Source organism: Gastrolobium bilobum, unplaced genomic scaffold, assembly GCF_033153095.1.
Source record: "Gastrolobium bilobum isolate Gb01-03AN ecotype WA unplaced genomic scaffold, APGP_CSIRO_Gbil_v1 utg159955, whole genome shotgun sequence".
Classification (NCBI taxonomy): Eukaryota; Viridiplantae; Streptophyta; class Magnoliopsida; order Fabales; family Fabaceae; genus Gastrolobium; species Gastrolobium bilobum.
Window position 1 is genome coordinate 24,376 of NW_026895890.1, and position 72,089 is coordinate 96,464.

The 72,089-nt window shown below is 36.3% G+C and overlaps 2 protein-coding genes across 4 annotated transcripts; one reads left to right on the forward strand and one right to left on the reverse strand.

Moving 5' to 3' along the window:
• The first annotated feature begins 29,291 nt into the window (after positions 1-29,291).
• LOC133296621 (uncharacterized) lies at positions 29,292-37,095 on the forward strand. Of its 3 annotated transcripts, none has more exons than XM_061495641.1 (15): positions 29,292-29,716; positions 31,039-31,160; positions 31,257-31,345; positions 31,433-31,468; positions 31,607-31,700; positions 32,021-32,143; positions 32,856-32,920; positions 33,124-33,620; positions 33,701-33,777; positions 33,936-34,060; positions 34,467-35,032; positions 35,528-35,663; positions 35,740-35,808; positions 35,916-36,041; positions 36,597-37,095. In XM_061495641.1, exons 1-15 carry the CDS (start codon positions 29,499-29,501, stop codon positions 36,708-36,710), a joined length of 2,457 nt encoding a protein of 818 aa, XP_061351625.1. In that variant the 5' UTR covers positions 29,292-29,498; the 3' UTR covers positions 36,711-37,095. The 3 variants fall into 3 exon arrangements, with proteins under 3 accessions (XP_061351625.1, XP_061351626.1, XP_061351624.1); XM_061495642.1 differs by having other exon boundaries at positions 33,936-34,051; XM_061495640.1 differs by having other exon boundaries at positions 33,701-33,773; positions 33,923-34,060.
• Positions 37,096-47,567: 10,472 nt separating this feature from the next.
• LOC133296622 (receptor-like protein EIX1) lies at positions 47,568-49,747 on the reverse strand. The gene is made up of 4 exons (XM_061495643.1): positions 49,374-49,747; positions 48,576-49,278; positions 48,166-48,356; positions 47,568-47,943 (listed from the first exon to the last, which is right to left on the reverse strand). The coding sequence occupies exons 1-4, from the start codon at positions 49,745-49,747 to the stop codon at positions 47,568-47,570; spliced, it is 1,644 nt and encodes a 547-aa protein (XP_061351627.1).
• Between the last annotated feature and the right edge of the window lie 22,342 nt (positions 49,748-72,089).

Sequence of the window (72,089 nt, forward strand, 5' to 3'; positions counted from 1 at the left end):
AAATCAAAATTGTCAATCTTCATAACCTTACATTCTATACAATTATTCAGCATTCCACCAAACAGAAACAGAGACCAAACAACAGAAATTCCCAAACAGCAGAACATCAACCAAATACTTCCAAGGACATACTTTATCAAATATTTCTTCGTCCTCCTGCAATTTTATAAAAATTGAGACCCAGAAGGGGTGAGAAAATCCCAGTAGTGTGGCAGAAAATCCAGCAATGCAACAACGTTAACTTAGACACCGAATTTCCAAAATTGTCACATCAACAAATAAATTCCGAACAGATAATAAGATGTAATCAGAATGCGTATATAATACCAGAATACTAATCAAAATGCGTATATAACGCCAGAATACCGTATGTTCATAGCACTACAGTGCACATACTAGCTAACACAGTGGAGATTCCATTTGGCCCATCAGAGGGGAATTCCAACTGCGACCTATACGAACTGAGCCACGGTTCCTTCTCCCTGGTACCTGAGGGATGCCTATATGATGCATGCTTAGGCATATGCTTACTTTTATCAAATATTTCGATTTCCAAACCTGAATGCATAATGTTGTATGATATGATATGTTTTGCTTCGCACACACATGACAAAATGCAGTTTTATGATGTTCATGTGCATGGCTAAATATCAGAATCAGAGAATCATAGTTTCCATGACTACAACAACAGAAATTCAAAGCATATTGTGTCTCCAAACAGAATTTTCAACAAATTATCATTACCTCCAAAGAGAATCAGATAAGGACACGTGAGCAACAAATCAAAATCCAAGCACTAAATCAACAGTCACAAAGGGGTAATCCACCGAACACTTACCTCAGTGTGTCCAACTATTTGAACCAAGTGCCACCAAAAATTCAGTCCACTCACTCAGAATTATGCGCACCTATACAAAGGGCACCAAGTCAGAATTTCCATCTTTGTTTCCTATGATTTACAAATAATTTCCATGCCCCCAGCCCTTGGATCTAATGAGTTTCCTGCTTCCTATGGTAATTATATTTTCGCCTTTAATTTTATCCTACCAATTGTTAACAAGTAACAAAAGAATCCCAAGAACCTACACATGCAGGTTCGGTTTTGGCAAGCAACAAGGTGCACATAGTCAATTTATTTACATAACATTTTCTACAAGCCTTATGTGTGAGTGAACAAAGTCTCTAGCAAGCTGTCCATACAGTTTTAACACATGCAAGGTTTAATTCAAAATGGAATTCATGGTTCCCTTCCTACATAATTTTTCTGACTTGATATTAATTTTACCAAACGTTGACAAATGATAAAATGAAGGTTTCTAAGACATGCATGTACGGTTTTGGGCCATCAACTAGGGACTTAAAATTTTTCATTTAAACATATTGCTCTCCTGACTAAGGAGTGCGCTAGCTAGGTTTTACACATGCTGGCCAGAATGTTCTTAACACATACAAGTCTTGACAGCTACCTTAACCCAAAGAAACAGTCCCAAACCAATAAAGAGCTATATTCCAAGCTCAAAAATCAATTTTTGCTTGCATGCACCAAGAGGATTATGTGGTTCTCAAACTGGACAGAATGGAAGTAAATAGAATGACAAAGTAAACATCCTCACCCTTCAAGTGCAAGAAGGGTGAGATGAAATTTTCCTTTGAGTTCTTTTTCCAAGGGCTTACGGTCTTGAGAGGAATGGGGAGTGAATGATGAGAGTGTGGTTTGATTCTGGTCACAATGACCAGCCAAGGTAGATTGCTTCCTCCCTTGCTAGGCGCACATGAAGGGGGATAAGGTGAGGGCTGGTTGCTTCTTTGGACACATGGCGCAAAACAGATTTCTTTCGTTTCTCATTGGTTGCATGGTTGGCAAGACTGATATACTTTGGCTAGTATTACAAGCAATCGCTTTGCTTTCTCCTCACTCTATGCGCGTGGAGAAGGGGATATAATGGTGGATGAGAGTTGCCCAGTGGAGCTTCTTGACCAATAATGGAGTGGCCATGATTTTCTTAGGATAAGGGTAATGGTGAGTTAAGGGATCATGGCTGAACTTAAGTCTTTCTCAAAGGCACTTGGGCCTTCGGCCCTTAAGGGAGATGGGTCCAAAACATTACTTCCTAATTGGTCACTTATCATCTCATGCAATCTATCAATTATTATTTCATGTACCTTTCTAAGTAATAATCAAGATTTTTATATGTTATGATTAAATTAATCCTATCCCTTTTAAATAGGGTTTCAAATTCCTAAAATATATATATATAAAATATATATATATATATATATATATATATATATATATATATATATATATATATTCACCCACAATTGTAGTTAAAATAATTTTCCTAATTTAAATTAAGTCCACCCTAAATATATATATATTTCGAATTGAAGCCATGCTTCCATGTTCCTGACTGAAATTTATCTAACTTCCTAAATTCGTGGGATGTTACACTCTCCCCACCAAAATTTGAAGTTTGTCTCCAAACTTCGTCCTATCATCCCGAAAACTTCTTAAGTCTAATGCTTAACACAATTGCATCCATGCAATACATTTTATTATATTCAGACAAGCATCTATAAAGTCGTCAAACATTAGTTCGGGTAATACAAACAGGTTGTACTTTACATGTTCAGCAGATACATATATATAACAAGGTTTTACTCACATGGAGGGAAATAAAATTTTTCCTAAGCTTAATCATAACAAAACAATTGTCTGGTTCCTTTTTAACAACATCAAGAATCATGATGCAACCAATATGGGGTAAAACAGACATGTAATCTTAGCAAACAAAGAGACTCCAGCTATCCAAAAAAAAATTTTTCATGAAACTCAGGGCTTTAATACATAATAAGTTGGCACACTAGATAGATCCGTTTACAAACACGTCTTCACTTTATAAATTTCATAATTGATAGTTGGAAGAAAACAGCCACCTAGGTCTCCACTTTCCTGATCTCTTTTTATGACCCAAAGAAATCCTATTTGAGTGCCTAAATAAGATGTGAATCTGGTTCTATGCCTGGATACATTTGTGATTATCCATTAACATTATGATTTATGCTCCTTGTTTCGTATGCGTGTCAATATCAATAACATGCCATACTATTACTTATGTACCAGCTATACTTACTATACCGAAATTGCACGTTGTCAACTACAAGATGGCTCTATAGTTTTATGTAAAATGGGTTGAAAATTAACAATTCAGTTTACAAGGTTACTCCACAAATGATTACACAAATAAACTTTTACAATCCCGAATTAGACAATTTAAACAACTAGACATGCCTGCCTATTACTTGCGCAAACAGAGGGCTAATTAACTAGGACCTTCAATTACAATTATTTTGTCTTTGCGGTTTACATGTTACAATTTAGAATTTCAACCACTTCCTAACTTACTCCTTACATATGACAGAAATTCAATTCAATAGACACATAACATTTTTGCCTTGTATTCTAACTCCACAACTTAGTAGTCTATAGAAAATTGAGCAAGTAAAACATAACACATCATATTCCAAATTACAACTAGAAAAGTCTTCCTGAAATTATAAAACTTCACTACCTAAAATTTAATTAAGCCTTCCATCAAATGCTCTTATTTTCTAAGGACCTTAGTCCATCACCATAGAGGAAAAATTTAAAGTACCAATCAAGCGAGTAGTATAGTCTTTGATACGGTTTTTCTGAAAAGAAGAAAATTTTACATGTATGGGTAATGTTTTCACCAAGCACGCAAGGGTCAGGAGCTACCTCTAATTAAGCTTGAAATACCTGATTAAGGTAAGAAGAAAGGAGAGACATACAATGAAACTGTGTGTTTTTAAACTCTATAGAAGAAGCTGAATTATAAGAACACGAGTAAGGATACAGAGATTCTGAGGTACTAACTCCTAACTTCCATAATTACCTGAGAGATTCAGCCTATTCATTAATTCTATATATACTGTCTAGATGCTTTCCTAGAATCAAGTGTAACAAAGTCTATTCTTCTAAACGTACTCAACAAAAACACAGATACCAACCAGTCATGTATACAACTAATCAATTCTAGCATGCTTTTCATACATACCATGTTAAGTGAGACCTCCCATACAGTTCGTCAAAACATCCATATGAGAAAACTTCCTCGAGCTTTCCGCTGTCCTAGGTACCTCAGATGTAATTGACTCCACTGATCAGAGGATTCATTGACCATTATATGAACTTTCCAAATTTTGAAACAGCTTCCAATTGTAATTCACAAAAATAGACTATGCTTTCATAATTCAAGTTCACAATAATCCCATTCAAAATCCTAGTTGCAGTTAAATTTCCAATTAGAGTGATAAGTTGAAAATACAGCCATTAGCAAAACCAGACCATTTACATCAATTTCGGTTCAGATACTCTTCATAACACACACCACACTTTAAATCCAGCTTTCAACATAAAGAAGAGTCCATAAAATCAAGTGCTCAAAACAAAAATAACACACCCAGATTCACAAAAATAGAAGAGTCTCCATGAAGTGGTTAGACTAAAACAGAACCCACACATTCAGATTACATAACAAATGAATTTCTTGAACACAGTACTCAAACTGAATTTAACTAGGTGTCACTACTATGGAGATTGCATACTAGACGGTTAAAATAAATCAACCATTTCATAAACTCAAATTCTTATATTCGACCAACAATCCAGTTTCAATTATTATTCTTCATTTGCTATACCTGACCAACCAATACCAAAATAAATTTTTTCATACATTCAATTTATCAAACGAAAAACAACTCACTCTTAATGTCAACTTAAACACCAATTCAGTCTCAAAAGATTATTCATTACTACCTGCAATCATATGGTACTACAAAATTTAGTTTACTTATCCCAAATATTCAAGTCATTCCCTATATTAACTTCCCACATATTTTCAAGCATAGGTACCAAAATCACCAACCAAACTTTTTCATTAATTTATTCTCAGTGTTTGACAGTTTGATACCATCGTGTTACCGAAAAATGTGTTGGCCAGACCCACTCCTGGTAAAAACTGAGATATCATTTCATCAAACACTGGGAGTTGTCAAAATTCCATACTTCATTATTTATTCGTCGTTCACACGTTAATCAATTACAATCTATCACACGTCATACATCTCTCTTGAGGGGTTTTAGTGCCTCATTAATACTGATTCTACTTTCGTAATGCCATACAACGAGTGGATCCTACCCTTTGCATGGCATACCCGACAGTAGACTCAAGGCTGATACACGATTCCCACTTCAAGACAGAATTTCAAATAACCGACTCATACAATTATACAATTCAAACATTTCAATTCAGATACAATACAGTACAATCAGACAACTCTTGCGCAATTTAGTAACAGCAAACAATTCAAGTCAAATATTTCAATCCGTGTATGAACATCACAACCGAACAGGGCATATAATAAAACAGTAAATAGTATTCAACAACCCGAACAATATTCCATAACACCGACAGCAAGACAAGTCAATCCAATTGAGCAAGTCAAACTCGATTACTCAACCATACTACACGTATCACTGCATAACTGACCTCTACACATCAAGTCGACATTAAGGTAATTCCATACAATACAGCCTACACTTCAGAAAACCAAGCAACACATCATACAATCATCAAGAATCAAAACTGCTCTGAGTAAGTTAATTTTAAACTGCTCTGAGTAAGTTATACAACAAGGTAATTTCAATATATCTCAGTGCAACTCTATCATTTTAATTTTGCTAATTTTCACAATTTAAAAGAACAATTCAACTCATGTCATTCAGGATTCAGACAATCCGGTAATTGAATTCTAACATACAGCAGCCAGCAAACAGTTCAACAGATATATTCAAACAATAACGATTCAGTGAACATATACAAACAGCAAACACTTCATCATATACAAACACCATGAATCAAAACTTCTCTGATACCATTTAATGTGACACCCTCCAAACTTGTGTTGCAATCGGGTTTCACCAAAGAAAACAGCTAGAAATTTTAAAAAAAAAACGTTTGATGCTGAAACAGTGAATTCTTCCATGTAAAATAGTCTGTCTTGCAAAAATCATTTAAAATTGAACTTACGAGTTTTCTAAAATTTTCTTCGACACGAATAAAGAAAACACATGGGGCTTCACATACATATAAAACATAGATCATTCGGAGTTTTGTCGCTCCCGAAAGAGAACTCGCAAGGTACTCGATAAATCAGTGCAACTTTTCCAAAAACCTACCTGACTTGCAAAAATTATATAAAACTGGGCTTACAAACTTTTGACATAAACTTTATATAATTTGAAAATAGACAATCTGGGGCTTTACGTGTATATAAATTATATCCCGATCGGAGGTCTGTAGCCCCAGAAAAACAGAACTCGCAAGATGCATGAAAAATCAATGTCCAATTCCGAATTTAATACTTGCCGTATTTATTTTAAAAACATTCATGCCAAAATCCAATTGAACTTAGGTTGTGGCTAACAAAATTCTACCATACAGGACCTGAATTTTCATTAACAAATAATCCATAATGTCTTACCTACTCTTAGCTGATTAATTTATACTTTACACTTAGAAAACATAACTAGCTTAAGCTGAATTTCTGAATAATAGTAACAACATATACGGTTACAAGTATTCCATGCATAAACGAAATTTCATAAGTTTACAATGCCTCACCACAAATCAGAATCCGAAATCAAAATTGTCAATCTTCATAACCTTACATTCTATACAATTATTCAGCATTCCACCAAACAGAAACAGAGACCAAACAACAGAAATTCCCAAACAGCAGAACATCAACCAAATACTTCCAAGGACATACTTTATCAAATATTTCTTCCTCCTCCTGCAATTTTATAAAAAATGAGCCCCAGAAGGGGTGAGAAAATCCCAGTAGTGTGGCAGAAAATCCAGCAATGCAACAATGTTAACTTAGACTACGAATTTCCAAAATTGTCACATCAACAAATAAATTCCGAACAGATAATAAGATGTAATCAGAATGCATATATAACGCCAGAATACCGTATGCTCATAGCACTACAGTACACATACTAGCTAACACAGTGGAGATTCCATTTGGCCCATCAGAGGGGAATTCCAACTGCGACCTATGCGAACTGAGCCACGGTTCCTTCTCCCTAGTACCTGAGGGATGCCTATATGATGCATGCTCAGACAAATGCTTACTTTTATCAAATATTTCGATTTCCAAAACTGAATGCATAATGTTGTATGATATGATATGTTTTGCTTTACACACACATGACAAAATGCAGTTTTATGATGTTCATGGGCATGGCTAAATATCAGAATCAAAGAATCATAGTTTCCATGACTACGACAACAGAAATTCAAAGCATATTGTGTCTCCAAACAGAATTTCCAACAAATTATCATTACCTCCAAACAGAATCAGATAAGGACACGTGAGAAACAAATCAAAATCCAAGCACTAAATCAACAGTCACAAAGGGGTAATCCACCGAACACTTACCTCGGTGTGTCCAACTATTTGAACCAAGTGCCACAAAAATTCAGTCCACTCACTCAGGATTATACGCACCTATGCAAAGGGCACCAAGTCAGAATTTCCATCTTTGTTTCCTATGATTTACAAATAATTTCCATGCCCCCAGCCCTTGGATCTAATCGAGTTTTATGCTTCCTATGCTAATTATATTTCCACCTTTAATTTTATCCTACCAATTGTTAACAAGTAACAAAAGAATCCCAAGAACCTACGTATGCAGTTTCGGTTTTGGCCAGCAACAAGGTGCACATAGTCAATTTATTTACATAACATTTTCTACAAGGCTTACGTTTGAGTGAACAAAGTCTCTAGCAAGTTGTCCATACAGTTTTAACACATGCAAGGTTTAATTCAAAACGGAATTCATGGTTCCCTTCCTAGATAATTTTTCTGACTTGATATTAATTTTACCAAACGTTGACAAATGATAAAATCAAGGTTTCTAAGACATGCATGTACGATTTTGGGCCATCAACTATGGACTTAAAATTTTTCATTTAAACATATTGCTCTCCTGACTAAGGAGTGTGCTAGCTAGGTTTTAAACATGCTGGCCAGAACGTTCTTAACACATACAAGTCTTGACAGCTACCTTAACCCAAAGAAACAGTCCCAAACCCATAAAGAGCTATATTCCAAGCTCAATAATCGATTTTTGCTTGCATGCACCAAGAGGATTATGTGGTTCTCAAACTGGACAGAATGGAAGTAAATAGAATGACAAAGTATATCCTTCTAGCATACCTTAAGGGAAATCGAACAGTGAGGTGGAATGGAGAGTTGATTCTCAATTTACAGCCACAAGCATGTACTCCAATGCCTCACTAATCGCTTAAAGGGGACAGCAGCCAAGGCTTAAGTAAACATCCTCACCCTTCAAGTGCAAGAATTCGAGCTCAAAATCGGTGGGCAAGAAGGGTTCCATCAAAACTGAATGGTGTGTGAAGGAACAAGAAAGGAGAGGAACACATTACCCCCTTACTTTGTGAGGCTCGACCGAACAAGAAGAGAAGTAGAAGAGCACACTTAATGTTTGGTCTATCTTCTTAGAAACTCACGGCCTTGAGGGAAAATGATGGGAAGGCATACAAGCTCAGGTTCCCTTGGATTCCTTTATGGTGCTTGCGGTTTTGAAGAGGGAAGGAGAAGAAGAATCTGTTAGAAGCTTTTGTTATCTTTCAATGAGGTTCACGGTTTTTGTGTGGGGAAGATGAGGATGAGATGAAATTTTCCTTTGAGTTCTTTTTCCAAGGGCTTACGGTCTTGAGAGGAATGGGGAGTGAATGATGAGAGTGTGGTTTGATTCTGGTCACAATGACCAGCCAAGGTAGATTGCTTCCTCCCTTGCTAGGCGCACATGAAGGGGGATAAGGTGAGGGCTGGTTGCTTCTTTGGACACATGGCGCAAAACAGATTTCTTTCGTTTCTCATTGGTTGCATGGTTGGCAAGACTGATATACTTTGGCTAGTATTACAAGCAATCGCTTTGCTTTCTCCTCACTCTATGCGCGTGGAGAAGGGGATATAATGGTGGATGAGAGTTGCCCAGTGGAGCTTCTTGACCAATAATGGAGTGGCCATGATTTTCTTAGGATAAGGGTAATGGTGAGTTAAGGGATCATGGCTGAACTTAAGTATTTCTCAAAGGCACTTGGACCTTCGGCCCTTAAGAGAGATGGGTCCAAAACTTTACTTCCTAATGGGTCACTTATCATCTCATGCAATCTATCAATTATTATTTCATGTACCTTTTCTAAGTAATAATCAAGATTTTTATATGTTATGATTAAATTAATCCTATCCCTTTTGAATAGAGTTTCAAATTCCTAAAATATATATATATATATATATATATATATATATATATATATATATATATATATATATATATATTTCACCCACAATTGTAATTAAAATAATTTTCCTAATTTAAATTAAGTCCACCCTAATATATATATATATATATATATATATATTTCGAATTAAAGCCATGCTTCCATGTTCCTGACTGAAATTTATCTAACTTCCTAAATTTGTGGGATGTTACAACTTTCCATTCGTATTGACCAAATGGAACAGTAAAAGCTGTCTTGTAACATTCATTGTCATTGAGCTGGATTTGCCAAAACCTAGATTTCATGTCGAATTTAGAAAAGATTTTTGCTGAGTACAGACGATTGAGAAGATCTTTTTTATTTGGAATCGGATAACGAATCCACTGAAGAGCTTGATTAAGACGTTTATAGTTAGTAACTAAGCGAGGTGTTCCATGCTCAATCTCTAATTTCTTGTTGACATAGAAAGCAGAGCATGAACATGAACTCTTGCTTTTCCAGATGAGACCTTTAGCTAAAAGATCAGCAATTTCTTTTTGACAAAAGGCAAGAAGTTCACCACTCATTTGAATTGGACGAGCTTTGGTTGGGATTTGTCCTTCATTGAAGTCTTTTTCGTAGGGAAGATCTAAGATATGTTTCTTCCTTTGCCAAAAAGCATTCGGAAGTTCATAACATATTGCATTCTGGATTTGTTCAAGCAAGACTTTAATTTTTTGTTGAACTTCAGGCTGCTTTAATTGATTTTCAATATTTTTAAAAGAAATTTCTTCTTTAAGGAAATTGATTTGTTTTTGTTTGTAATGGATGAAATTCAAATATCTTACGATGGGTTTTTTAAGAAATTAGAAAAGAATTGGTTTGTCCAAATGATAAGTAATTATACCTTCATCTGTAATTGTTAGAGGAAAGAGAGATTTGATAAACGGAGTTCCAAGAATAACTCCATATTTGATACTTTTAACAAGGAGAAATGGTGTTTCAACTTTTAAATTATCATTTTCTATGATTGCTTTAGGAAGTTTGTAATTAACTTGAAGTTTTGAACCACTAGCAGTACTAAGATGTTCAAAAGTTTTTTCAAAATATATAGTGGGAATTAAACCTTCTTGAATGCAGTTTGAATCTACCCCTGTGTCAAACAGAGCTTCAATTTCAAGGTCAAAGTTACCTACATTAAGTTTGATTGGGATGTAGAATTTTTGAATTGTTATTTGATTAATTAAACCTAAAAATTCTTCATCTTTAAGATTTTTATCTTTATCTTGTTTAAAATGAGTATTTTCCGTACTCTTTCATGTTAATTCTTCATTTTGTAATTGAAGCAGGATGTTATGATGAGCTTGTTGTTGTTCCTTGAGTTGTTTAACTTCAGTTTTGAGAAGATTGATCTCATGCTGAAGATCTTGAACAGTTATTGGTTTGACTGTAATAACTCTTTTCAAGTTTTTTAAGAGTGTCTTTAAGATTAAAATTATTAGGAACCAACAATTCTTTCGATTTAGAAGAACTGGTTTCTAAAGAAGATTTTAACATAGCTAATTAAGCTTTCTTTTCTTGAGGATCAGGGATAGAATCAATGACTTCGAACAAGAGATCTTACTCCTTTGTCAGGACATTAATTTCCTGCGAGGATTGTGAATCCTCACTAGAAGATAAATCATCTTCTTGGATTTGATTTAAGTCTTCAGATGATTCCTTTTCAGATTCTTCGTCTAAGGTCTGGATTAGAAGATTATTGATTTGTTCTTCAACAGATAAATCTAAGTTTAAATTATTTAATATTTTCTTAAGCCGACAATATTTACTAATATGACCAGGTTTTCCACAGCTATAGCAAATTGTTTGCGTAATTTGTTTGGATGTATTTTGTGATTTATTATTTGTTTCAGTATTTGGCTTAGGATTTTTATTTTTAAACCTTTTATTGTAATTAGGTTTTTTACAGAAATTCCTAAAAGTTTTAACCTGCTTAGGTTCATGTTTTTTAGTTTTCGTAGTGCAAAGTAGACCAAATTGGTCACAAAATGATCCTAGATCTTTACGATTTTGAGCTTTTTCTGTTGCAAGTTGACGTTGGATTTATCATCTTGACAGATTTTTAAAGCTACCTTTTGGATATAAGAAACTAATTGTCCATAACTAATTGCTTATAAGGAATATCGCCAGATGGTGATTGATTTCAGATTTTATCCCTAACTTTGTCTCCTAAAGATTTTGGAAGACCAGCTAAGAATTTTTCTTTCCAGAAAAGTTGTTGACTGTCATCCCGAGTGTCAACCCTGGTAAGGAAGGTATCTTTATACCAACGAAAGTCAACCAAAGTTCTACATTTAAGATTGGATAGGAGTTCAGCAGAACGATCTTTCCAGAGGGATGGATCACCAATGAAATGTTGGGCAATTGTGAAAATTAGTTGATTAATAGCATCAGGAATAGTTTTTCCATTAGATGTGATTGGAATGCCATCAAAATCAATCTTAATGGCTGTTAGAATAGAAATTTTTTCTTGTTCAGAAAGATAATTGTCCCACCAACCTTTGATCTGACCAGAGAAACCAGAGACAAGAATATTAACAATGACTTCTTCAGAACAATTATGAGAAGTTTGACAGGTAGTCACAACCATTGTCATATGGTGAAGAGTATTGAGTGTGTTATACTCTAATTGACCATCTATGTTCCATTCATAGACATTATTACCAATGAAACTTTTGAAGCTTGTGTTCTTTTCTTCAAGTAGAAGATTAGGAGCAGTTGCCTTCTGATAATAGAGTTTGGATGGGTTTCTCCAGTTACTAATACCAGTTATGGGATTAATTTTAATTTCAGAATTATTATCTAACTCGGGAGATTCATCACATTAACTTAAAGTGTTGACATATTTTGTACATCGAGCGGTCATTTTATGAGACTGTTGAGTCTCTTGATCAGAATGTTGGGGAGTATCAAGAATAGTTAATGTACTTAATTTCTCATCAATTTTCTTAGGTGGTGTTTGGTTGGGGGGTTTTTAAATTACCCCATGCAAATGATGTTGGGATTCTGGGAAGCATACGTTTGGGGGAGGGAGAAATGGCTCAAAACCAAGGGAAGCAGGATGCATAGGATTTTCAGTTTTGTGCCATTTAGCTAGGCTTATGCACTGTTTAAAAAGCAAAGTAGGAGGTAGTTTTTTGATGATAACCGGCTAAATCACATGGGCCCAAAACAATTTTGTCCAAATATACCCTCTGATTTGGTTACTTTCTATATATTTTGTTCGTACGAGTCTTCACAATTTTTCTTTGTTTTGCTTCTGCAGCTAAATCATCAAATGATGACGATTCCTATCACCTACAACCATGCTTGGACCTTTTCTCAACCTCATCATGCATTTCCTCTATCCCTATCTTCTTTTTTCGTTTTGACATTTTCCATTGTCTATGTTCTCTATCTTCTTCTTTTTTTCTTTTTCGTTTTAAAAATTTTAATAACATGGATATTTTTGTAATTATCACTTATTTCCCCATCTATATTTACCACAAACCAAACATAGATTTTATAAATCTTACCTAATTTTCCCGGTAAAATTTGTTCAAACCAAACAACTTTTTTTACATTTTCCTACCTAACTCATTTTTCAACCATTTCCCTATCAATTACATTTCCCTAGTATTCAAAAAATTCTCCTCAACCAAACGCCCCCTAAAGAAATTAATCCTGAGACTAAGATTAAGTAGTTTTAGTTTTGCAAACTCTTTAATAAAGGTTTTTCTAAGACCTTAGAAGAAGATGGTGAGGATGAATGTTCAACAATTTTGTTAAGTTTTTCACCTAAGATTTGAAGATATTTGTTGGTGTAATTAGATTGTTCAATAACATTTTTAAAAACCATTGAAGAGATTTGTTCATTTTCATCTTTTGATTTAAAAGGCGAAGCAAGAACAGTTTTACTTTTATTATCACGAACATTTGGGAGATGGAAAGAAGTTGTGGAAGGAAACTCAGACTTGATGATTTCTCCTTCTTTCAGGTGCCAAACAGTGATAACATTTGCAGATTGTGGAGTCTTGAACGGATAATCAACGTCTTGTTGGACAGAATAAGCTTGAAACCAATCAAAGAAAAGAATGTTTAACTTTACTTTGTTAAGAAAGTTATAAAATTCTTCTTGAATTAGTTGTCTTTTTATTCCCTTATAATTTTGGAAGAACCATTCTTTTTGAGAAGATCTTCCCTCAGAATTAAAGTCTTTCCAAAGGGTTTCTTTATCTATAATGAACTTAGATAACATCATTAGAATTATGCATAGAGGAATAAGTTGGAGATTGAATGGATTTTGGGGATTTATGTTCATCTTCTTCATCCTTTTGTGTATAGGAAGGTTTATGAATTAAAGAAGAGGTGTCTAATCCTTGAAGATAGAGATTGAACCTATTAGGCTCAGAGATTGTAGAGAAAGATCTCCTTGAAAGAGCAGATTGAAAATCTTCAGAACGAAAATCTTGAGTCTGAACAGATCTGAACGAACTCGTAGAGCTGAAAGAATTTCTTCTGTCGAAGGTGATTTCAACAGCACCACTTGGGAACTGCTTGATTTCTTTGAAGTTTGGAGTGGCCCTAGGTTGAGCAGGTGTTGCTTTCTCAAGACGCCCTTTTTCTGGAAGTACTACGTCATTCCTACATATAGTTTTGGGCACAGTCGCGTTAGCTTTAGATATGTCAGTGAGAAATAAAGTAGTTTCCCCAGTTTTCTTGGGTTTAAGAACCCTAGAGATGGAAGAATTCAATATCTTATATTGAATCCTATAGAGTAGAGCTGCTGGAATAGATCCAGATCTCATGTCCAGACCACTTGTCTCAACGTTCAATGTTAAGACATCCAAGATATTTCTAGGAGCATTGTAGGTTGGTGGGTTGCCTCCCACGGAATTGAACCAGGAGCTTTGAGCTTGGTGGGTTGCCTTTGGTCCCTGACCAAAAGGATTTTGGTAAGTCGTCTTGAATCTATGCATGATTAATTGATAAGCTTGTATATATCTTGGTTGGTTGTAATTGAAATGGAAATGGCCTATGTGTAGGCTTTTCTAGTGAACCGAGCTCGAAGATACTGTGAATTGGAGCTATCAAGCGAAGGAGATTATTAAGGTAATCCCGTGGTACTGGGATTTGATCCCCGTGTGTGCTCCATCATGCCGTTGAGGGTAGTGGTTGGAGGTGTATGTTGGTAATGTAGTATAACATGCTCATGCATTTGTGCATTTTAGTGGTACATAAGATGTACCGAGTCTCTGGCCAGTAGACAGTTTGCCTTCGGGCGTTACGGACTTTCACTAGATAGGTCTCCATAAGGGAGTTCCAGTTGACCTGGGGTCGTGGTGTGTCATCTGTAGAAGAGCATGTAACACCTTGTGTATACCCGGTTTGTTAACATGTTATTGTATTAAGCCACACTTAATTAAAAATGCGGAATATCTTTTTCTTTTCAATTATGACGTCATTATTATTAGCCAAATTGATTACTTAATCATTTTCATAAAACATCGCCTGTACGTAAATTGCAAATAGACAGCTAACTGAAATACCTCAATATATAAATAATTGTGAGTATCTAAAATCATGAAACTACAACACGTAGCCCGGACATAATCCTGATACATTAATACAACTCAAATCTAAACTAAGACATAGTCAATCAATGTGGCATGGACAATCCCCATGCTCACCAAATAAGGCAACAAAGCCAAACATGGTCTCAACAACAGCAACATAATAATAACAAGCTAATAGCAGATCATCAGCATATATAATCTAGCATCCAAACATATCATCAAATAAACAGCAATATCAGCTAAGCTCTGGCCTCCTGCCGCTAGAGGTCTCAACCCCTGGGTTACCTGAACCAGAAATAAGTGCCCCAAACGTGGGGTGAGATCTCTAAACAGAAATCTCAGTAAGGAAATGGGTCCTCGAGGATCTTCCACCCCAAGCTCACTTACATGTGCAATATAAGTTCCAAAAGCAGTTAACAGTATAAGTTCTAAAACAGTGCAATGTAGCAGATAATCATGTCATGTGTGTTATAACTAATCTACTAGCCAGAGAAATGTAGGAATACGTCTATTACCCACACTAGTGCAAGACGCCACTTGCACCAACCCACGGTGTCACCGTCTTGTATGGCGCCACATACTCAGGCTTACCGTCTAAGTGGAACAACACATACATATTATAAGCAATTGCACATAAAGCTCAAGAGCACTTTCATTTATTAAAGCATGTAAACACATCATGCATATAAACCATTCCCCCAAGGGGTATGGTGGAACCACACAATGGCTAAACCGAGGACACGAAAGCTTACCTTGCAAGCTAACAATCCAAGCCAAGAGTCCGCACTAGCTCAAAGCTCACAAACAGCACAATCACAATCTGTTTATACTGTAAATAATCATCAATAACCATTTACCAAGGTTACATTAAGTCATTAAGGCTTTCCATCTCATTTTAAGTCATTTTATGTTGTTTCTGCAGGAGGTAATTGAATACTCCTTGATGAGTATTCGAATACTCCAAGTCTCCAGAAAGTATCCGAATACTTTCACTTAAGTATTCGAATAACACAAAGTATCCGAATACTTTTTCTCCTAGTATCCGAATACCACAGTATATGAATACCAAAACCCACTGTATTCGAATACTCTCTAGTATTCGAATACTTCTTCAAAGGTATCCGAATACTTTTCTTTCAAAAAAAGTATCCCAATACTCCTGCAAAGAGTATTCGATTACCATAGGACAAGTATTTGAATACTACCCGAAAAGTATTCGAATACTTCTCCTCCAGAATGCAGAAATACGAACTGTCATCTGAATAATCCCATTTTTAAGGGTCCAAACGCGATTGGGAGTCCAATGACTCCCTAAACAGATACTCAACAACATCTTAAGAACTCAGAAACACATTCCTTTACTTAAATGATCAAAGTTTTACTTTTAAACCGATTAAACAAGCTTAAAACGTCAAAACACAAAGCTATGATCATGGTATACCTCTAAGGCTCACAACTCCGAAAATAAGACAGTAAAGAGGTCTCAAACTACACACCAAGGTTCTGACTTCACAGGGCCACGAATTTAAACCAAAAGCTTGAACCTTTCACCAACCAAAAGGCACCAAGAAGTTCAAAATGCCAAGACAAGGTGTCCCTCAACCCAAAACAGAAACTCAGCCTCGAAAACCTTACCAAACTGAGACCATACTCAACAAAGGAAACACCTTACACCCTCACAAGCTCAAAGCACACTCACACCAAGAGATTTAGTGAAGAAACCAAGAGGAAATGTGGTCTCTTGGCTCACAAAATGGAGAGGAAGGGTGGCAAGGGTGGCTGGTTGGGAGCTTCAGCCAAAGACTCACGCAAGATTAGAATATGGCTTAGGGTTTTGGGCCAAAGTGAGTATTTATAGCGCACTTAAATTTACACACACAGTATTAACAATAATAGCTACGCTTAGCATTTAAATCTCAAACTTTAGATTCTGAACCTACTCATTTTTCTAAGATTTATCATATTTTTATTTTATTTTTTGCAGCACCTTTCCGGTACGCGCTTTTCAATAGCCAGTATCAGTTCTGGCATCAGTTCTCATTATTTTAACTTGAAACTTGAAATCACAATTCTATATATTATTCTAGGAATATTCATGCACTTATTATAATTTTCCGGGATACTTAATCGGTACACATTTATACCGAGTAGCAGAACCGGTATCTGCACTTTTCGTCAGAAAAGCGACTTTCAGCATTATTAATTACTTACCAATATTATTTAAGCCTCCTCATAATTATTAGGGTCAATTATGGAATTATTTCTTAATTTCTCATAATTAATTAATTAACTTCCTTAATTAACGGCGCGGGTTCTTACAGAGCACACTAGGAAGTCTCGGCTGTATATTGATGGAGGGTGCCTTGGTTGATGTTCTGGGAACACTTCCTTGGTTTGGAACCCATAGGCTATATGCTGAGGCCAATAGGCCGGATGTTGCGTGGTATTGGCATCGACTGTAACAGCCCGTTGTACACCAGTATTGTTAACATTAATTATGATATTAAGCGCAGTTACAATCACAACAGTTCATTTATAAAAATGTGAGTAAACTTTTTTCGTTTATTACGCGAGCATTTAAAACCGTAAAAAGCGTAATAAATAAAAGTTGTGATCATAACTATAAACTCTTGCGGAATACTAGATTAAACTATTTTTATATCTTATTTTAATTACTATAAGACACTAAGGGGTTCCCATAAACCCACTTAGCCAATTTCTCAATCTTACGTTTTCTACCTATCCGAACATGGTTCGATAATTATTTTCTGCATACTCACCGCACAAAACCAGACCTTCATCTTTAGTTATCTTTTTTCTTACTTAAATACCTTTCCAATGAGCCATCACACGAGTCATTTCGATCTCGTTTGCTCCGGATATCGCCGTTTGAAGTTGGACAAGCAAAACTGCCAACCAACCCCAAAATAGCTCAAAACGTCTCTCACTCCACGAATTACTCCAGATAATCCACTCATCCAATTGCTCTCAAATGTTTACACCACAAACTAGACACCTGAATCTTAAATTTGATATATCATACGCTTAATTTGACTGAGAAACGAAGCGGTAATAAAATTCCCAAAAATTGCCAGAAACAGCCCCTGCATAGGAGTGTTCTGGACAGTCCATGTTCACAAGCTTCTACAGGGCTTAGTGCAACCTAGAATATTATAAGAGTTTAACACCATGTAGGGGACATCTCAAGCTTCAAAATGGCGTATGGCACATCCCTATCGGACCTCTGTGGAGGGAGATATGCTCTCCCGAAGTTCGTCCAAAATCTGCCAATTCTACAGAAAATTCGCCAGAGTTTCCTTTGTTTTTCCTAAAATCCCCAAAGTTGTAAAAGATCTCTAGTACCTCAAATGTACCTAATAATCAATGGGTGGCACACACAAGGACCAACAATGCCTTGGGGCACTTACAACCCAACTCAGTTTATATTTATTACACAATATAGCTCACTTTATAATCCTTAACTTGTTTCAATCACCAAAGTTCATTTTCATGCAAATTCTCAACATACAAGTAATCATAAACCTAAAATAGGCCTAAAGCCCTTCCATCATAGTACATCATGAATCCATTGTACAATTACAACATTTAACTCACATGTTACAACTTACAACTTCAACTTTAAATTACAACTTACAAATTCACAACTTAATTTACAACGAAACATAAAACTTCAAATGACATATACACTAGACATAGGCAAAATGACATGAACAAATATGACTATGAAACACATCCTACATACATATGGGATGTTCATGCCCTAAGTCTAGCTTAGGCCAAGTGGCCACCAAAATGCAAAATAATAAAAGTTCTCCAACTAGTCATCCTACGGGCTTCTTGTCCGCCGCTCCGTTGCCACTGCTACCTCCTGAAATAAAGCCCCCAAGACGGGGTGAGATATACGAATATATCTCAGTAACCCAGAGGTCCTGGAGAAAATTTCACCCAATGGCTCACTTCGATGCATATAAGTAATATAAAATAATCACTTTTCAAAACGGGATAAAGCAAGGGATTTAGAGAAACTGGGGAATATCGGGATACAAAACACGACGAAGCTGAAATGGTAGCTACCAATACCAAGCAACGTCCTCGGCATATATAAGCCTATGGGTATCATCCAAGGCGTGTTCCTAGAACATCCAACCAAGGTACCCCTTCCATCCATATACACCCGAGACATTCCTAGTGTGCTCCTATCCGGATCAGACACCACGACCCTAGGTCAACTGGAACTCCCTCTCAGAGACCTATCCAGTGGAAGTTCGCACTTCCCGAAGGCTAACTGTCTACTGGCCAGAGACTCGGTATTTAAGTACCCTCATAAATACTACATGCATGCTCATGTTATTCTACACTACTCATATACATTTCCTACCATCACCCTCAACGGGTATGGTGGAACACACAAGGGGAACAAGCCCCAGTACCAAGAGGTTACCTGAATATGTTCCTCCACTTAGCTCCATAGCAGCTTATTTTCCAAACTGGTTACTCAACAGAATGCCTACACAGAGGACATTCCCAATTACTCAAAACTCATACAACACATGCCAGTTTACAATTATACAAGCATTAATCCAACCACTTACCTCAATCCACTTGGTCCTGGACCAAGGGTAATCCACCGACTCACAGTTCGGGGTTCAAATCGACGTACGACAACCTACATATCCATGTACGAATCGTCAGTACACGACGATTCTATCAAAACGCAAAAAACGTCAAAATCACCCCCTACTCCCTTGTAGGTTCGGCCTTCATAGGCATTTTTCAAAAATTATTTTTCTAAATTTTCTTTCTCATTTTATTATACATCCTTAGGTTGCTAAAATGTTATACCAAGTGTCGCTTTTCCAATTTACGTCTTTAAGCGTCGTTTTACTTAATATTCACTCTAGGATCCTTTATGACCCTTAACACCATTTATCATTTTTCATTGATTCTTTCACTTTCCAACCACCACACAACCCATTTAAACACCATTCAACACTTGAAACATCATCCAATCAATACAAACAACCTTAAATTCCTAAAACTCTCTAAATGGCCGAATTGTGACCTATGTAATACCAAGGGATTTCCTTCAATTTTCAACCTTTCCACACTTCACACAATACCATTATATCCACATATAATCATCCAACAACTCAACACTAAAATCCTAACACATTTTCCAAGTTCAAAGTCATGACACCTCAAAATTTAGTTACAAAATTCATATTTTTCACCTAAAATTTTCATTGCATTTATAGCTAATACACATTATTCTAATTATTCTAAGACACATTCATGTAAAATTTTTTTCCAATTGAGCTCTCTAAACACATCCATCACAAAATCCCCCTTTAGGGTTCAATAATTCAATCACCATATTCAACCGTTTAAAATACAAGGAAACTCACCCAAATGCAAGGCACAAGGCTCCTCCAAAATCCTAGACCATTGGAGCTCCAAACAACTCCATGACACCAAAATCCTCACCAAATTCGTGACTGAAAATGGCCTATAACTCACCAATGAGAGGGTTTCAAGGTTAATGGGTACCACCAATGTGTTTAGAAGGCAATTTCCAATGAATTTCAACACAAAAATCAAAGGATTTGGTGGAGAAATGAGTGATTTAGCAAGGAAGAAAATTTAAAGTTCAAAGGGGCCATGGAGGGGGAAGGCCACGGGTTTCAATGGGAAAAGGGAGAGAGAAGAGTGATGATGAATAGTGGATGCTTAGGTGTTTAAGTGGCTTTCAAGTGGATGGGTCTCACGCCACCTCACGCGATTTAAAACTCATCTGAATTTCTCTAAACATCCGTGAATTCACAACTTATTTAGAAACTCTAATTTTTAACATTAACCATTGTCCTTTAATTATACTTGATCAGATGAATCCGGAGTTTTTCGGTCGTTCGGAGAAAACACTGTTTTAAGCTGTTGCGCGCGCTGTTGGCACGCTTCCCCAAACTAACTTATTTCCATCAATTTTTATCAGAAATCATATTTTCTAGTTCTATAGACCATTTATAAATCATATTTGAAACATAGAGCTCAAAACTCTATCGGCACGTTTTACGGTGCAATTGTATCGCGGTATTTTGACCCGATAAAACACTATTCACTAAATTTTCTGAAACTTGCCTAACCACTCAATTTTTCGTTCTAAATCCATTTCCAGGGTTATTTTTACCATCTGAGACCTTCTACTCAATTTTTTATATTCCTAGGGTTGCGTGTTGGCTAATTACCGTTTTGCCCTTTCTTTGTATTTTGGCCTAATTTCAGGATTTTCACTAATCCTTTCCTTTTAATTCTCATTTAATATATTAATATCTAATTTAAAATTGCGAGGTGTTATATCGACCATTCCAGCTTCATCGTATTTTATTCCCTATGCTTCCCTACTTTACTAAATCCCTTGCTTTATCCCATTTTTAAAGTGGTATTATATTATTGATATGCATCTGAGTGAGCCATTGGGAGGAGTAATCTCTAGAACCTTTGGGTTACTGAGATATATTCGTATATTTCACCTCATTTTGGGGACTTTATTTTAGGTAGTGGCAGTAGCACTGGAGCGACGGGCAAGAGGCCCGTAGGATAAGCTTGGACATAGGATTATTTTGCATTTTGTGCCCATTGCACCTCGGCTAGACTTAGGACGTGAACATTGCATGTGAGCTAGGATTATTATTTGTCATCTTTGTTCATGACACACTTTGTCTAAGTTTAGTCATCATTTTCATGATTTATTTTGGAGACTATTATGTTGTATATTGGTTATGCTTTCTGGAAGTTATTGTAATATTTGTAAAGAGGCATTGTAAATTGTATTATTGAGATCTCGTGTAATATTGAAGCATGTATATGATGAAAGGGAAATAGGCCTATTCTAGGATTTGATTTATGTTTTATGTCAAAGAAATGCATGCAAAGGAATTAATATGATTGAAATGGTTTAAGAGTTGGTAATGTAAATGTTGAATTTGGAAAGTAAGCTTTGATATAAATTGTGAAGGGTTGTAAGAGCACCAAGGCATTGCTGGTCCTTGAGTGCCACCCATGTTTATTAGGTACCATTTGAGGATAGATAACACACCTTTAAAGGTGAGATATGTTGGAAAAACAAAGGAGACTCTCGCAAAATTTCTAGAAATTGGCAAAATTTGGGTGAACTTTGGGAGAGCATATCTCACTCCACAAAGGTCCAATAGGGATGTGCCATACACCATTTTAAAGCTTGAGATGTCAAATACCTTGTGTCAAAAGTTGAGATCCATAGGAGCATTATGCAGCCGTGTAGAAGCCAGAGAGTACAAAATGCTCAAAATGCCCCTGCACATGGGGCTGTCACTGGCAGTTTTTGGGAAAATTATTCTCGCTTCGTTTCTTGGTCAAATTAGGATTGAAGCTTGAGGCGTCTAGTTTACTGTAAAAAATTTGAGAGCAATTGGTGGAGTGGATTTTCCAGAATCATTAAGAGAATAAGGGTTGTTTGAGGTTGGCTGGTAGATTTGCTTGTCCAACTTTAAATGGTGATAACCGGAGCAAACGAGAACTTTATGACACATGTGATATCTTGTTAGAAATATAATTAAGTGTAGAATAACATAATAAAATATGAGAGGTTTGTGGCATGCAGATATTTTGTAAAATCCAGAATACTGAACCATGTCGGATAGGTAGAAAACGTAAGAGTAAAATTTAGGCTAAGTGGGTTTATGGGAACCCCTTAGTGACTTGACAGGAGTGTTATATGATATCTAGAATTTTATATTATTATTTCGCAATGAGTTATCAGTTACGGTCACAACTTTTATTTATTACGCTTTATTATTGTTTTAAATGCTCGCGTAATAAAAAGGAAAAAGTTTACTCGCATTTTTTATAAATGAATTGTTGTGATTGTAACTGCGCCTAATATCATAATCAATGTGAACAATAACGGTACGTAACAGGCTATTACACTTCTCTCCAAAGTGATTCAAGCAAAGAAGAATGACTAATCAAGCTTATCACTATGTCTTTAAGAGTTCTTTTTCGTCTCTCTGCAGCACCATTCATGCTATGTTTCCTGGCATTGTGTATTACCAGATGATAACACACTTCTTTAGGAAGATAACAAAGGGTCATAGACATTGTTCTCTTGATCAATCAGATCTACCTTAACATTCACCACCACGGTCGAATCTGATGGCTTTAATTTTCTCACCTAGTTGAAGTTCAACTTCAGCTTTAAAGTTTTGAAACACGTCCAGTGATTATGACTTCTTATATATTAAGTATAGGTAACAATATCTTCAATAGTCATCTGCTAGCATAATATAGCATTGCTGAACATTCCATGAAGCTGTAGGAAATGACCCACAAATATCTGTATGAATTAGTTCTAAGACATCTTCAGATCTTTCAGAACCTACCTTCTTTATATTTGTCTATTTTCCCATAATACATTTAATGCGCACTTGAAAATCATCCAAATCTAGGGGGACCAAGAATTTCAGCATCACAAGCCTTGGATTTTTCTGTTTAGAGATGTGGCCTAAGCATTTATGCTGAGGAGTAACAGAATTCTCATTTAATTTTCACTTTATACCTCTTACACTAGAGTGTATTACCTCATTGTCAATAGTTACAGTATAAACATATAAATATTATCAATTAAAAAAATAGTACCAACAATATTTGAATCGTTAAAAGACTAACTTTATTGTTCCCCAAAGAACAAGAGTAACCAGATTTGTCCAAACTCGAAATAGAAATTAAATTCCGTCTAAATGACAGTGCAACAAAAGTCTCATTCAAATCCAATTCAATACCAGTCTTTAAAAATAATAAAAAATTCCCAATAGCCTCAACTGAAACTTTCTAGCCATCGCCCACAAAGATTTACCTTTAAACATCACTTGGCGGTCGGCTCCACAGGCAACCCTGCATATACATACTTATGTGAGTAGTAGAACCAGAATCTACCCACTAAGTATCCTTAGGTACAAAAGCTAAATTAATTTCAGAATAGACAAATCATATTCATACCCTTCTTTTCACACCATACCTTATATCTAGAGCACTATTCCTTTATGTGTCCACTTTTGTTGCAAAAGTAGTAGGTTAGCCTGATTCTGCTTCTTTTATTTCTTTTGCATGGGTGCTTCATTTACAGCTTTCTTAGCTTTCTTTTTTTATTTTATTTTGAGTGTATTGTTCCATAAGAGATATAAAACCAAGTGCAGGAGAAAATGATTAGGTAGGTCTAAATATAGTGCCCTGAGTTTTCCAGCAAGATTAGACATCTCTATGATGTACTCCCACATGTTTCTCTTCAATTCCTTGATACCCCATAGTAACGGGTTTTGCCATAGTGTTACTCGCTTCTGTCTTTTAATTTCTAGCAAAATATTGCTCAATTTATGTCAAGAACTTCTTGACATCAGTGCTCTCAGCAACAGAGTCCTGAAACGCTTATGGAATAGTGCATTTCATTATCACTAAACATGCAATTAGAGTATTCCCAGTTCTTAATTTTCTCTGTATTTGGATTTTCCTTAGTGGAAATAGGTTTTTCCATCCTTAGAACAAGGTCCACATCCATATAGTCGAGAATAATTTCCATGTTCTCTATCCATATCTTGAAGTTAGCCTTATTTATCATAGGGATCATATTTACTTGAGTAAAAATATTAGCAGTAGTAATGGCAACTGAATAGAGAACAACATAACTCAACATTTATGTCATATCATATATATAATTAAACAACATAATATACATACATGATATTGACCAAAAAATTCGAAGAAAAAAGAGTTCTTCAACAAGATACCTAGCACAACATTAACATCTAGTCTTTGGACAAGAAATATCAACTTGTAAGTGGTTCTTCCACGTAGTAATCAAACATTGACAATCAATCCTGTCAAACCATAGCCTTCTTTGGCATGACTATTCACATGGAAATCCCTAATGATTGTCACATATTTATTACCACAAATGTATCGATTGTTTGGCCAATAATAACCTTTATTTGGGTCGAGCATTATTCACATGAAAAATAGACACACATATACTACATTTATTGCTCGACCGAATAATAATCTTCCTTTGGGCCGATCATTATTTGCATGAACACACACACACACACACACATATAACTAACCATTTGGAATTAAATTAACTTTGTAGGATTCGAGCACCTTTAGGCTAACAAATCTACCATACTTAATTCCAAAAGCAAACAATAAGAAATAACAAACTCATTATAAAGTCATACAAGCAATCCCTCTTATCAATGATATAAGATTAATTGCATTGAACCTTTAAAATTTCCTTATCCTAGTGCCCTACAAATATGCGCCTGGGGGCTTAGTATCTAATAGAAAAATATTTGTTCCCTTGGTTTTAAATATGAAAATATCATCATAACCAATTCCCAAAAAATTTGTATTAGGGATTCTACAAAGAAAATCAAATATAAGAAAATACCAAAACCAAATACTTTAAAGATTTGATTTCTTTCAAACCACGCATCCCAAAGATTTTCACAAAAGAATTCATTGTTCTTCCAAATTCCCATTTCAAACAACGAACCGTCATCAAATTATGAAGGCAAATTCTTCCCAAGATTTAACCTATACGCAGATTGAAAATCTTGAACAGCAAATCCTTATTAAACTATAAATCCTAAGATCTTCAAAAGATTATTTCTTTATGCAGATACAAAAGTTTAAATAACAAACCCTTATTAAATTATAAATCCTAGATTTCCAAAAGATTCATTCTTTATGTAAATTCCAAATTGCAAAGAAAGAATGGATAAATAACAACACAAGAGAGGGGGTCAATTGTGTTTTACCTTTTTTCGCATGAAACAGAGAAAAACAAAACCCCTTTTCAAAAACACGTGCAAGAGTAAATTTAATCAATTAACAAATATTCTCCAGCCCTTAAACATATTCAAAACATCATAAACAAAGAATCAAAAAGAGTTATATGCAGTGAAAAATAAAAGGATATGGAAAAAAGAAGAAAACACAGGGATTTATCCTGGTTCACTCTCCAATCACTTGAGAGCTACATCCAATCTATCATCGATCGTTCCACTATTATCAAGCTTCCAACCAGTTACAAGAGGAATTTTGCAAGACGTGCGATCTCCCTAGATCATGCTTAACCTAGACACCCTCGGGATCACTCCACTCGTACAAAAACTAATCACAGTAACTCTAATCGTCTAAAACCTATAGAGCAACCTCCTTACGTCTAGAATTACACAGAAAACAGAAGAAGAAGATTAAAGAGCTTTCTCTTTCTAGATATCAAAATATGGCATAATCTTTGTTTATCAAGGATCTTAGGTGTTTCTATCTCTAATGCATGTATTCCTACGCTCTCATGTTTATGAACCCTAAGATATGCTTATATAATAATCTAAGTCGGTTTAGAAAAGATTTGATTCAGATTTAAAAGGCTGTCACGCGTCTCCCAATAAATATCCAGATATTTTGGATTACATATCCAGATATTCTGGGTTCAATATCTGGAAATCATATTCGGATATCAGTATTCGGATATTCAAATATCCATATCTGTATATTTGATGTCAATAACCCAAAACTTTTTTGAATTCGATCCAAATTACTTTCAATTGATTCTTTCTCACTTCTGACACATGAATGCCTGATTCTAGCATCAATATGACAATGTTCCACGTGTGTGAGACTTGTATGCATGGATCAAGCATGTGATTCACAATGTATGAGTTTATGCTTCTAATGCAATCTAGAGAGATATGGCTCAATAAACTCAACTTCAAACTTCCTAGGACTCTAAGAATACATGACAAACAATATATACATAAGCCTTTATTTGTCTTCAAGTATCTTGATGATTTGCATCTTCTAGTTCCTTTATTCACTTGACTCTTTGACTTTGGTGTTGACTTTGCACTTCTAGGTTAATCTACCACTTTTACAAGTTGTCTTGGTCTTCTAGTGCCATTTGGGACTTGTTGTATTGTTTTCTATGTTGTGCATCAATGTTGTGCATCAATGTTGAGCTTGTAGGTGCTTTGTAATCATCAAAACTTCAAATGCATAGACTTGGAAACCTATGGTTCAGTGTAAACCCCAATTATTCAATATGATTAGAGGTTGCAAAGTGGGTGGGCCAGGCGTCAACTCGCCAAAAAATGAGCCAGCCCACCTCTCCCTACTTTTGAGAGTGGGCTAAAAAACTAGCCCTGGCCCGCATCGTTTGGCGAGCCGAGGGGGGGGGGGGAGGGGGTTACTCCTTGGCCCAAATCTATTTTACACTAACCCGCCCCGCCCCTCCTTGTCATCAACCTGCCAAAAAATAAGCCAGTCTGCTCCGCCCTGCTTTTGTGAGTGGGTTGTAAAACTCAGCTCGCCCCACCTAGTTTGGCAGGTAGGGCGAGTCTGTCTGCCAAGCTGAGCCCCTTTTTTTGGCCCTAAATATGATAACCTGGATTTGATACCAATTGTTGGGGTTCTCCCCAATATCCCATGGTGAAAACCATCACCGCAAATCCCTAGATACATCATATTGCATCATCGAGGAAACTAAAGGAATTAAAGTATACCTGATTCCATCACAACGATTGTTGTTTCATGATGCCTTTTAAATTTTGGGATTTGATGGTCATTATTAGTCAAATCACTAGAGAACAAATCTTTATGCAGAAGATATCTCTTGATGGGGGAAAGAAAGTTGTCTGACTGATTTTGACAAACTGGGGACCATAAATCTCTTTCTGATTCCTTATCATTGGGCCAACTAGGCTCCCACTATACCATGTTGGGCCAATATGATTATCCACTTATTTAATCTAGAGTAAATATCTTTTTTGGTACTCAGCAAATTTTGTGATGCCCGCTTTAGTCCCTAGCAAATAAAAATGTTATTCGCGGTCCCTAAGAAATTCAAAATAGACCCATTTAGTTGAAATTGTGTTCCCTCACAAATTCAAAAAAACCTACATTAGTCTCTCAAAAGGATTAAAATGGGTTCACTTTGAATTTCTTAGGGACCACGAATAACCTTTTTATTTGCTAGGAACTAAAATGGACATCGTAAAATTTGCTGAGTACCGAAAATGATATTTACTCATTAATTGTAAAATCTAATTGGGTTGCTTTACGCGATATGTGAGATACTAATTTCCCGATATACAATCAGGAACTGAAGGTGGGACCTCTCTCAACCGTAAACTTTTCTATACGCATAAGCCTCATGATTAAAACCATTAATTGTCATATACTTATCGGATTTAAATTTTCAATTTTAGTTTCCTAGAATATCCCCTCACATGATGGGTGAGGAGCTAATTTCCGGAGGTAAAATAAAGAATTGAATATGGAACCCTCTCAATGATATTGTTTTTTTTTTTTTTTTTTGAATGATATTGTTTTTAAACCCGTAAACTATATTATTAAACTCATTAATTACCATATGCTCAATAATCAACATGACAACATCTCACCAACAATTATTAAATTAAGTGATAATAAATTTATTCTCCTTAAGATTTCGTGTTTGAGCCGCGCTTCTTTTATAACTTGACACTAACCAAAATTGACCACTTGCATTTTCGATAAATTGGCTGGGGAAAAAAAAACTCTAATCTCTCCAAAATAGTGCAAGATGAATCCAATCAAACAATTAGTGAAATAACGGTCCCTTCTCAGCAAAATACGCAAAAGTAGAATGTACCATGAAAAGGTTAGGTTTTTAGTAATTCTATTGAAAACTTGAGGGATGGTCCTAACTTCAATCTGTTTAAAAGAGAAAACAAAAAACCAGGCACCAACCATACCGCTCCATCCACTTTCAAGTTTTTTATTAAGAAAAAACCAAATGACACTGCACCAAACATACAAGGGGCAACACCAATAGTATGCTAAAAATTATTATAAAAAATAAAGATATATTATATTAAAAAAACCTTTAAATAAAGGTTTCCACATAGCAAAATAAAAAAAAAAAGTTTAAAAATGAAAAGTTAGAGAGAGAGAGAACCCAGATTTGGTGTCACCACTACTATTATGTCAAAAAGATGCATTAGAAAGTAAAAATATTAACTTTTTCTTTCTTTTTTTTCTTTTTTTTCTTTTTTCTTTTTGCCTTTCAAATTTTGTTATTTTTGTTCATGGCAAGCAATAAGCATTTAACGTCCATTAGTTGTGCCATGCTATATATAGCATTGAGGAGGGACGGAGAGAGAGAGTCATTGCCCTGTCAAAATCCTTTAGACCAACGTTGTCTTCGGAGCCTCTTTAACATAGATTGTTGTTGTTGGTGTTCTTGTCGTCCAGAATATCCGGTTTACCCATTTCTCTGAATCTTCCAAACTCCCTGAATCATTTATTATCTATACTTTCCATGAACTTTTTTTGATCATCCTGATACCCTTTGGTGAAAAATCGCTTCTGGGGTTTTAAAGGACCAAACTTTTGTGTTGGATTCAAGGCCGTTATGGAACAGAAGCACGTTCTGTTGTCAGCATTGAGTGTTGGGGTTGGATTGGGTGTGGGGCTTGGATTGAGTTCAGGACAGGCTGTGCAGAAATGGGTTGGAGGGAACTGTGACTCTGATGAGATTTCTGGGGAGCAGATTGTGCATGAGCTCAAGAAACTGCTCCTTGATGGGAAGGATAGTAAAGTTACATTTGATGAGTTTCCTTATTTCTTAAGGTGATTTGAGATTTCTTTAGAATATATAAATATATAATATAATATGACTGAAATTTGATGTTTTTTATATCTATGTTTTTGTTGCCATTTTGACCCTGCAGAATGACATATAAACTTTGTCAGCATTTTTTTGGGGTATATTTGAATTTATATAAGTATAATATAATATACCTTGGTTGTGAAAGATGTTTTTGAAATGGATCTATCTCAGTTGTGCGAGTAAATTTCATGATAATCTGCTCTGAATATTCTGGTTCATGTAAATTTGACTCTCTGTGTGGGGCATCTATGATGGGTTCTCCTCATCTCCTTGAGATTTTCTTTGATTGTTTGTCATTGAGTTCACCTTTGCTTCTTTGTCAACCCCAAAACTTCCATAGATTTTCCGTTGGAAGGTTTTTCAAAGTAAATTGTTGCATTTTGAGCATATGTTGGGTAAGAAACAGGGAAGCTCCCAGAGATGAGTGATATATCTTCCCTGATAAGTATGTGTAGTAGTTTCTCTGGAACAGATAAAAAGAGTACTCTGATATTCATCTCTCTCTCTCTCTCTCTCTCTCTCTCTCTCTATATATATATATATATATATATATATATAAAACCAGATTTTTGTTGTTGTTGTTGTAATCAAAGGATAGCTTATTCGGATATACAAGACTATCTTAAGATCTAGTGTTTATTATGTACAGCTGCCCTTTTTTGTACTTTTGTTGTAGTTTATATGGTTAAACATAGCAGTATAGCACTGTATTCCAGATTAGAGCTTCATCCTCTTCATAGAAGATGTAACAAGTGCCATTTGTACTTTTCTGTGCTTCGTGTCTACTTGAATTTAGTGCTTCCATTCTGATTCATATGGTGATTAGAATAAATCATCTGTTCTCTGAAAAGCTATTATGATTGAGGTTCCAATTTCAAGTTGTGGTAACAACTACTTGATGTGAAAGTGTGGCCAAGTGCACAAGACTCCCATCGGTGTGGGTTTAGGAGGGTCAGATGCACACAGCCTTAGCCTGTGGTCTTAGATGTTGGGCCACTAGGAGAAACCTTTCTGCAATACAAAGACTCACTTTCTAAAAACTCATTGATGTACTTAAAAAAAAAGAAAGAATGTTATGTAATTCCATAGTTTTTGAAAAGGTCCTGATATAACTAGATGCTCATGCAGTCTTTCTCATAGCCATTAATTTCTTTCTTATGTTTTTGTGTTCTTATTCATAGATCAGTATGTTGGTATATAACTATTTTTCTGATTCATACAATTTTATTATTTTCCCTGATTACACCATATCTTATATTTCCATATAATGTGACGATGGCAGTGAAAGAACTCGAGTTTTGTTGACAAGTGCTGCATATGTTCATTTAAAACATCTTAACTATTCGAAGCACACAAGGAACCTCTCACCAGCAAGCAGGGCTATTTTGCTCTCTGGTCCTGCAGGTATATTATGTACAGAAGTTCAATCTTGTTCAGCAAAAAAGGTTTTTTAGTTTTCAAGTTGGTTTGACTAATACTAGAAATTTTTCATTTTTTAAGAGCTTTACCAGCAAATGCTTGCTAGAGCTTTAGCACATTACTTTGAATCAAAGTTGCTGTTGCTAGATATTACTGACTTCTCTGTGAAGGTAATTATTTATAGATAGCTTCTCATTTTATTTTCTTTTACTGGTCATATACATATATTCATGCCTGTTATGTTTTCCCTTGTACAGTTGCAGAGCAAATATGGAGGTTCTAGAAAAGAACCAGTAAGTTTAGTCTGCTCCATTCTGTGTCATTCTTGTTAGCTCCATTTCATATTTACTTTTTGAAAAGAGTAATATACAACCATTTGGTTGTTAGTTCGTTGTGAGATTTTCGTGACTTATTTGCTTCTTTTTTTGTAGTCTTTGAAAAGGTCCATATCTGAGGTGACTTTGGAGCGAATGTCTGGTTTGTTTGGTTCCTTTTCAATCCTGCCTTCAACAGGTGAAACTAGAGGTACTAGAGGAATTAACAATCAAGCTTTTTAGAAGTATGAAACTTCTTATTTTATAAGTACCTGCTATAGAGTTTGGTAGTCCATGGTTTCAAGATAATGAATGATTTGGTAATGTATGTATTGCTTTAACATTTGTAATGGGTTTTGATTTCAATGCTTATATCATAGTCAGTGATCGTAATCATGACATTGCAAATGGTTCAGGACTTCTCATCATCTCTCTCATTTTCTAGAATTTGTAGTGATTGATAATCAACCTAACTAGTTATTGGCTTTTATCTATATCTGGCTCACTTAATCTAAACTATTACTTTTGAAGGAACTCTGCGTCAAAATAGCAGTGCTCTTGAAAGTTCCAATAATCCTCCAAAGATTCGAAGGAATGCGTCTGTTGCTTCTGATCTAAGTAGCACTTCTTCCCATGTTGGTCCAACAATTGCAGGTTATACTTAAGAACTATAGGTTACCTTATTAAGCAAGTTTGTGGGCTGATTAACTATTTTGTCCCCTGTTTAAAATCAATATATCACTTTGTTTCCCTTCTTAAACTATATACTAATATGCTCCTCTTCTTAAACTTTATATCAATCTGCCTCTGTTTGACCAGTGTTTGACCGGCACTGTCAATATATCCATATATTTGATTAAGTCTTGGTTAAAGAGGGACAAATTGATATTTAGTTTAAAAAGCGGAGCAGAATGGTATATAGTTTGAGAAGGGGGCAAAATGGTAAAAAATTTAAAACAAGGACAAAATGATCGATCAACCTAAGTTTGTGCCTGATCATTTGTCTCAAAGGTTGATTTAATATCTACTTTTAATTCTGTAGTGTAATCTACAAGCTTCTTTTCAAGATAATGCGTTAAATGGTAAATCAATCTGTTAATCTGTTCCTTAATTCCTATGTGATGATGAAGGGTGCAGCTAGGTCTATTCTCTAGGATGCCCTTAGAAGTTTTATACAAGTACAAGAACTATTCTGATATATCAAAATTTATATTCTGATTATACTACATACTCCAGGAGGAAAATAGTCGTCTTTATAAATTTCTTGTGCAAACTACATTAAATGTCATATAGCTAAAATACTTCATGCTTTATTGTTGCTAATCTCTTGCAATGTTATGCTTACTTCTATGAGTTATGTTTTCAGCTCCTTTAAAGCGAACAAGTAGCTTCCGTTTTGATGAAAAGCTCTTCGTGCAGTCACTTTACAAGGTGATTTAAGTACTGAAAACTTATTTTATAAGCTCATATTTGAATTGTATCTAACTCCAACCTTTGTTGGCAACATTGAAGTATAAGCATGCTAGCTCTTCAAGTACAATTGTTACATTGAAAACAAAATTGGATTAATCTTATATTGTCTTGGATCTCTGTTGCTAATTACAATTCTGACAATATTATTGTAATTTTTGCAGGTCTTGGTTTCTATCTCAGAAACTGGTTCCATCATTTTATACATCAGGGATGTTGAGAAGCTTGTTTTCCAATCACCAAGGTTATTTAATTTATTACAAAAAATGATAAAGAAACTGTCAGGCTCGGTGTTGATACTCGGTTCCCAGATATTAGATTCTGAAAATGATTACAAAGAAATCAATGAAAGGCTCACTATGTTATTCCCCTACAACATTGAGATCAAAACTCCTGAAGATGAAACTCATACTGGTAGCTGGAAAGGTCAACTGGAGGAGGACATGAAAGTTATTCAGTTTCAAGATAACAGAAACCACATTGCTGAAGTACTTGCAGCAAATGACATTGAGTGTGATGACTTAACTTTAATCTGCCATGCTGACACTATGATACTGAGCAATTATATTGAAGAAATTGTGGTATCTGCAATATCTTACCATTTGATGAATACAAAGGATCCAGAATACCGAAATGGCAAGCTAGTTATATCAGCAAATAGGTAAATATCTTGGTCAATGACTGTTTAAGCAATTGATTATGAGAAAAGGTTTTCTAACTACTGATCTTGGATGTGGACAGTTTGTCCCGTGGATTGAGTCTGTTCCAGGAAGGCAAGAGTAGTGAGAATCTGAAGACTAATGAATCTAACAAGGTACGTTTTTGTTTGCATCAATTTTATCAGCTAGAGCATAAGGGATCAGCACAGGAATATCAGAAAAGCTAGAAAAAAAGAATGATGAAGAGTTATTATCATTATATATATTCAGTTTTTATTTATTGGTGTGTTTCATTTAATGTTAGGAAAATGCTGGAGAAGATACTACTGGTGCAAAGAATGAGGTACGGTCTGATAACCAAGCACCTGAAAACAAAAATGAGACAGAGAAATCTATCCCTGTAACAAAGAAAGATGGCGAAAATGCTGCACCTGTAAAAGCAGTAAGATCAATTTTCTCAGCACCTAAGCCAGTATAATGCTTTTTACCTGCTGGTCAGACCCTCCTCACGTAGTAAAATCACTCATTAAATCCCGACTCGTGAGGGTGGGTGAGGATCCTCCTCGTGTAGCAATGGAAAGAAAACAACAACAAATGGATATGATGCTTTTACATACTTTTTCTGGTTTAATGTGAATAATTATATACTTTCATTAACATTTTACTTGTATTTTGGCAATTTTACTATTATAGATTGTAAATGTTTTACTGATAGTCTATGAGTTTATCATTATTTATGGTTGTCCTAGCCATTAAGTAGAAACTATGTGATTCAAACTTAACTTATACTTATCTATTTTCTTATTTTCTTTCTTTTGAGTTACTATAAATTAATTGCATGCTTGCAGGAAATTCCTGACAATGAGTTTGAGAAGCGCATAAGACCAGAGGTTATCCCTGCAAATGAGATAGGGGTGACATTTGCAGATATTGGTGCATTGGATGAGATTAAAGAATCACTTCAAGAGCTGGTAATGCTTCCCCTTAGAAGACCAGACCTCTTCAAAGGTGGTCTTCTAAAGCCATGTAGAGGCATATTGCTATTTGGCCCCCCCGGTACAGGAAAAACAATGTTAGCAAAGGCAATAGCAAATGAAGCTGGAGCAAGTTTCATTAATGTCTCAATGTCCACCATCACTTCAAAATGGTTTGGAGAAGATGAAAAGAATGTCCGCGCTCTATTCACACTAGCTGCTAAGGTTGCACCAACTATTATCTTTGTTGATGAGGTTGACAGCATGCTTGGGCAAAGGACTAGAGTAGGAGAGCATGAAGCCATGAGGAAGATTAAAAATGAATTCATGACACACTGGGATGGGCTATTATCAAGACCTGGTGAGCAAATTCTTGTTCTTGCTGCAACCAACAGGCCATTTGACCTTGATGAAGCAATTATAAGAAGGTTTGAGCGCAGGTAGGACCAAATCTTTGTCTTATTGTTGGCATGATCTTCTGTTGCTTCTGTTTAGCTACATTATTTTTGCCATTACTACAAAGACACATGCATTATGTTATCGTTATCATTCATTTGTGATGAACAGCTGGGTGACTATATGAAAAGAAGAAAGTTCATAATAAACAGACATTTCATCAATTTCTTTTAGAAAAAGAGCATGACATAAATTATTTAACTTTTCATTCATGCTGTTTTGTTTTCCCTTTGAAGTGTCCACTCTTATTTTGTATGTAGCTAGCTCATGGCTCCTTCAGGAGACAGATCTTTCTGTAGCTTTTTCTCAAATCTTTCAGCTGCAGTTTCTGTTCACTAATTATGAACAATACTCATTAATTATGAACACTGGCTGAATCATCTATTAGCAATATAATTGGACAATTTGCTTTTCAGATAAATGTTTATTGCTCTTGTGATTTGTGAGTGACATCTCTATTCTTTTTCAATGTTGAGCAGGATCATGGTTGGTCTTCCATCTGTTGAGAACCGGGAAATGATTCTAAAAACTCTCCTCTCTAAGGAAAAACATGAAAACTTAGACTTCAAAGAGCTGGCAACCATGACAGAAGGATTTAGTGGAAGTGATCTTAAGGTAAACTTTGGTAATGATTCTAATTATCCCTTTTTTTTTGTGGCGATGATCTATTAAAATTAATTTCTGTAAACAGAATTTGTGCATCACTGCGGCTTATCGACCTGTTAGAGAGCTAATACAGCAGGAGAGACTAAAGGAATTGGTATTTGTTAAACAATTTCTACTATGTTTAGATTAACATCTCCATCCAGTGCTGAACTTTGGTATGAGCTGAAGAACTAACTGAATATCAATTGCATCTTATATCAGGAAAAGAAGAAAAACGAGGCAGAAGGCCAAACCTCAGAAGATGCTTCGAATAATAAAGAAAAAGAAGAGCGAGAAATTATCCTGAGGCCTTTAAACATGGAAGACATGAAACAGGCTAAGACTCAGGTAGGGTGTACTGAAAATCATTCACTTAAATAGCTATGGAGAACTTGATTTGGGCACCTGTACAATACTACTTAGAGTACTTAAAATTAGCTTTGTTAAAAACTAGGAATTCAAAATGGTGGTTTGAAGGAATAAAATGGTAGATATCTGGCACTTGGGTAAATTATATGAAGATGAGATCTTTAGAAGCACAAATTTAGCATTTATATCTGATATTAGTAATCAAAGATTCAACCTTGGAGTTGCCCTATAAATTTCAATTAATCCTTCCTTCCATTCATCACTGGGTTGTGTTCCATAGTTTGCTTACCTTGTGCCTTTGTTGGAAGAAACTTACTTGCTACCTTATGATTTACTAATATGATTAAGATAGTATAGTAATTGCTACAGGGGATGATTGGTTACATGATTCATTTAAGAAACTTGTACATGTAATTAAGGATTTCATTCTTGATTTTTTAACCACATCAAACATATGTTAGAAGGAAGGTCTTCTATTTCCTGTAGGATATTTTTTTCATGTACATGTACTAATAGATGTCTGTTTAAATGCAGGTGGCTGCAAGTTTTGCCGCAGAAGGAGCAGTAATGAGTGAGCTGAAACAGTGGAATGATTTATATGGAGAAGGTGGTTCAAGGAAGAAACAGCAACTCACTTACTTCCTATAGATTGTGGAAAGCTACTTTTATTCTGGATGTGTCACCATTCATTCAAAAGGATATATATTTTAACAAAGGAAAGAGTCCATCACCAGAGATGTTGGATTCAAAGCATGCCCAAGTGTCCAACAGATTAAAAGCCAAGAGATCTTATCAGTCCCAGAAGAGCATTAGTCCAGGCACTTATATCCTTTAAGGATGTGTAGATCATCATGCATCATGTTAAGGAGAGGGTTCTCGGTTTTTGTTATTGTCTACAAAACAAGGGCCACATGTAGTAGGGGATTTATATTCTGTCATGCATGGTTTTGGAAGATGCAATGGCTTTTTAGGAAGTATGAACATTTTACACCAAACTTTTTAGGTATGCTGTATTATATATGATGGGAATTTTCTGACAGTAGAATTTTTGTACATTGATTGTGTAGCTTCATTGCTCATACAGTTTGGTTCAATTATTTATGTGAATTGTCTTGCATTGCATAGGACAGCCAATTTATCTTTAAACTGAAACATCTAGGTGAAAGCTATTATAGAGAAAGGGAAATCCTGAAAAGAATATTAATAGTTTGAAGATGACCATGAATCAGTTATGGAAACTTTATATCAGTTATGCTGATTGCTGATCATGAATCAGAGACAATCAGCATTTACAAATAGCTACTTGGTGTGTTGGACACTTTACAGGTGCCCCCAGTGAAGGACCATTGGAGGCTTGGCCAAATGTTTAACAAAGATACCAGAAAACTCTCCTGTTTATTTTCTCCCCCTCCTATTTCCCTTTGAGAATGCTTGGGTCTTGTGTGTTTATATGTCAGAATATTTTTGAATATATATTGAGTTAGTGGCTTTTATTTTATGATTTGAAATAGAAATAGAATACAAATAGCTCAATATTTAGATATTTGGTTGTTTAAGCCAAGGACAAAAAGGCCCAATATCTTTTTCTTCTGCTCCCCTTCTCTGCTCATAGAAATGGAAATTGGCCAGAAGGCAATGCATGAAACGAGGATAAAATCTTAAGCCCTCAAATTTGACAAGCCGAAATTTTCATGTGGTTACAAGACTATTCATTTGACCTTAGAAATAGTAAAGTTGATGGTAAAACGTTACACTTTGTACCTCTTAATATAACAATAATTTATAGGGAAATATAAAAATCATGTTGCAGGAATGACACTGTTCATTCCTGCAACAAGGATATGCTTCCGTATCTTAAGGATACAGAGTCGTATCCTGATTTTGGTCTGACTTTTTTTTTTTTAAGCGTGAGACCCACACTTGATTTGTGTGTGCAGGAAAGTGCTATAGTCATATAACATGACAAAAAGCGAACCCTAATTTATAATTTGGTAACTTAAAAATGAGAAGCATTATTCTTACTGTCTTTTTTCATTTATAATCTCTTATAATTTATTTTTAATCATTGATTACTATCAATCCAATGATTATGATTTATTAAGTCATATTTATTAAATAATTATTAATTTTAATAAATTATAATATACGTCGTAAAACTTTTAAGTGGTAACAATAACGCTCATTCTCAAAATTATATTAATTTTCCTTTGAATAATAATATAATCAGATTTTGTTTAGTTATTTTATATCTGTTCAGTGGGGTTACTTGAACGGTTTAGGTTGCTTCTCTTTGATCTCTGGTGGTTGATGGTGGTGGTTTGGGGTGTATTCCGTTGAAATGAAGGGTTGATATGTTTGGGACTGCAACGCAAGTCAGTATGAGATTAGGTGGAGTATGCAAATCGGGTTATTAGATCTGTAGTTGAGGGTGGAGACCCTATAATTATAGCAGAATCAGGGAAATAATTCATTACAAAGATCATGGGATTGTGGAGTATCTTCGTGAAGATATCTAGCTGATTTTGTGGGGGTAACCGTAGGCGATTATTCATGGTGGGATTCTAAGAATGTGGGGCCAAGGGTATTGGGCCAGGTGATATGTCTATGGTATTCTTCCAGAACAATTGCCATCCAGCCTAATAGTTTGTTATGTCGGAGTGCCAAGCTATAGAGTATGGTCAGGGTAATGGGATAATTAGCTAGATGAGTATTGTCCTTGGTGTGTTGGAGTATTTACATCTCAAGCGTTAGGTTGATTGGCTTATGCCAGCCAAGACTAGACCGAATATTACCAAGACTTATCCACGCTTAGGTGGTAATTCATTGAATACTCAAAGAAACTTTTGTTTTAGGGAGAGCTGAAAGAATGTAGGATTTACAGTTGAGAAGGAGATTGAGATTTGAAATGTGAGTGATAAAGCCTCGTATTGAATAAAAATGGGCTAAGCAATAAACATATAAGTGAAAGTAATTATAAATTTAATGATTTAAGGTTTTGAGTTAAGATGTATAATGTATTTGTGGTAGACTACTGTTAACCCCATTGAAAATAGTTCTCCCCTGCTATATGTCTTCCTAGAAAGTCCAATAGATTTATGGGGTTACATCAAGATTTCACTCCATTCAAAGTCCCTGGCTTGCTTCATATATATACACTTGTCGATCACACTTTTTATAAATAAATAAATAACCACGCCAAATAAAAACACGTCCCAGAAAAAAAAAATATAGTCTAAATTTTTAGCAGCCAAACACGAGACATGCTAATACGATAGTATCATTTTATGTTTTTATGATTTTTTTTCATCAAAATAATTTTACCAATATTTCAAATGCTTTTACGTTTTTATGATTTTTTATAATTTTTTTATATTATAATTTTACGTTTTACAATTCTTTAATCTCTTTTCGATTTTATTTAAAATCGCGATTTTAACAACCTTAATAATACCTTTTCAAAGACATTGTTCTCAATAAATAGGACACACTATTGGTCCACAATTTGTGTCATGTAATTTACTTTTTTTTTTTTAATTCTTAAAAAGTTAAAAATAAAGCACATCTCAAAATGATGAAACTTTGTTGAGATAAATGATATTTTTAATAAGTCATGTCAAACCAAAATTTTGATTATGAGTATTATAAGAGTAAATTATCAATAACATTTGTCATAATTTGTATTTCAGTAAAAAAATAACTTTAATAAAAGCACAGTGCCTTGAATAAGTACAACATTCATGACTCTAATCTATCCAAATATAGTTCTTCGAACAACCATAACCACACTTATGTATAGAAGTACATGACACTTTTAAGCAATCATAACAAATAAAACCAAAGGATATCCCTATTGATACGGAAGAAGTGTAAACCAGCTCTGATAATAGGGACTGAATCAATTCTGTAGTAAACACTGAAATAAGAAGAAGCAAATACAATTTATACGGCAATTTGAGGTTGCCGGCAACTCCAGAAAAAGAGGTTAAGAAGGGAATTAAGGCAATTACGCTATTCAACGTTCATGCCTATTCTGATCCTCTCACACAAAATATAAAGACAATACCAGAAATGTAAAGATGGGCTATTCCCACTGTGAGGCCCAATACTCCCTCCAGGACTCTTTATTGAATTTGGGCCTAATCCTACCGTGTGGCCCAACATGCCAAACCAACCCATTAAGGTAATATCTATCGGTTACAACTGTTGCAACTCACCCTACAGATAATCTTTCATCCAACTTGGTTGGTCTCTCCTTCTCTTTCCCCTTCGTCTATCCACTTCTCTTTCTCCCTGTAGATCATGGTTGGTCTCTGTTACTGCATGACTGATGTTCGTATCAGTTTCCTCCCTCCTCAAAGAATCGATCTTGCCCTCAAGATCGAAGTGGGGAAAGGCTTGAACAAAGTCAGAAACCGACATCCACGAGGCGTCTTCTAAGGGCATCTATGACCATTGAACCAACACCTGCAAGTCAGAAGCTTTCCCTCTGGAAAGGGATCGGGTGCGCACCACGGCGACGGGTTGAACCACTGGATGGTTGTCGAGCTCTGCCGGCGGCAAGGGCTGACGGTGAAAAAAAGGGCTCTGGTGGAACGGCTTCAGTAGAGAGACGTGAAAGACCGGAAGGATCCGCGAGTGAGAGGGCAGTTCCAAGCGGTAGGCCACCGGACCGATGCAGTCAACGACCAAGAACGACCCATAATAGCGGCAGCGAAGCTTGGAGTAGCTTTGATTACGTACGGACATCTGTCGGTAGGGTTGAAGTTTTACCAGTACATGGTCTCCTACCTTAAACTGAACATCTCGACGATGTTTGTCGGCCTGATTCTTCATCCTCTGTTTGACACGATGCAGATGCTCGCGTAGTTGCCGAACGATAGAATCCCTCTGTGATAACAGAGTATCAACAGCTTCAACAGCTGATGTGGAATGCTCATATGGTGGTATAGTTGGGGCAATACGACCATACACTATTTGAAACGGAGTCGAGCCAATAGAAGAATGGAAGGAGGAATTATAAGAGAATTCCGCCCACGGTAAGAACTGTCCCCAAATCTTGGGATTTTCCATGGTGTAGCAACGGAGATACTGCTCCAACCCCCTGTTGGTAACCTCCGTTTGACCAACGCTCTCTGGATAGTTCGCGGTACTGAAATGGAGACGCGTGCCACTGAGTCGTGAAAGCTCCGTCCTGAATTTGCTAAGGAAAATTCTATCACGGTCAGAGACAATAGTTTTTGGAAGGCCATGGTGCCTGCATATGTCAGAAATGAAGACCGATGCCACCTTAGTAGCGGTAAAATTTCCTACCAGAGCTGAGAAATGAGCAAACTTTGATAGGTGGTCAACCACTACCATAATAGCTGTTTTCCCATCGGAGTTAGGAAGGCCGACGATAAAGTCCATAGACAACTCCTCCCAAATGGCTTGCGGGGTGGGCAAAGGTTGTAACAATCCAGCTGGGGACAGTGGCTGATATTTGGTTACTTGGCATACTGGGCAAGTGCGAACAAACTCTTGCACATCCACTTTCATGTTGGTCCAATGGAAATGAGTGGAAATCCTGTGCAGCGTTTTCCGTACACCTCCATGTCCACCGATAACCGTAGAATGAAAATCATGGAGAACCGTGGTTCGTATGTCAGAGTCACAAGCTAGCACTAGTCGCCCCTTGAAGTATATTAAACCTTCGCGCAACAAGTAATGTTCAGTCCCTTCCTGCTTTTCCTGAATTCTTACTGTTAATTTTTTTAACTCTGATTTACTCTTCACTTCATCTCTTATCAGGCCAAGTAAAGGATTGATCAGGCTAGTAAAAGACATAACAACAGATACCATCTGTGGATCTTCCTTCTCTCCTTCATGAACCCGTGACAGAGCATCTGCCACTTTGTTAACTGCCCCTGGGTAATACTCTATAGTGTAATCAAAGCCCAATGATTTGACCAAGAATCGTTGCTGCTCCGGTGTCTGAACTACTTGCGCCATCAACTCTCGGATGCTGCGTTGGTCAGTTCAGATGGTGAACCGATTGCCCAGTAGATACTGTCGAAATTTAGCTACACTTTCGGTGATAGCAAATAGCTCACGGACATATGTGGAGGACTGCTGCATTTTTGGGGACATCTTCCTACTGAAATATGCGATTGGCTGATCATGCTGGCTGAGAACTGCTCCAACACCCGTCCTAGATGCATCAGTAGTTAGAACAAAAGGTTCTGTGAAATTGGGTAGAGCCAACACAGGTGGCCTGGACAGAGCTTCCTGCAGCTGAACCATTGCTCGAGTAGCATCCTCATTCCACTTGAAAGCATCTTTTTGTAGGAGACTCGTGAGGGGTGAGGCAATCTGAGAGAACCCCTTGACAAACTTGCGGTAGTAGCCTGCTAGCCCTAAGAACCCTCGCAACTGTTTGAGAGTCTTAGGTGTCTTCCATTCCAGGATTGCCTGGATTTTACCTTCATCAGGTTGTACTCCACTAGCACTCACCACATGGCCTAAGTATCCTACCTTTCTTTGAGCAAATGCGCATTTAGTCATTTTGGCATACAGTTGGTTCTTCCTTAGACATTGCAGCATAGACCTCAAATGTACCAAGTGTTCCTCCACGGTTCGACTATAAACCAATATGTCATCAAAAAACACAATCACGAATCGCCGGAGAAATTCCTTGAGCACAGAATTCATTATCCCTTGGAAGGTGGCGGGTGCGTTGGTGAGGCCGAAAGGCATAACCACAAACTCGTAGTGCCCTTCATGAGTGCAAAAAGTAGTTTTATAAACGTCCTGAGTAGCCATTCGGATCTGGTGGTAACCGGATCTTAGGTCCAGCTTGGAGTAAACAGTAGCCCCTGATAACTCATCCAGCATTTCGTCCACTGTGGGTATGGGGAACCTGTTGGGAACAGTAACTTGGTTTAAGGCTCTATAGTCAATACAGAACCTCCAGGTGCCATCTTTTTTTTTAACAAGCAGTGTAGGAGATGAAAAAGGGCTCAAACTGGGACGGATTAGACCATTGGTGAGCATCTCTTTAACCATCTTCTCAATTTTGTTTTTCTGAAAATGAGGATACTTATATGGCCTCACATTCACTGCCTTACTTCCTGGATGTAGATGAATCCGATGATCTTCTTCCCGCTGCGGGGGTAATCCAACAGGAATAGCAAACACCTCATGGAACTCCTGCAAAAGATCATGTACTAGAGGGTCCAAGCTGTCAATCCTTTCTAAAGGAGTTGTAACTTCATATTTTACAGCTTACAGCTGATAGCAATATGCAATGGAATCTGAAGCAGTGAGCCTCTTCAATTGATTCAGCTGAATTGCATCTACTGTAATGCTGGGTTCTCCTTGTATCACCACTAACTCTTCTCCCATCTTGAACTTCATAGATAGCTCCCTGTAGATAATGGTCACATCACCCCATTCGGACAACCATTGAGCACCGAGCACGACCTCAGCCCCTTGAATTGGCAATACATATAAATCAGGGTAGAAATGGTAACCCTGCACTTCGATGGGCACCTTAGGACACACTCTTATGCAATCCATTGTAGCACCATTGCCAACTAACACTTGAAATTTGGGTGCAGGTTGGATGGCCAATCCCAAGAACTTCACTAGTCGATCCTGTATGAAGTTATGAGTAGATCCACCATCTACTAAAATCTGGACAACCGTATGGGTGATCTTGCCTTTCACTCGAAGAGTACTTGTAGAAGGCTGCCCAGCCAGAGCATGATAGCTGATGCCTGAAATCAAGGCTTCCTCCACCACCACTGTATCATCGTTACTCACTGGACTTAATTGGGGTACCTCTTCATTAAATTCATCATCATTCTCATATTGTACCAACATCAGGAACATCTTTCCTTTACAGACATGATTTCTATGAAACTTCTCATCACAATAGTAACATAAACCTTTATCCCTTCGTTCTTGCATTACAACAGGTGTGATTTTTCTGATTGGTAAGGCTGTCTTATCAGCTCCTGAATTAGCCACCAGTGCCTTCGTAGGTGTGGGTAGCAACCCAACAAAATTATTATGGCCAAAAGCTGGGCTGTGCTTAGTGTAATAATTTTTTGATTTTTCACTGACCTTGTCTTCTATCAATTTTGCCAGGTCTATTTCCTGTTCCAATGTCTCAGGAAGGTGCATCCTCACTTCCTTGCGGATCTCCGGTTTCAAACCCGACTCAAAATTGCTTTGTAATGTGACATCATCTATGCCCATAACCTGATTGGCTAAGTGCTCAAATTGGGTTTGATATTCAACTACTGTCGTTGTTTGGGTCAAGCATGACAACTCTCCCCGTAGATCTCGATACTTCGATGGCCCAAATCTGGCGCGAAGTGCCACCAGAAATCCCTCCCAGGTTTGTAGTCTACCATTTCTATCCATCCAGTGATACCATTCTTCTGCGGTGCTGTCCATGTGAAATGAAGTAAGCGTAAACTTCTCTTGGTCACTGAGCTGTTGGAACCCATAGAACTGATGTATCTTGTGAATCTAAGGCTCCGGGTTCCCCCTGTAAATCGGGGTACAGTGAGCTTCACCGATTTGAATGGATTGACTCCCAAGAAATTCTCGACCCCGTGAGATGCAGATCCTTCAATTTTCCCTTTCTGTCTTGCGTCAAGTTTCCCTTCCATTAAGGTTAACTTCAGATTCATCTCTTTGAGCAAGTTGCCCAACGAATTAAACTGCTCTTCATGCCGTGATAAACGATTCATGCATTCATCCATCTTTGTCAAGCTGCGAGTTCCCTCCGCCATGGTTGATTGTGCGAAAGTTGCCTCTCAACGAAAGCACCAAATAATAGGGACTGAATCAATTCTGTATTAAACACTGAAATAAGAAGAAGCAAATACAATTTCTACGACAATTTGAGGTTGCCGGCAACTCCAGAAAAAGAGGTGAAGAAGGGAATGAAGGCAATTACGCTATTCAACGTTCATGCCTATTCTGATCCTCTCACACAAAATATAAAGACAATACCAGAAATGTAAAGATGGGCTATTCCCACTGTCAGGTCCAATACTCCCTCCAGGACTCTTTATTGAATTTGGGCCTAATCCTACCGTTTGGCCCAACATGCCAAACCAACCCATTAAGGTAATATCTATCGGTTACAACTGTTGCAACTCATCCTACAGATAATCTTTCATCCAACTTGGTCGGTCTCTCCTTCTCTTTCCCCTTCGTCTATGCACTTCTCTTTCTCCCTGTACATCATGGTTGGTCTCTGTTACTGCATGACTGATGTTCGTATCACCTGACTTCAATCTTATTCCTTGTAGAAAACATTCCTTGCCCAAATATTCATAAGCTTAAATATTGGTGACAAGAGGAATGGGTCATCAAGGGATTGAAAATTAATAAAAGAAATAATAAAAATAAAATATCAAGTTCATAATAAATAATATTCACAAGCTTATAAGAAAACAATCAACATAGAAATAATGGCCATCATTATAAAGTTTTTTCAAAGACTACCAAGTATCAAGCATCATGCATTTTTTATTTTATTTTATTTAGTGTCATGAAAAGTTTCTGTCTAAATTTTCCAAGGCTGTCCAAGGCTCATTGGAACAATAAAGTATTATGTACATAAACAATAGGTGACCCCAACCTTTTTGACATGCAAATTAATCTGATCTTAAATTAATTAGCATATTGCGTTAATTCTAAAAAATCCAGATTTTGACATGTTAGGACATATTTTGATATTAAATAATATTTTAATTTATGTACTGTATATTATATTTAATATTAAATGATTTAACAAAAAAATAAAGCTAAAATTACAATACTTATCAATTTTGCAAAAAAAATATAAGATATCTCAAATATTTATATTAAACTCAATAAAATGGTAATCGTAATTCAAAAGAATCTAATAGTTGGAACTAAAAACGCAACGCAATGCAACCTTCAAACCTTTTTTTTGAGTCTTTGCAACACGTGTTAGAGTAACAGAGTGTCGAAAAATATCGAAAACGATACGATAGAATTTTTGAAATGTCGGTACATCATAACTGCGCACACACACACACACACATACATACATACATACATACATACATACATACATACATACATATATATATATATATATATATATATATATATATAGGCAAAATGATTTCTGCAGCGGCTGTACCTACAGCAAGCAACACACACACACACACACCGGATCCTGAGTTTTTTTTTTTTTTAAAAGTCGTGGGGCCCACTTTTTTGTGTCAGCTGTAGATAACACTATCTACAGCAGCTGCAGAAATGTTAAGCCCATATATATATATATATATATATATATATATATATATATATATATATAGGGTCAGGATCATTTTACACCAGTGTAAGTTACACTCTTAATCTTGATCGTTGATCATATTTCTATCTAATGGTTCTAATTTATTAGATATTTGAACCGTTAGATTCAAGTAAATCAATGATTTAGATTTGGTGTAAGACTTCTAATTCTTACACTGGTGTAAGAATATCCTGCCCCATATATATATATATATATATATATATATATATATATATATATATATATATATATAGATAATTATGCTTGCACAACATATCTCATATTTCATTCATCTAATATGTCATGAAAGAAATTCAACCATTCAATTTTAAAATTAATATTTCTCACAACAAGTACTAACTTTAAGAAATATATTCGAGATAAATAAATAAGATTTTTTGCAATTATAACATCATTCATAATTAACGACCGTAATTTTTTGAAACTAAAACTATAAAATCCAAGGATAAGACTATGTAAAACAGCATCAACAGTCAACTGAAAATTATCAAGTACCAAAAAACCTCCTACAAACAACTGGAAATCATCAACGTAACAAAAAACCCACGAAGTTTAACCCTAAGCTTTCAATTGAAAATAACTTGAGTCTTATCATTCATTACAAAAAAAAAAAATCAGTTTTATCATAATTAACGACCGTAATTTTTTGAAACTAAAACTATAAAATCCAAGGATAAGACTATGTAAAACAGCATCAACAGTCAACTGAAAATTATCAAGTACCAAAAAACCTCCTACAAACAACTGGAAATCATCAACGTAACAAAAAACCCACGAAGTTTAACCCTAAGCTTTCAATTGAAAATAACTTGAGTCTTATCATTCATTACAAAAAAAAAAAATCAGTTTTATAGTGCTTTTGAAAAGAGATGAAAAATATAAATCATACAATCACAATTAATATTATTCTATCATGTATTAAATATTTATTACAAATTAGTATATTATAAACAACTTATTCAAGACCACGGAATTACAGTAACATCATGTAAGTTCAGCTTATGTAACATGGCAAGCTTCATTTGAAGTTATATGTTTTTATCTTAAAAACAAACAAACAAACACTTGATGGTAGTATATATGTTGTTTATTGTATGTACAAAAACCGGGGTTTAGGCCTAAAATATTATTACCTGCTAGCCTTTGAGCCACTTCTTGTACTACTTAACTTTCACCGCTATCATGATGTAAATACTATGAGTCAAATTGTTCAATATCCTGAAATAAGCATGTCGCAAAGAGCGGTTTACCAGAATTGAGCCAAAAATTCCCCAAAAGCCTATAAAAAATCCAAATGCCATACTCACGTAAAATCCATGAGTAAAAAGCATATATTCATCCTCATGAGATTTGACAATTGGTTGGTTTTGTGGCTTCGCTTCAGTACACAAATTTTCAAGTAGCTTTCCACAAAGATCAAGATTATCTTCATAACTCGAGACATTAAAGCTCTGTAATTGTGTGCCAGTAGGAATTTTTCCAGATAGATGGTTATGTGAAAAATCTAACATTGCAAGCCGATCAATTTGAGCAAGACTGGAAGGAATTGAACCAAAAATCTAGTTTCTTGACAAATCAAGAAATTCAAGTGATGTTAGCCTTCCAATATTTGAAGGAATTTTCCCTGTCAAATTATTTATCGATAAATTCAATGAAACCAATTCAAATAAATTTTCTATTTCTGTTGGGATTTCTTCTGAAAAGTGATTGCTTGAGAGGTCAAGGCAATTTCAAAGAAATAGCCCATTATTCTTGAACATTTGCTCCACACCTTTCCACATCAAGAATGCATTCAAACCAAATGAATCATCACTTAGTCTACCACCAGGGTTGGAAAGATACATATGACCTGGATAATCTCTTGAGGAAGTCTTTTGAGCTATTGAAGTAAAATTTGTGAAGCATTTGGGAATTCGTCCAGATAGGTTGTTCAATGAGAGATCTAAGAGCTGAATGTTTTTTAGATGACAAATTTGAAATGGTATACCTCCAAAAAAGTGATTCCTTCCCTAGCTTAAAATTTGCAACTGTTGTAATTCGCTCCCAATCCAAGAAGGGGTAGGTCTTGATAATCTATTTTCTGATGCATATAGCATTACTAACTTTGTGCAACTCTTCAAAGAGAAAGGGATCCCCTCAGTTAAGCTATTCTTTCTCAAAAGAAATACTTGAAGTTCAGGAAGCAATCCCATTGAAGTAGGAATCTTTTCTGAAAAATTGTTGTGACTCAAATCTAAATAAGCTAATGACTTGAAATGGCTCCAACAGTCCGGAATTTGTCCAGAAAAGTAATTATTTGAAAGGTCTAATTGGGCTAATGTTTCAACTGTACCATTAGCACATAAAAACCAAAGAGAATCTGGAAATTTATTCTTAGACAAATCAAGAGACAGAGAATCTCGTAGAAATGGTGGAATAGAACCATCAAATTGATTTGATGCAAGAGTAAAGGAAAAAGGAGTTTTCTTTACTGGCAAATTTGGAATTGTACCTTTGAGCTTGTTGTATGAAATATTGATGTTCGACAACTCCGATAGTGCAAATTTAGCCCAAAACCACTTTGGAACAATATCTGATATTCCACAATTAGAAATGTCAAGAACTTTGAAGTCATTTTGTGTCTGCAACCATTTGGGAAATGCTGGACCTAGCTTGCAAGATCTCAATCCTATGTCCTGTAATTGAAAAGATGGAATCCAGTTTTTTCTAAAAGCCACAGTCAATGAGTCGTCAGATAAGTCCAACCACTCTAACTTAGACATATTAGCAAAATGGGAGTCACTTATCACACCTTCCAAAGAGTTTGAATACATATATAGTTCCTCCAGTTGAGATGGAAATCGAATATCTTCAGGAATCTTTCCATTTAGCCTATTTTCATTGAACTATAACTCTTTTAAAGATGGGAATACTGAGAGGTCAGGCAATGTGCCGTTGATTTGATTCATGTGTAGATCTATACTTGCGGAGAGTATCTAGCACATCCGGACGAGTGATGGATTATCACTGGAAGCTCTCCACTCAAATTGTTATTGGACAAGTCCAATGAGCGCAAAGCAAATGCGTTCCCAAATGATTTTGGAATTCCACCTTCTAAAGAGTTTGATTTGATAAACAAAGACTCCAACTGAGATGACAATATGCAACCTTCATGTATCTTTCTTAATTGATTTTCAGAAAGATCCAATGTTTTCAAAGATAAAAATATTGAAAGGTCAGGTATTGAACTAGTGATTTCATTATAGCTCAGATCCAACTCTTGTAGTGAGTATCTAACACAGCCACTAGAAATATCATGAAGATTCCAGGGAAGGTCTTCATTCAGATTGTTTTTAGACATGTCTAAAGAACGTCGTAAGGTGCATATATTCATGAAGGATTTCATAACCCCACCTTTGAGTTTATTAAAGGAGAGGTAAAGTCTCTAAAGAGAATTCATCACTATGCCAAAATATTTTGATGGGGGAGCCTCCAAGAGGTTATCACTAAGGTCAAGCTCAACAACGTTGGAACTGATGTTAGACACCCAATGGAGTATCACAGACGACGTGAAAGTGTTTGAGGAGAGATCAAAGACGGAAAAGGAAGCAGAAGAATTGAATTTGGAAGGGCTCCGTGAAAGGATAAAATCATCAGAAAGGCTACAATAAAATAAACTTAATTCTCTTAGTTTTGGTAACTTACCAATCATTTGCATCCGGTAATGAGAACTGTTAAGATCAGATATCCAACTCAAGTACTGAAGATGGGTTAAGATAAAGCTTTTGCAAGTTTGAAAGGTTTCCAAGCTCAAATGGTATATTTCCTTCGAAGAAATTGCCTCTGAGATTAAGGTATGCAACTTGGACAGATTTCCGAGTTGATAAGGGATTGAACCCTCCAAGTAATTCCAGCCAAGGTTTAAGTATTCCAAATGAGGAAGGGACCCAAATTGTCTGGGAATTTCTCGCCCAAAATAACAATATGACAGATCAAGGTATCTAAAGTTAGACAGAGAACCAAAGAAAAATGGGATCTGGATACTTCCAAAAGAATTCCAACTGAGCCTCAAATACTTCAATTGCTTCAACTCTATTATTGACTTGTGGATCGTACCACGGATGAAAACTCCTTGACCGTGAAGGTCGAGTATTAGTATATTGGAATACTTCGTTCTAGAACCGGTTTGTTAACATCACGTATGACATTAGGCGCAGTTACAATCACAATAATTGAGTTAAAGTACGGATAAACTTTTTCCTTTTTATTTATAAACGTTTATTTTAAAATCAAATCCGTAATTAAAACAATTCTCATAGCTGTAATCGTAACTTAAACTATGTGTGGAACACCTAATGTAATTTCATTTAAACCATACGTTACCACTATAGTGTGCCAAGTAGTCCCCTTAGATCAACAAGGCTTAAAAACTCATTTTTATTATTATTTAACATTAAAAATCTATACTTTTTATTTATTTAATAAATTCTTATACCACTTTTATGGTCCTCATCTTCCAATATGTTATAGATTTCTTCGTTAGCTACGCATGGGTTCAAACCGCGCTCAAATCGAAGCACCGTAGCTCAAGTTATGAATTTTTGAAGAAAAAATGCTGAATTTCACAGGGATTCTGCGCTGGCAGCGCCAAACCCGCGTGATAGCGCCAACTTATTGATTTTTTTGCGTCTTATGGCACCGACAGCACCAAGTTGGCGCTGATAGGGCCAACCTACTATTTGGTGGCGCCAAAAACGTCACGGTTCTGGAGATTTCACTATATTTTGGTATTTTATCCATAACTTTAGTTATACTTATCCGTTTGACGCAATCTTGGTCTTGTTGGAAAGCTAAGAAAAAGATCTATAATTTCTGTTTAGACACAAGGGTCAAAATCTATCATATAGCAAATGAAAAATGGAGAACAAGACATGACATCTTTATTTTTACATTAATTCCCAAACTAAAGGTCTTCTTTCACCTAATTGGCATTACATAACTACTACAAGACATCATCCTTACAATTTTAAGACACACATTTATCAAAAAGGCATCCATGCCCTTCCATCATATATACAATAAATACAACATTACAATATCCAAATTTCTTTAATACATAATCATGGGACTTAGATACAAAACACTATGATCAAATCCTTGGCTCCCATCAACAAAAGAGACACCAAAGGAGATAAGCATAGGCTAAGTCCACCAAAATAAAACATGATGTACACATATCAATGGCTTTCAAATATAAATCCTATACATAGGAACTACAAAATGACATGCATAACCAAAATAATGTAATATCCTCATGCATCAATCTAATCCAAGTATGGCCACTTGCCACCAGAGGCTCCTACAACATCTGTACTCGAAAGGGGGTCCCCACAATACGGGATGAGATGTACGAATACATCTCAATAAATCAGGGGTCCTTGGAGCATTTCTCCACCCCATAGTTCACTCATAGTATAATAGCAATAACCGTAAATAATGCAGTAAATACACATCAATGCAGTGTGTAAAACATCTCCAGGAGACATCCCTCGAGCTCTCATGCTGTCCTAAGGATACTCAGATGCAAAATAGTCCTACTGGCCAGCTAAACTACCAAGTATGAATTACGCATCGTCATGCAACATACAAAACATAGGGAAACACCATCATATGCCACACAAAATGCATACATATACGTAAAACAAAGCATTAAACTACCTTATTGCGTATACAACACTATTAATAACCACTACCCATTCAGGGCTTGGTGGAACAATTAAGGGATCAATTTCCAAGGTCCGAAGGCTTACCTCAATTTGCTTCAAGTCCAGCCTTTGTTCACCACCAATGAGAAATTGACCAAGCTTTACAACAATACCAACAACCTTACAAACAAACACCTACACAAGGTGTAATGCAATCAATCTATTGCATCCAAGAATATCTCAATATTCATCAATCAAACAATCAAATTCACACCACAACTAAGGCATGAACTTACATATTCCAATGAGCTAGTCAAGCTCCATGGCTTCCTCCAATGGTTGGTCTTTCAATGTTGGTCCACAAGGCTCAATCCTATCATCACAAGGGACACAATCAACCATCCAATTCCCAAAATTCTCAAAATGCTAGAAAACTCACAAGCCCAAGCATGAGTTTTCCAATATATTGAACAACAACCAAATGACAATCTAAGTCCTTTTCTACCATTTATTTATCATTCCTAACAACTTTTACAAAAGGATTTAGCACCAATTTAACTCAAGCATACTCCATTATTCAAGCATTTTCTTAAAACAAAACCCTAATGCACATATCTTCCAAAATGACAACAAGAGTTGGAGTTCTTTCCACAAATACAACCCCAAGGGTGTAAGGAAGAGGCACCAAGCTCAAGAAATCAAGACTTCACCTCTAGCTACACTATCTCCAAATTTTTGCCCCTCCCACCAAGAATTTCTCACTCCACAATGGCTCCTACCCAAAACTAAGCTAGGATTAAGGATGAGGGGAAAATTTGAAGTGGTTTAGGCTTTGGAATGGAAGGATTTAAGCAAGAAATGGAGGAGTTAAGTTTTAGAGCTCATTAGCTATGGCTTCCCTTCTCCCCTCCCAGATTCCGCGAAGAAGAAGAATGAAATGAATGTGTTTTCGTTAGTTTTGTCACTTAACATAGGTTAAGTGACTTTAACCGGGTATGAGCTCATCTATCTATTCAACTCCGTTCTCTTTCAAACTTTACCCAAAGGTCTGAAAGATTTTTCTAGGAATATTTTCACTTTTACTTTTATATTTTGGGTACTTTTGCCTACACCCATTTTTAACCCATAATTTTCACTGAGTGCAATTTTTACCTCAAAAGTGACCCCAATTCACTTAATTAGACATTTTACCTAATTCAACCCACTAATACAATATTAATTGCCTAATTACATGCATTAATTAAATTTCATGGTGAGAGATATTATATATATGGCCAATGAGGTTGCTATAGCGAATTCCTTTCCATTGGCAACAATCTACACTCGTCCATGATGACATCGTGCCATACTCATCCACAAGCCAAGCCTTGAACTAAAGGACTGCTTCTGTCTCCCTCTGTATGCACCGAACCTCTTTTGCACAAACAAGGTTCACCTGCAACACCAAACATATCATAAATACAGCTTGAATGAATTTCAAACAAATTGGATTCATCATTGATATTGTTGTCAAGATAGTGATGAAGTATTAGATTGATTGTATTCAGCACTGTGTTGCCAATAGTCGTGTATTGTTAGCTACAAATTATGCTTATTTTAATGACTTTATTTTTATAACATTTGGGCTGAAGAATGGTTACAAGTGCAGGATATTGGGCCAAATAACACCAATTCAGCCTAACAAGGTAAAAAATGAGAAAATGTGCTAAAGGGATGACTTACTCACTTAAATCATCATTTTTCTTGAAGTAAAAGTGATATGTCGGCCAACTCTTTGGAAGTGAGAACAAATCTGAACCGTTGGATAAGGACAAGCATGGATGGACATCAATGAATCTTTGGATCTGTGGTTATTTTTAGTTAAGTAGAGGAATTAGACTTATGACTTTTCAGATTTTCAGTTTTAGTTTCTCAATTTCCAGAAGTTCATTTTTTACTTCTTGAATTTTGGTTTTAGCTTTGTTGGCTCTGTACGCACATGCATGGTTCTTCTCTTGAAGGGATTCAAGACTGAGTTGAGTTCTACGTTCAAGCTTTGTATGATTAGTTTCATTCCCTTTTCAATTTCACTTTGAAGAAATCTGGTTTGTAATTCTTGACTTTTACATTTCAGCTTGGTAAGAAAGTACAATGTTCTTTGTTGCATTGAGTTTCTTTATTCCTTTTACTGTTAATATGGCTTGCTAATTTTTCTTTTCTAGAATTCAAGATGATTCTTTACTTTTATGAACACTGTGATGTTTTCTTTAATCTCATTTGATTAGCAAGTTTTCGATTTAAAGTTCAAGAAAACCATGGGAATAGATCTTGGAATATTTTTAGCATAATTGTGATTGAGAAATCAGGTTATGTTCTTTTGCTAATTAAACCCTTGAGGTTAGGGATAACCCAAGGAGGTATTTGATGTAATTCTTGAAGATTCAAAAGACTTTGGGAAAGGACCCTTATAAGGAATAAATCTGGAACTGAGAAGTTTCATCTAAAATTGCCATAGTAGTTCAAATTTTGTTATTAAAGTGCCTCAAAAGTGAAAAAATGCAGAGATGCAAAATTCTTCGAAAAAATCCATGATTCAAGAATTCCAGTACCTTATAATTGCTGCATTTGTTGATTAGATATTTCTGTCATTTTTGTTGAATACAAATTTGATAAAAACTTTAGTTTATAGTTTAAAAGATTGGTCACTTACAATTTAAGAAATAAGAATAGAAATTAAAAAGAAACTAAAACAACCGTTTCTAGAGAACAATTCTAATCTTCGAATTTTACTACCCAACAAAATGGCACCGTTGCCGGGGAACAGTGCTTGATTTAGTTTTTTTTAATTCTATGTCTTTTAGTTCTTGAATTTGTTTTCTTTCATTTTCATTTTTAATTTCTGTTGAACTTAAATTTTCTTTGTAGATTTTGCAGATTAATAATTCTTGACTGTGAAACAGCATTGATACACTTATCATTCTGTCAAATCTAAAAAACAAAAAAGTTTGGTTGTTAAACACTCGGAATCACAATGGCATTGGCAGCTCAACTCGCAGCTTTGAATAACACAATGAAGGATTTGGCTAAGGTTATGGTAGAATCCAAGCAACCAACACCTGCTCCAATAGTTGTTACAACACCTAAATGCTCACTTTGCTATGGTGCTCATCCATTTTGTAGAATGCCCAAGCAACCCAACATATGTCCTGTATGTGGGAGGCTTCAACTACAATTATAACGACCACAACCAATTTGATCAGCAAGGATCGCAGAACCAGGGATGTAATTTTGCCCAAAGTCAAGGCCAAAATTACCAATACCAGCAGCCTTATCAAGGATGACAGCAGTCATTTGAACCGAATGAACCTTTCTCACCTTGTTTTGTGAAACCTCTTTTTGCTGAACAATAAGAACTAAGCATTGCAGAAACTCAACCTCCAAATGAGCAGTGGATGAATCGAATGCTACAAAACCATGAAGCTATGCTTCATAGTCATGGAGCTATCTTGAAGAGCCTTGAGACACAAGTGGGGAAGATTGCCTCTACCCTTAGTAGTAAACCTTTGGGGACATTACTAAGTGACACTCAGATACCAAGAGAGGAAGGAATGGAAGCTAATAAGACCCTCCAATTGAGGAATGACAGAAAGGTGGAACAACCAGAGCATGTCATAAGACCATCTACCTTGAGGAAGTTAATGGAGAAGGAAGGGAAGCAAGTGCATAATACCCATTCAGCTGAACCATCAATCAACCATTCTACACCTCAAGAGAAGGACAATGAGGAGGAAACTACTGCTGAACCCGTAAGGGCAGCATTGAAATCAAATGAATCAGATAAGCTAATGCAAAACATCGAGGCTCATCAACCTATATCAAAGGCAAGATAGATCCCTTTTCCTCAGACTCTAAGAGCAGCAACAAGAGCACTATCTCTCCAACAATTTTCCACCCAAGCTGGAAAATCCACGTTCTTTTAAAATTCCATGTGCATTTCCAAATAGGTCACTTGCATACCATGATGTAAAAGTAGAGAGCAAATTAGTGAAAATTTATAAGTTTATTTTTTCAGCAGATTTCATAATAGTTGATTTTGAAGTTGACAAGGATGTGCCTATTCTATTAGATAGGCCACTCTTAGCTATGGAGAATGCTATAATTGATTTTAAAATTAGAGAAATAACCATGGGAGTTAATGAGAAAAATATGACTTTTAATTTCTTGAAAGTCATGAATTTCAGTGATGAAGATTCTAATGATTGTTCTGCTATTTTTGTTTTGGATCATCTGGTTAATGATCATGTGTTTTTAAATAGTAAAAATACCAATTTGGGAGAAGGCAGCTTCAATCATATAGAGTCTAAACCAGCCAACCCACTCTTAAAAGATTTGATTCAAAAGAAAATAATCAATTGGTTGGATACATGACAAATTGTTCTGAATTTCAAGATAAGAATCAAACTGTTTCCATGCAAGACTCATTGGGTAAAGCACTACTGGAGCAGACATGTGATTAAAGAGAAGACTTTCATTTCTTTATTGGATGCTGGATGAAACACAGAAAAAAGAGTTTAGTTGATTAGTTAGTTAGTGTACTTGTGGCAGTTGTAGCTTAGGTTAGTTTAGTGTGTGGAACTGCTGATATGTTTAGTTTTAAATTTCTGAGTAGTTTTCAACTTGTTGTAGTGAGCTTGAATTCTTAGATACTACGTAGGAGTCTTAATTTTTGTTAATGTCCATGTGTTAGTGTTGTCTTCTTAAAACCAATGGAAATTCGTTCTGTGAGATAAAAAAAGAGAGTTGACTGAAGAGTTATGTTGGTCCCATAGTGCTGAGTGTATATTGTGAGAGTGAGCAAATAACTAAGGTTGGGGTAGTGAATGTTGTGAGTAGCACGTGACTTGATGGAATAAGTGAGTACATCTTATGTTTTTTTTTTGGTAATTACATGGGGCATAGCCCCACAAACAGAACAAACAAAACAGAAAAAACAGAAACACCAAAAGGAAAACAACAAAACAGAAAGGAAAAAAAACAAAAAACCAAACAAGGGTCTTCAGCAACAACTAGCAGTAGGCATGTCAAGGCCCGGATCTAGCAGGTCAGCAGCAAGCAAATTGATAAGCTCACTATGTAGGGATGAGATTGTAGTAAGACCAAAGAGATCATCCATTGCTTTCTTCGCAATCCAATAAGCATAGTAGTTGCAAGTCCTTGAAACATGCTTCAACAAGATAGACCAATCTTTATTGAGAAAGCTCGAATCTTAGCTACCAAAGGAAGCTTTCGAGTTTAATTACCAGACGTAGTAAGAAGGCTAATAGCTTGAACAGAATCTGATTCCAAAATCATATTCTTCCAACCATATTTCCAAGCAAACTCCGAACCATGTAAAATAGCCCAGAGTTCAGCTTGCAATGGGGAACAGGAACCAATAAAGGCAGAAAATCCACATATCCAAGACCCATTCCAGTCTCTCAATAGACCACCACAAGCAGCTCTATCCTTAGATGTTGCACCATCAACATTTAATTTTAAAATACCTTGAGATGGAGCAGTCCAAACAGGGAAGGATAGAAGGGGAGGATCTTTTAGACCGTTCTGTTGATTTCTATTACTGTTACAACACCTTATTTCCTCTACTGATTCAGCAAGAACAGTAGAAGGATCATCTGGTCTCTTGGCATTCACTTCATGGATCTCTTTATTTCTCCAAAACCACAGGTAGTTGCAGGTAGTGAAGAAGAAGTCCCTCCAGTCTTTAGCATGAGTATTCCTCTGGTTCAAATTAAGAGAAATCCACTCCTTGGAAGAGCTTGAGCTAAAAAAACTGGGAGGTAGGGGTTGGAACATAGGAATGAGCCAAACCTTTTTTGCTTTATAACAGTCTTTGAAGGCATGTAAGCTGGTCTCCACTATATCTGGACACGAGGGGCACCTATTTGATGAGTCACTCCATCTGCTTATGTAATCTTTTGTTAGCATCCTTCCATGGAGCATCCTCCACATGAGGAATTTGACCCTTTCTTTTCCTTTCCAGCTCCAGATCCGGTCCCAACTACTATTGATAGGGTAATGATTTGGACTAGTCAGATTTCTGTAGACATAATTGACTAAAGACTGACCTGGTAACCTATTTTTCCAGCAAACAAAATCCTCTCCTGCTTCCCTATCTGGATATCGAATAGCCAGTATCTGGTTCACAACACTCCCATCAAAATGGCTGAGAAGGAACTGAACATTCCAGCCCTCTCCAGATAAAAAAGTGCTATGATTTATCTTGAGATCAGAAACCTCAGCTATTGGGGAAATAATTGCAAGAGAAAGAAGATTAGAGTTGAGTCCAGCCCAATTATCCTTCCAGAAATCAATCTTCTCCCTATTTCCAATCTGCCAAGAGGTGTTACTTAGCATGTCAGGCCAGATTTTGCATAAACTCTTCCATAAGTGAGAGTCATATGGTTTGCAAGATACCTCCTTCGTAATATCTTTGTTTCTGCCATATTTGGACATTAGAACTTGAGCCCACAAATGATCAGAAGATTGAATTAAGGACCAGGCACACTTCTGAAGAAACAATTCATTTTGCTTTCTTAGATTAATAATTCCTAATCCTCCTAGATTTTTTGGGAGCTTGATTTGCTCCCTGCTGACAACATGGTTTCTTCTATGATTTTCAGAGTCACCCCAAATAAAGCTCCTCTGAAGTTTTTCAATGTCATCGCAAATACCTTTTGGAATAAGGCTATTCTGCATGTGAAACATAGGGATGGCTGAGATGACTGATTTAGCCAATGTAACTCTCCTTGCCATTGATAGGAAAAAAATTTTCCAGCCTTGCAGCCTGCCATTTACTCAATCTATAATTTCTCCATAATGTTGTTTATTTATTCTACCATGCTTCATCCTATAGCCCAGATATCTGCCAATATTCTTTGTATGTGCAAAACCACTTATATCCACAATAGCATTAGCAAGCTTAGAAGAAACATTCTTAGAGAATTTTTTTTTATATTTGAGAAAACTAACCTTTTGGCCAGACATATTTCCAAAGGTGGCAAGGCAATTCATTATGATCTTTATCTGGTCAATACTAGCTTCACCAAAGAGTAGTAAATCATCAGCGAAAAGAAGGTGAGAGATAGTAGGTCCACCTTTGCCAGCTGTCATGGGCTTCCATTCTTTGCTATTAATGGAGTCGACAATTAAATGGGAGAACTTTTTCATGCAAAGAACGAAGATGTAGGGAGAAATGGGGTCCCCTTGTCTTAGTCCTCTACTGGGGGAGATTCTACCCGATTTAGCACCATTCTAAAGAATTTCTAGTTCAGAAGAGGAAATACAATGCATGATGAGATTCACCATATGATCTGGAAAATTGATCTCGGCTAGCACTTTATGAATGAAACTCCAGGACATTCGATCATAGGCTTTTTCAAGATCGATCTTAATTGTAAAGAAGCCCCTCTTACCTTTCATTCTATTCATAGAGTGGACCATCTCCTGAGCAATAGCAATATTATCCTGGATTTGTCTATTGGGGACAAAGCTGACTTGTTGAGGGAAGATGAGCTTATTTAGGTTGGTTTCAGCTTCCCCACTATGATTTTGCTGATACCTTTGTAGAGCACTGAACAGAGGGCTATGGGCCGAAATTGAGAGATTTTGTCAGGTTTGGCCAACTTAGGCATTAGAACAAGGAAGGTTTTATTGAGATCCCTCACATCAGCTGGATTCTTCCAAATCTGGTTTACACACTCCACAACTTTTTTCTTCATTAATTCCCAGTTTTTTTGGAAGAAAAAAGCTGGGAATCCATCGGGGCCAGGAGCTTTGAGACCACTCATGGAGAAGAAAGCCTCATTTATCATTAGTTCTGAAATAGGATCTTTCAGCATCTTCAATTCAGCTTCTTCAAAGGCAGGCTAGTTGACTCTTGTAACAGCCCAAGGTCTATTATAATTCTCTTATGAAAAAAGGTTATTGAAGAAAATGTGGATGAGCTTAATCAGATTCTCTTCTTCTCTAACAGGGTGCCCTTCATCATTTTTCAATTCTAGGATTTTATTCCTAGCTCTCCTGATAAAAGTGGTGGTATGGTAAAAGCTAGTATTACGATCACCATCTGTTATCTATTTGCATCTCGCTTTATGAAACCAAAGAGCTTCTTCTTGTTCTGAAACCCGGTTCAGTTCTTCCTGGAGAGCTTTGTCTAGCTCAGACTGAACCTGATCCAACAGGTTATTGGTGTTCATTTGAGTTTCAGAAAGCTTTTTGAGGAGGTAATCTTTTTTGACCTGTATACATCCAAAAACCCTTTTATTCTAGGACTTTAAGGGTTTAACCAAATCAGACATGCTCTAGTTAATTTTAAGATGAGGTTTCCACACAAATATAAGAAAATGGGGAAAAGATGAATGCTCTTGCCAAGCCACCAAAAATCTGAACGATCTTTCTTTCTAAGAAATCTCTTTTGGAAAAATATTAGGGAGAAGAGGATTGTGGTCAAAATTAAGACGAGGTAAGGATCTAACACTAGCTTTCTCAAACGCTACTCTCCAATCTGCATTCACACAAACTCTATCTAGTCTTTTGAAGACCCTATCAAGATGAAGCCATTTGGGACCTCTCCAAGTAAACTTTGAACCTCTACAGTAAAGGTCCATGAGATTACAATCATTTAGGAAGGAGGAGAATTTCTGGCATCTAGCAATATTGACTGGGGCTCCCCCTTTTTTTTCTCACTAACAGAAGCTATTTCATTGAAGTCTCCCATCATGACCCAAGGTCCTACTGCGTTATCACTGATCCTCTTGAGGTTTGGCCACAGTTCCTCATGAATTTCCTCTCTAAGATTAGCATAGACCACAGTTAATACGAAGGAGCTCCCTGAATTGACAGAGCAAGACATATGGATAAATTGACTATTTTTCTCAATGATGGAAATGTTGAACAATTCTTCCTTTCACAGAATCTAGATTCCACCTTAAAAGCCCACTGCATCTTCTAAGGAAAATTGGTTGAAACCAAGCTGCTTTATCTTTTTATGGGCAATTGCCCCACTGATCCTAGGTTCTATGATTGCAACCATGCCAATCTTATGTTTCCTTATGAAATTACTACGGGATGTCTGGAAAGTTTTTTTTGCAGCACCCCTGCAATTCCAAACAAGGCAATTCATTGGATAACTAAATCAGTTTCAGGGTTACAAAGGCCCTGGTCACTCTCTATCGTATGAAGTGCTTTATTAGGGTTTATTTAATTTATTTATTTTTCGTAGTTTTATTGACATAGTGAAATAGGTTAATACCTTTCTTTTTGATTGAAGATTATGGTTTTTATAAAAAAAATAATTTGGATTTTGCTTAAAAGGTCAATTTTTATAACACCTTTCAATTTTAGTTCAATAATATATTTGTTGCTTCTTTTCTATAATGTCTAATTTTCTGAATATGATTTTTTTGTTAAATTACTGTCATTTACAGGTGTTTGTTTCTCTATTGTAACATTGACGATAGACACCCACATTTGCATGTATTCATGTGTTTATTATTGTTATCACCATTTGCTTAATGACCATATTGAAAACCATTGTAATCCAATGCTATATTTCCTAATGGATTTGAGGCTTTGGTATTAGAGGAATGTGATGAGACTCAAATGAAAGTAAAATGGCCTTGAAGGCCGTAGCATGTGAGAGGGGAAAACAAAATTTTTCATATGCGGAATTACACATGCAATCAAGAATCATGCTTTATGGCATGTGATGTTACCTTTGTTTGTAAGTTCAAAACTCCAAGACGATTAGTGTTAGGTTTGAAGGGTTCAAACCCTCTAACGTTGATCCACACCACCCACGTCAAGATGCAAGAACGCTTTCTTGAAAGCCACCAATTGACCACCACAGAGAGGCTTGCTATGCGCTCAATAGGTGAAGAAGGAGGCTAGGTATATGTGTTTAGAAGAGTGAAGTCTCCAGCATGAAAACTTCACAAGAGTGGGAATGGTATATAGAAGAATTGGCTAGGTTCTTTTGAAAAACCTTAAGGAGGAACTCACCAACTAGGCGCACAAGAGAGGGAGAGAATTAGTGTATCAAATCAGAATTTTTACTTTACTTATAATGAAAGTGGCGCACAAGTGAGTGAGACACAGGTGGAGTTGTTGCAATTCAAAAATCCCAACAACCTCCCCTTTGAATCCTCATAAGACTAGGTCTTTATCTAGTCAAAATTCTGAACCAATGGTCATCATATGACCACCAATTCATGTGCCCCTATTCAGCCCAAAAAGGGACCAAATACATTTGAGCTGTTGCATTCAAGTTTGAACCAACTAGCTCACTGATTCTCTCAACAACCAAATCTGATTGGAGCTTGTTGGTTTGACAAGATGACAATCATCTCCCACCAAAATGGTGCCCCAAATCAGCCCTTGGAGATCTCCATAGATCTTCTCTTGATACAAGGGATTTGTTCCAACAAGATCTCATCTTATCCTTTTGTTATGAAACAACTTTTCATAGCCAATTCAAATTCGAATTCAAACATTTAAATTCTAAATTCAAATTCAAATTCAAATTTCAAATTCAAAATTCAAATTTCAAAATTCAATTTCAAAATTCAAATTTCAAAATTCAAATTTCAAATCCAAAATTCAAATTTCAAATTCAAATTTCAAATTCAAAATTCAAATTTCAAAATTCAAATTCAAATTTCAAATTTCAAATTTCAAAATTCAAAATTTAAATATTTGATAATTAATTTACCTAATTAAATTAATTAGTAATGTCTTGGACCATCCAAACCCATTAATTAGTAATATCACCCTAGCCCTGTGCTCTTTCAGGACAAGCCCAACAGTATACCTATGAGTCTACATGTTTCAGGCAGACGAGGTATACAATCAAAGCATGCCTTCTAGAACACAGTCTAGGTAATAACTTCTGGTCTAAGGAAAGACATACCCAAATATAAAGAGACTACTCTAATGATACTCTCTGTGAGATTTCCTCATAGAGTCTCTTTTGTTGGCCTGTTCAGTGCGAGCTATACCCTTATAGATCCACCCACGACTTTAGCTAAGACATCTCCATATCTGTAGCTCATGAGGTCTTTCCTTGCATCCAAATACAAGTAGATAAGTCGTGCTAGTCTTACCCGAGATCACTGATCCCCATTCTCAGTGTCTCTAGACTAGGAACATAAAATTAGGAATAAATATCCAGTATCCTTGAATCCTCATGATCGTGATCTCATCACAGATACTCAAGAGATACCTATTTTATTTCAAGGGGTTTATCCAGTTACTCATATAAAATATTAACAGTAATATTGAGACAAAATATAAAGCAGGATAAATAGTGCTTTTATTTATTTGCGACAATACAAAGGTCCAGATATGTCCTAATCTAATTAAAAGATTGTCTCTAGGACATCCATATACTAACAAGCTCCCACTTGGCTTAGAGCCAATCAGACCTAAGTTGTATACCCAAAGCCTCATAATGACTATCATGTTTTCTCTGAGAAACAACCTTTGTCAGAGAATCGACTAGGTTATCATCTGTAGGAATATAATCCATATTTACATCCATCCTATCAATGATTTCTCTAATCAGGTGATATCTGCGGAACACGTGCTTAGATCTTTGATGAGACCTAGGTTTCTTTGACTGAGCAATGGCTCCAGTGTTGTCGCAAAGCAACTGTATAGGCTCATCCACGCTTGGAACCACCCTAAGTTCAGATATGAACTTCTTGATCCACACGACCTCTTTAGCTACTTCTGAAGCAGCTATATATTCAGCTTCTGTCGTTGAATCTGCTGTTGTCTCCTGCTTGGAACTCTTCCAAGATACTGCCCCACCATTTAATGTGAATACGAACCCTAACTGTGACTTGCATTCATCTTTGTCCCTCTGAAAGCTGGTGTCAGTGAACTCTTTCACTGTTAGCTCATCAACCCCACCAAAGACCAGAAATGCATCCTTAGTTCTTCTTAAGTATTTAAGGATGGTCTTGACTGCTGTCCAGTGACCCTCTCTAGGGTCCGACTGGTATCTGCTCGTAATGCTCAAAGCATATGAGACATCTGGTTTCGTACATATCATGGCATACATGATGGATCCAATAGCCGAAGCGTATGGAATTCCACTCATGCAATCCTTCTCAGGCTGTGACTTAGGACACATAGCCTTTGAAAGATGTACCCCATGACTGACGGGAAGAAAACCCCTTTTCGACCCTTCCATGCTAAACCTCTTTAGCATCTTGTCAACATACGTGGATTGAGATAAACCCAGCAGCCTCTTGGATCTATCTCTATAGATCTTCATACCAAGTATAAAGGCCGCTTCTCCCAAATCCTTCATGGTGAAGCTTTTTGAAAGCCACTCTTTCGTTATTTGTAATGTGGGTATGTCATTTCCTATTAACAATATGTCATCTACATAAAGTACCTGGAAGACGACATTACTCCCACTAACCTTCTTGTAAACACAAGGTTCATCCTCGTTCTTGATAAAACCGTTACTCTTAACGACTTCATCAAAACGAATATTCCAACTCCTTGATGTTTGTTTTAGCCCATATATCGACCTTTGAAGTTTGCATACCATATGCTCCTGATCTTTGATTTCAAAGCCCTCAGGTTGTGTCATGTACACTTCCTCCTTCAAGAACCCATTCAAGAAGGCGGTCTTGACATCCATTTGCCAAATTTCATAGTCGTGATATGCCGCTATTGCAAGCATGATCCTAAGAGATTTGATCATGGCAACAGGCGAGAAAGTCTATTCATAGTCAACTCTTTGTCTTTGACGATACCCATTCGCAACCAACCTAGCTTTGTGGGTCTGAACGTTGCCATATGCACCAGTCTTTCTTTTAAAGACCCATTTGTTAGCGATAGGAACTATTCCTTGCGGTTTAGGAACCAAGGTCCTTACCTTGTTTTGATACATCGAATCCATTTCAAATTCCATGGCTTCAAGCCATCTAGAAGAGTCAACATCCTTGACTGCCTCTTCGTAGTTACTTGGTTCATCATCCTCGACGGTTTGTTGATTCTCAATCACAAACCCATACCTCTCAGGTGGATGGATGACCCTCATTGACCTACGGAGTTGTGTGTTTACTTCTCCATTGGAGAAAGTCGCCTGCGGAGCAGACTCGGGTTCCTCAATCTGTTTATGTGGTTCTTGAACTTCTTCAAGATCAATCTTACTCCCACTGGCTTCTTGAGAGATCAAATCCTTCTCAAGGAACTCAACATTCTTTGACACAAACACCTTGTGTTCATCGTTGGAGTAAAAGTAGTATCCCTTAGTACCTTTGGGATACCCCACAAATAGACATTTAGTACTCTTAGCACTAAGCTTGTCTGATGCCAACGCTTTGACATAAGCTGGCGGTCCCCATACCCTGAGGTAACTCAGGTTGGGTCTCTTACCATTCCATATCTCACATGGTGTGGTCTGAACAGATTTAGACGGTACCCTATTTAGAAGGTATGCCGCTGTGTCTAAGGCATATCCCCAAAACGATTTTGGAAGTTGAGTCTCACTCATCATAGACCTGACCATGTCTAACAAGGTCATGTTTCTCCTTTCGGAGACACCATTTTGGTGTGGTGTGTAAGGTGCAGTAAACTGCAAGAGAATTCCATTTTCTCTCAGATAATCCTGAAACTCATGGCTCAAATATTCACCACCACGATCTGATCGTAATGTCTTAATCATCTTGCCACGCTGTTTCTCTACTTCATTCCTAAACTCCTTGAACTTTTCAAAGGCTTCGGATTTATATCTCATTAGGTACACGTACCCAAATCTTGATTTGTCATCAGTAAAGGTGATGAAATAGGAGTATCCTCCTCTAGCCTCTATAGACATTGACCCACAAACATCAGTGTGAATGAGTTCTAATAACTCACTAGCCCTATGACTCTCAAGCCCTTTGGGCTTGTGACAAGTCATTTTCCCATCTAGACAAGATTCACATTGTCCATAGGATTCCAAATCCATGGAATCTAGGTATCCATTTGCATGCATCCTAGACAATCTTGTTTCGTTTATGTGCCCTAGTCTACAATGCCAAAGATAAGATTGATTATCTATCCTAGGTCATTTCACGGCTATATTGAGCACTTCAGTTCCCATTTCCAGAACATACAATCTATTTATTAAAGAAGCAGTACCATAAACAATATCATTCGAAATGATAGAAAATGTACCATTCTTAATACTAAAAGTAAAACCATCTTGTTCTAAACAAGAAATAGAAATAATGTTTCTAGAAATGTTTGGAACATAAAGACAATTATTCAAATGCAATAAAAGGCCCGTAGGCAAAATAAGGTCGGCATCTCCAACAGAATGAGCAGCAACCCTTGCTCCATTGCCAACACGGAGGTCCACCTCATTTCTCTCCAATCTCCTTGGGCTCCTAATCACCTGCAACATATTGCAGATATGAGAACCACAACTGGTATCCAATACCCATAAGGTAGGATTAGCACAAGAATAATTTATCTCAATCATGAAAGTACCTGAGGTAGAAGCATCATCATGCTTCTTGTCCTTCACACTCTTCAGGTAGTCTGTACAATTCCTTTTCCAATGGCCTTTCTTGCCACAATGGAAGCACTCAGCATCGTTTTTGTCCTTGGATGCACTCTTACCCTTCTTTTTGCCTTTCTTCTTCTTGGGTTTTCCTTTGGGTTTAAGGGAGTCTCCTTTCATAGGCTCCTTTCCCTTACCCTTTGCCTTGCTAGGCCCACCAATCAGAAGAGCATGTGTTCTATCCTTCTTGATAGACACTTCAGCAGTTGTTAACATGCTTAACAATTCAGGCAAGCTCACAAGCATCCCATGCATGTTGTAATTCATAATGAATTGACTGAAGGAAGGTGGAAGCGAGGTCAGGACTAAGTCATTACTTAGCTCGACATCCATCACGAAGCCTAGATTTCCTAGCTTCTCAATGAGCCCGATCATCTTAAGAACATGACTGCTCACAGACACGTTCTCAGACATCCTGCATGAGAACAATTCTCTAGAGGCCTCATACCTCTCATGCCTGCCTTTAATGTCATACAACTCCTTGAGATGTAAGACAATAGAGGGAGCATCCATATGCTCATGCTGCTTTTGTAGTTCAGGTGACATGGATGCCAACATGATGTAGACAGTCAACATATTGTCATCCATGTGCTGTTTGTGGGCCTCGAAATCAAATTTCGCGAACCCATCTTCCCCTTCCCTAGGAGCTACGGGTAATGCAGCATCCAGGACATAAGCTATTTTTTCGGCCCTAAGAACAATTCTTAAGTTCCGATACCAGTCCATAAAGTTTGAACCTGTCAGTTTGTTCGTATCTTGAGCGCAGTGACAATGGATTAGTCATACTAAAAACTGAAAAAGATGTAAAGATGGTTTTTACAACTCCTTGTCACTTAGTGGTGCATCTCATGCAACCAACCTAGCATTATTACCCTAAGCACATAAGCCCGGCTGAGCCTGCAACTTATGTCTCAGTTAAGTATTAACCAGCACCCTAAGTGTCTAACACTTCTAATACTACTCTTACTCAACGAAACAGTGGGTCCCAACTGAGCTGTGGAGCACCACTATGTAGAGGAGGTTCGAGTAATATTGGTGGTGGGAGGTAATCATATGCTTAATAATTTATTCCTCTAAGGGTTCTTTTTATTTGGGGTTTGTTAGGTCTCATCAAACGCATTTATATTATTATCATGCTAGTCGTTATCCTATGTCAAACATCTATCGGATTACACTAGTCGTAATTGGACATGCATAATAATACATACAAACACGATTTGTCCAATTCATGCATACTAGTCGTTCAAAACATAAAAGCATACATGCATATAAAACAGTTTTATTTGAGATGGTCATAGTGCTCGTGCATTTGTCCATCTTGCTTCTCAAGCATCGGCTCCTCGTCGTCTATAAGCCACTAGCCTAATTCTCTAATTACATATAATTAAAGAAACTCCAAAACATCTTTGGAGGGACAAATAATAAAAATTCAAAATTCAAATTACAACTCTAATTAAAATAAAGCAAAATTACACATTAATTTAAAATTTGAAATTCGAATTTCGGGCACCATGACCATCCCCTTCCAAATTGCACCTGAAAATTTAAACAACTTGCAAGCACATAATATCAAATATTATATAAATATTTCTTCACATATATTTTGATAATTTAACAATTAAAATATCAAAACAAGAATCAAAATTCAAAAAATTTCCAATTTCCTCCCAATGGTAGATCACAAAAATTAAACCATTTATTCAACCATAACTCATATGGCCGAACCATACATCATCATATACAAAAATTTTATTAAATAAAATCATGGAGAAAATAATGCATTTGAATATTCACATCATGGCAGAATCATATTCCCTTTTCAAAAAAATGTTTCTTTTGAAAACTTTCACAAAGAATCAAAACAAACAAAACCATGAGGTCATGTAGATATATGAACACCATAATCATATTAAACATGTTCATAAAAAAAAATCCACATGCAAAGAATTAATCTTTAACAAAAAGACCTTTTGATCGTGAGAAAATTAATTTCACAAACAAAGTACCATCACCCGCCGATGGTAAAGCGACCGGGCTCTGATACCACTTGAAAGTAAAATGGCCTTGAAGGCCGTAGCATGTGAGAGGGAAAAACAAAATTTTTCATATGCGGAATTACACATGCAATCAAGAATCATGTTTTATGACATGTGATGTTACCTTTGTTTGTGAGTTCAAAACTCCAAGACGATCAGTGTTAGGTTTGAAGGGTTCAAACCCTCTAACGTTGATCCACACCACCCACGTCAAGATGCAAGAACGCTTTCTTGAAAGCCACCAATTGACCACCACAGAGAGGCTTGCTATGCGCTCAATAGGTGAAGAAGGAGGCTAGGTATATGTGTTTAGAAGAGTGAAGTCTCCAGTATGAAAACTTCACAAAAGTGGGAATGGTATATAGAAGAATTGACTAGGTTCTTTTGAAAAACCTTAAGGAGAAACTTGTTGCGGATCTAGCAAGTGTACTAGTCGTACAAGTAATAAAATGATGAGTAAAGATCGTTCCCACAAATATTTGTATTCAAACACCAATGAACCATATAAAACTAATTTAAATTAAACAAAGGTTTGTAAAAATCATGAATGTTTTGTCACCAGAAAGTTAATTTGAAAGTAAATTAATCTAATACTAAAAATTTGAATTAAGATTTATAAAAACAAGTAGTCAAAAAACAACTTTCCTCAACAATAAACTCATGTAAACTGATCATATGATGAACTCTTTTTCCTGTGATGTTAATCAACCTTTTACTTATCCTCAAGATGTAATCCCTTACTACCCCGATAGATACATTAATCAGAAACCCCAATCCCTTGGTGATTCCTTTCTTAATACATGCATGAAATACTAAGGTCTTAAGATTACATCAGAACTATAGTATCAATTCCTTGAGTACTATAATCCTGATGATGAGATTGTCAGATATAGGAGTAGTGTAAACATTCCTGTTCTACACTCCTCCCTTAGTAGAAAGAATTGAATCAGAAAATCTCATATCAACACATGAAAAACACTTCATCATATTAATCAAACATACATAAGAATATCATTGAGTTCCATTGAATTCAGACTACAATGACTCTACTCAGACATAACTAAGGAAGATATAAGAGAATAAAGATCAAACTCCATTTCCATGTAGTGAATCTTCAATCTCTAAGTGCAATTACAATAAAAAACTAACTAATACAAACACTAAGTCCTAAAGAAATTTAGAGAGAAGTCAGATCAAAGAATCTGATGTAGGAGAGAGAGAGAGAGAAACTCCAGATCCTCTAAAATGTGAAGGCTTTTGCCTTATATAGTTTTACAATTTAAAACAAAAATTTAATATGGGCGCTAAAACGTTCAGAATGAGCGTTTTAGCGTCCATGCTTGACGGATGCCCAACTGCTTTCAACTAACCTGAACGCTAAAACATTCATGAATGGCCGTTTTAGCGTCAACGCCTTGTGAATGCTCAACTGTCCTCAACTGTCCTCAACTGACTCCACTGCTAAAACACTTGGTTTAGACGTTTTAGCGTTGGAGACCAGAGGCTTTTTCTAACATCAGGGCGCTAAAACGCTTGTTACAGGAAGTTTTAGCGCCCAAGACCAGCAACTTTTCATCCTCGGAATGCAGCTGCGCGCTAAAACGTTCTGTGTGGACGTTTTAGCGCTCAACACTTAGGTATTTTTCTCCTCTTCAGAATCTTCTTCCTTCTCCAGTTGCCCTTTTAGCTTGCTTTTCCTACAAGAACAATACAAATTCTCAATAAAGCTTCTTGAACTTGTAGTTGAGGACATTCTAGGACATTAACCTCTTTTTTCCATCATTTAATCACACAAATTGATACTAATTCATGCTGAAAAACCTGATGAACTTAGGGTTTATCACAATTCCCTGATTTGAATATTGTTGTCCTCAGCAATAACTTTAAAAACAGAGAAGGACTTGAAATTCCTACAAATGGAACTTATGAGGATGGATTTGAATCATGACAGATCAACATTCCATGATACCATCTTACAACCAAGCAATCTATTATTTCCCATGACTTGCCCAACCTCATCATATGACTTTCAACAGATCAGTAAAGATGAAATACAGATACTTTCAACACAAAACACCCCCTCACTAGGAACTTCTCAAAAATTGTGAGAATTAAACTCTTTTGCACTCTAGTGTTTAAGGATGTACTCATCACTCAATCTTCACTGTACTTAAACTACCATAAGCTTGCCCATCTTCTCACTTTCCACAGTGACACTGATCCATAAAGTAGATCAAAAGAGACTTTGGTGGTATGGCTTGGTTAGGAATAGGATTATGTATAGGAGGAGGGAAGTGTCTTGGCATGAGGTTTGGCTAAAGGTAGGATTTAATGTTGCAGAAGGGTTCAAATTAGATGAATCAGATTCAGATAAGAGGAGAATCACAGTTCAATTTATCTATGTGCTCCTTAATCCTTCTCATTCTCTTCTTCCTTTTTATTCATTCTTTTCACCACCTTTTCTACAACTTTTCTTTTTCTTAAACTTTCTTCCTCCTTTTCTTTCTAACACTTTGTGTTTTTAATTCCCACTTTTCCTTGTTTCCTTTTCTTTCCCTTTCCTCAACCAAGCACTTTGTGCCTTTACTTTCTTTTTCCTTTTTATTCTTCTTTTCCTCCAAATTTCCAACACTTTGCATTTTTATACATTACAGAAACACCTTTCTCCACACAGAGATTTCATCCATTAACCCTTTATCTGAAACATGTAATCTGAAAACTGGGATAGATGCAGGCTCTTGATTTTATCAATAACAAACTCAGGCTCAAGGTTTTCATGCAATGGGAACATTTGGTTCAAAAGAGAATGCCTCAATCAACTCTACCTTATAAATCATGAACCATTTCAAGCGAGAAACAGAGCAAGTTCTAGAGTTAATCATACAATGAAGTGCTCTCTGAAAAAAAATTCTGTATAGGCTCAATTCCTCACAGTTCAGAATGCATGCTTGACTACCTCTATATACATCAAAACTGATCTCTCTACTCTTCACATAGAATGAGTCATGCAATCATGTCATTTAAGAACACATGCAAGGATTCAGGATTGTATCCTAGAATTTGATCAATCATGTAAGACTTTGATTATCCTATCCTCATGGAATTTCACATCACATCACCCAAAATCCAACTTCTATACATACAACACTACACTACCTAACTACCTAACTACATCACACAAGAAACTAAAAAGAAAGGATTGAGATGTTTCCCTGTTTGTGGCTCATCAACTGTGTGTCATCATCAAACTGTGTGATATCTCCACGGAATTTTGCATGTCATTCATTCACACCCCCCATTCCCAGATTTAAACGTTGCTGTCCCCAACAACTAATTTAAATCTAAAATAGTAGTTGATCA

Excerpts from the sequence above, each read along its gene's own strand:
- LOC133296621 (XM_061495640.1), top strand. The coding sequence starts at position 29,499 with ATGGAACAGAAGCACGTTCTGTTGTCAGCATTGAGTGTTGGGGTTGGA. Across the intron at positions 32,921-33,123 it reads TCGTGCAGTCACTTTACAAG|GTCTTGGTTTCTATCTCAGA; the intron begins GTGATTTAAGTA and ends TAATTTTTGCAG. Across the intron at positions 35,809-35,915 it reads AGGAGAGACTAAAGGAATTG|GAAAAGAAGAAAAACGAGGC; the intron begins GTATTTGTTAAA and ends ATCTTATATCAG.
- LOC133296622 (XM_061495643.1), bottom strand. The coding sequence starts at position 49,747 with ATGTCTAAAAACAATCTGAATGAAGACCTTCCCTGGAATCTTCATGAT. Across the intron at positions 49,279-49,373 it reads GGATGTGCTAGATACTCTCC|GCTAAATGGAAAGATTCCTG; the intron begins GCAAGTATAGAT and ends CAATGAAAATAG. Across the intron at positions 48,357-48,575 it reads GATTGCTTCCTGAACTTCAA|CTCTTAGATCTCTCATTGAA; the intron begins GTATTTCTTTTG and ends AAAAACATTCAG.